Source organism: Corvus hawaiiensis, chromosome 3 (assembly GCF_020740725.1).
Source record: "Corvus hawaiiensis isolate bCorHaw1 chromosome 3, bCorHaw1.pri.cur, whole genome shotgun sequence".
NCBI lineage: Eukaryota > Metazoa > Chordata > Aves > Passeriformes > Corvidae > Corvus > Corvus hawaiiensis.
Genome location: NC_063215.1, coordinates 14980273 through 15052361, shown reverse-complemented (window position 1 = coordinate 15052361; position 72089 = coordinate 14980273). Strand labels below are relative to the sequence as shown.

At 42.5% G+C, this 72089-nt stretch overlaps 1 protein-coding gene and 3 long non-coding RNA genes across 5 annotated transcripts in view; 2 read left to right on the top strand and 2 right to left on the bottom strand.

Annotated features, from left to right (window-relative positions):
* Positions 1–17278: 17278 nt before the first annotated feature.
* On the bottom strand, positions 17279–36375 carry LOC125323999. The gene is made up of 3 exons (XR_007202748.1): positions 36365–36375; positions 31258–31266; positions 17279–17516 (listed from the first exon to the last, which is right to left on the bottom strand). It is a non-coding gene; the product is annotated as an uncharacterized LOC125323999 (long non-coding RNA).
* Positions 36376–39499: 3124 nt separating this feature from the next.
* KCNF1 (potassium voltage-gated channel modifier subfamily F member 1) lies at positions 39500–42027 on the top strand. Its single transcript, XM_048299480.1, has 2 exons — positions 39500–39907; positions 40009–42027. The coding sequence occupies exon 2, from the start codon at positions 40207–40209 to the stop codon at positions 41668–41670; it is 1464 nt and encodes a 487-aa protein (XP_048155437.1). The 5' UTR covers positions 39500–39907; positions 40009–40206; the 3' UTR covers positions 41671–42027.
* A 4668-nt stretch (positions 42028–46695) lies between these two features.
* LOC125324117 lies at positions 46696–55248 on the top strand. The gene is made up of 2 exons (XR_007202821.1): positions 46696–54485; positions 54875–55248. It is a non-coding gene; the product is annotated as an uncharacterized LOC125324117 (long non-coding RNA).
* Positions 55249–69809: 14561 nt separating this feature from the next.
* Positions 69810–72089, bottom strand: part of LOC125324225 — a 10451-nt gene continuing 8171 nt past the window's right edge. For both annotated transcript variants that reach the window (XR_007202873.1, XR_007202872.1), the window contains exon 5: positions 69810–70345. This is a non-coding gene — a long non-coding RNA (uncharacterized LOC125324225). The remainder of the gene's footprint in view (positions 70346–72089) is intronic.

Sequence of the window (72089 nt, the reverse complement as noted above, 5' to 3'; positions counted from 1 at the left end):
AATGCTCAGCAGGGCATTGCCTATTTGTTGCCTTTTGGGCTCCTTGTCTCATTACCTCTGAAACTGTTAATTCTCTCAATCCTAGAGTCTAACCCTCCTGGAGGCAGCAGGGACTTTCAGGGGAAGATTCAGGTAAGCTTAACTTCCTATGGGAGTGTTGTCTGTGGGGTTGTTACACCAAGGCAGTCAGTGGTGCTATTGCCAAATGCCTTCACACTTGCGCATGGGGAGACATAAAGGGTGCAGCTCTGAATCTGTAGGACCAGCCAGGAATTCACATGTCTTGGGCGTGGTTTGCACACCCCTGGCTCCCTCTTTGCTGTCACCTTGGAAGCAGTTTATTTGACTCTCCTTCTGAGATTCTTCAACAGGGAACTCCCAGGATCCTGTTTCCTCAACCACCCTGGAGCCAGGTATCTGTGCTAATTACTCATCCCAAGGCAGTCAGCCTGACTCAAGGCTTTAGTAACAAGAGGGAATTTGCTTCTGATTTTTGTCTGGTGATTTGTTTTTAATCAGGTTAAGTATCTGCTTGTTTGCTCACTGGGGTAATTGTAGTGAAAGCCACCGCTTTCAACTGTGGTGAACAGAACAACTGCAGTGGTGACATCTTATGGGGGTGGGTTTGGGACAAGAAGGGGCATTCACAGCATGCATGCATGGGGCCAACATGGACATGTCTCTGGCAGAGATCAGCAGAAATTCTCCTGCCAAGGGCTTCCCCAGCACCATCAGTTTCTCTTGCACTGCTGAGGGAGAGGGAGGCCAGAGAAAAGACTGAAAAGGGCAGTGTCAGGGGAGCGAGACAAAATCTGAGTGCAGCATGATATAAGAGCAGTAGACAGCCTGTGTCGTCAGGTCATGTGAGCCGGTCCTGGTCCATGGCATGGGGTCACAGCACTGAGATGCCACAGAGAAAGCAGGTGCAGCTGTCTGTCCCACTCTGACATTTTATTCCTTCTTTTTTAAAACGACCTCTGTGTGTTCTGGGCACAGTGGCCCGAAACACCTCCCCAGCTAGCCCAGGGGCCCTGCTTACTCCTGCTGAGCTCCAATGGGCTCTTCTAGATTCCTAGAGCTGCCTCGGGAGTGCTGCAAGCAGCAGCATTACTGCACTTCAAGAGCCAGGAGCATTGGCTGTGGGAAACAGGAGTGGTTCTTGAAATTAAGTTAGGCTGGGATCATGTATACATAATGAAAAAGCCCTAAAGGTGCAATAATTTATTGCTATCTCCTCTAGAGGATAAAATATGAGATGCTTTTAATTTGCTTATAATTATTCTTAATGGGTCTAAACTGCAGCAAGGGAGATGTAGGCTAAGCACTAGGAAAAACTTCCCACGGATAAGAAGAGCAAAGCAAGATAACAGTTTGGCTAGGGATACTGGTGTTCCCTCACTGGAGCTTAAGCAGCATCTTGGACTAGTTTCTGTCAGAAGGGATTTGGGGGTAGATGCTCCTCCTGCAGGCAGGGACTTGGATTTGACATTCTCAAGAGCTTTTCCAGCACTGTTTTGTACAGTCACCAGCTATTTTAGATGCTCCAAGGTTTTGTGTTCTTAGTACATGGCTCCAAGAGAGAGAGAAGGCTGTGGATGATTGGAATATCCTAATGACTGGAGCAAGTATGCCACGAAGAACCTATGCAAATGCTAAACCAAGTGAAATTTGCTTTATTTGCAATTCCTCCAAACAAAACAAACACACTTTGCAAACCACTGCTGGGGTTTTTTTCTGTTCCAGTAAATTTGCTTAAAGTGTTTCCAAACTTATTGCATCCCCACAAAAATGTAGTGGAAAATATTTAGAATTTAAAGCAGTATCTCTCAGATTCATACTGTCAACAGGCATCCTGATGGACAAAGTCAGGCAAATATTTATGTGACTAAGAACTGGGCTTTCAGATCAATACAGCCTGTTGCACAGAAGTTCTAAAAAGTAACAGTTATTAATAAGCATAGGAAAACTGCTTTTGGAAACCAGCAGTGTGCTGGAATTTAGATGAAACCCAAGTAAACAATGATAGTTTTAAAGTATTTTATCCCAAGATTTTAATTCACCTTCTAAAAGATGCACTTTCTTGTTGTAGTGGTTTGGCCCAAAATACTCATTACTGTTTACCTTCTGTGAGATAAGAATTAGGAGAAACGCAAAGCAGGCACCAAACTTGAAAGAATATAAAGAAGTTTATTAACAGACCTAAAAGAAGAAAAAAAAATTATACCACACCTTCAGAACACTTCTCCTCCCCCCACCTTTCTCCCTTCTCCAAGTGACAATGTAAAAAGACAACCCTTCAGATGTTCAGTCTGGTTATCACTTCTATAATAACCTTGTTCAGTCCATTTAGGAAGAGGAGTCTCTCTTGTCCATGCTATGAACATATTATCACAACGAGACAGCCGCCCACTTCCAAATAACATTGTTGGGTCCATTTAGGAAGAGGAGTCTCTCTGTTCGCATGTGAGTCCCTTCCCCCCCAACTTGCAGCTTTTCCCACAACTGCTTTTGAGGGTCCACTCTTGAAGTTTTTTGGGGTACAATTTTAAGGTTGAGCCGTTCAGAAACAAAGGTTCTCTTCACCCATCTCTGGGAGCATTTCATCTCTAAGAAATCTGTGGGAGCATCTCTAGGAACTGAGTTTTTCTCCTTTTCCATTTGGAGCAAAAGTCCTCATCGCTTCCATCTCTCCCTGTTCAAACTTCTCATGAAATTAGAGCTGCTTCAGCATCTGCCTATCTCAGTGCAGGTGCTTTTGCTCACAAGTACAAGTTGAACGCTCCACCCCCCATGCCTTCATGAAATTACAACGGGTACTCTGATATATCATAGCTTTACAACAGAATTTCAGCTTTAAGCATCTCCCTCTTTCTCTTCCCTCAGGTTTTCAGCTCTTCATAGCACTAAAAGGGTTAATCTCACCTAGGCCTTGCAGCTGGAATGTTGCTTATCACTGTTGCTCACCTGACCTCTGCCAGACAGCAGTGCAGCTTCAGCTGAAATCTTGGCCTTGGCTGCAGTGGAAGGGGGGAGGAGCCGAGCTGCTCCGGCTGCCCACAGCCCTGCTGGGGTGGGGGGGGCGGGGGGGGGGACGACGGTCCAGGGGTGGAACAGGGCCCATTGGCTCCAGGATGGCCGTGGCCCGGCCCGAGCAGGGCCTGGGCCGGGCCCACTCGCCCCCACACGGGGCCCGCAGCCACCTGTCCCAGCACCGGAAACGAGACAGAGAGGCTCTGCCTCGGGGTTTCCTGTTCTTAAGTGTGGATCACAGAGGCGGTCACAACTTTAAGTGGCTTAAAGAATTGTCCATATTCAAACTGGCCAGCTGATAGGTTCTGTCAGGTCATAGAGGAAGCTGTAAGCACCCCTTCGCAAGAACATCACTTCTGGGACTATGCTTGCTAACCCATGACACTTGTTTACTATTTTTATCGTGCATCCCTGAATGGGTAGTGACGTCTATATCTGTGTAATGTGCAAAGAGGAGACATAAAAATGGTGTGAGAAAAGTTGTGTCTGACTCTGAGGCACTTCCAGGGCCGTTTCTCAGCGGTAGCTGTAATAGCCTGATGCTGGTGTTGGGCTGTTCATGGTGCCTAAAAACGGTGGATCTCCTGACCCTCCACCCTGTCATGCAGAAATGTCAGGTTGGTGAAAGTGAATGATCCCCACATTTGCTGGAAACATTCTCCCAGTTATTTGCTAAAACCACCCAGTTATAATTGCAGCAGACTTGTCTAATTGCTGAGAAAAAAAGTCCTTCTTATCTGTAGATTCAATGTTTTACAAGGAACATCAATATTGCCTCAGATCACTGGCTTAGATACCCAAAAAGACAGCTGAGCAAGAAGAGGGGAGCACAGGAGGACACTATGGTTTGTGTTCTTGTCAGTACTAATTCCACAGGATTAAGAGAAAAACTTGGGGTAAGACAAGTTGGTAGAAACACAGAATTTATTGCCAGAGCAAAGCAAGGTTTATGTAGCCCATTTCCTATTTTATGACAGACTCACAGGATGCGTCTGAATCCATTATTTTAATTGCGAAGTGTATTGCTGCTAAAACACACCTGAATCCAAACCATGAGGCTTGTAGTGGGGGCAGTTGTGCATGTTCTGCATGGTCTGGAGGAGAGAGGATAAATGAAGACTCCAAGGAGTCTCTTTTTTCCACCTACAGAAGCTTTGCAGCTTACAACATCCTTCTGGTCATCTTGTGACATGGTGTATGCTGTTTCTAAATTGTTGTGAATTGTATGCCCACTGTCCTCTGTTTTAGAGGGTTGCAAGGAGCAGTTAAACTCTGGTAGGTCCTGCCACAACCCTGGGGGTCCAGCACTGCTGGCATAAAGCCATGGGTGGTCAGGGAGCTGGTGTGATGTGCACATGCTGAGGTGGGAGAGGCAGAACAGACCAGAGAAGACAGCACACCTACCCTAGTCCTGAACACAGGCAGTGAGGGAGAAACCCCTTTGAGAAAAATCCTGGTGTTATTTTCAGAGAGAGCCCTGGCTGAAGGACACTTACAAGGAGGAGCAGACAGTCCCTGCTGTGCCTTGGAAAGAGGAGCTCACATGTTCCATAAAAGCAAACAGGAGGCGAAGAAGCATTAGATATCATCATCATGGCTACAGATTTTTGATGAACTCCTTGTCTTCAAAGCAAGGACCTGTTGGTAGAAAGCAATTTTGGTGGTGGGTGTCAGCTCTCCCTTTCCTGAAGAACTGCTCCCTGCGCTTATTCTTGGAGATATTTCCCTTCTGCAACCTGTAATCAGTTCCCAAATCTTGAAACACTCAAAAATCAAGATCCTTTTCCCAGATGGAAAAGGTCCTGATTTTTTCCATGATTCTTTTAGGTCATCAGAGTGACAAAGCCTTGTTTGTGGTTTTTAAAGGTTTCCATATTTTTACTTCATAACCCTCCAGCTGGATGAGTTACTGCAGCTGCACTGCTCCCCAGCCCCTGCTTATCCCTGTTCTCCCAGGTCACAAATTCGGTGTAGAGGCTGTTCTCCTCTCCCTCCCTCCACGTCTTGCAGCTGGGAACACGTGCCATCAGTTCTCATGGAGAGCACATGCAAGAGCTCTTGTTGCCTCAAGGATATACAAGAAAAATGTTGTGCCTTGCGCCCCAGCGGGCTTCATCTTAGGCTGTTTCTGATGGGACAGCCTATGTTCCTCCTCTCCTCATTCTTCCCATTTGGATGTTTCCTGTGATACATTCTGGACTGGTTCAAAGCATTTAAAAATACCTTTCATTTGCTACCTAAGCAGAGAAGGGTGACTATTTCAGCCTTCACAGCAAAGAAAAAACAACCATCACATATGCTGAAGGGTGTCAAACTATCTCTGTGGCCACACATATTAATAAAGTAATGTGTATTTAAGCATGAAATGCAGCATCAAGCTGTAAGGGCTAATCAGTTCAGTGCAGAAGTGCACAGCTTTAGTGGGAGATGTGCAGGCTGTGCATGAGGGAAGGCATGTTTTCAAAAAGGGTTGGAAACTCTAATTTTATGATGGAATAGTACCTGCATGGTATAGTGTCAGTGCCTAGGCACCACGGAAAATGAAAATCAAACTTATCTGCATAGAAATATGTCAAAATTTGACACCTTAATTTGAAGACAAAACTGCAATCCAGAAAGAAGTAGATGCAAAACCATGGCAATAGAAAGGAGCAAACACAGTACATACAGTTTGGAAAAGCATATTTAGTCACTTAATCTCTGTAGGAAAAGGAGACAGCAAAAAAATAGTTATTACCCAGCTTAGAGAAAAAGGAGAAAATTGTACTTACCAATGTGCTGAAAATAAAATTATACATGGACAGTCCTCTCCAACTCTGAAGCAGATGATAAAGTTTGAGGTCTTAGAACTGTTAATACCACTGCTGGTTTAAAATAAAAGAAAATCCCTTGTCAGTTACAAAGGTAAAACTAGCAGTTCCATTTGTTGCAATTAATAAGATATTTGCTAGTGAGTTTTCTGGTCACTGATAAGTTTTGAAAATCAGAAGAGAAAAGGAGGAATCCAAAAGATCAGATATAAAATTGACCTGGAATTTTCAAAGACAGATGAGAAAGATATGTATATGTAATTTAGTGCCCTAAACTGCATAAACCCCCCAAATTATTTTGATCAAACTTATTATTATTATGCTGTAAGTACAAAAAGCACAGACATACATGATTAGCAGTTCACATGAGCTCCTTTAAGATACGTTCAGAAATGTCACTAGAAAGTATAACCCATATTGGCACATATTGCCCTGGGGCAAAGCTACGAATGCTTAACCGCTGTGCTCAGCATGGGCAGCTTTGCTCTGAACACATTCTGCTGTTTGTGCTCTACTCTACATCTCCATGTTACTATGCCTTTCTACACTTTAAAAAGATCATGTAATAATTCATCACACTGGTTTTGTACATTTTTGTACAGAAACATTAGGTTTGCTGTGATTTTTTGTAATCCTGGAGACTTTCTTTTTCATCAGCTAGTGATTTTTTTAATGTCTCCAGCTTTGAGGGAATGTTTTGAAGGCAGCTCTGCCATTTTACTGCACAACTCAGGCACCAAACTACCTGCCACATGTAAAGTGATGGCAAACTCTTTCTCCAAATTTCATCTCTAGCTTCTGAACTTTTCAAGCAGTTCCAAAATGCCTTTCCTTTTATTAGGAAGGCTGTAATTACTATCTGAGGGCAATCTTTGTTATGACGTGAAAAGAAGCACTCCAACTACTGTGCTAAACATTAGATGTTCGGCTGAGTGATAAAACACTATAATCAACCTCCACATGTGAATATCTCCTTCAACCAATCTTTGCATGCATAAGTGCTAAAATTTCAAACTGTACTATTTATTAGGGCACAGAATGTCTTATTTTGCGCATGTATAGAAAAAGCTGAATAAGCACTGTTGTGTGCTGTGTTCCTCCCAGACTGGCACACGCTCCCAGGAAAAGTGACAGTGGTGGTAATGGTACTCCAGAGACTGAATGTTTCTCTGTGTGTGGTGGGCAAGTGCAGAGGTTTAAGCAATATTTTTTCTTTTAAGTGAAAGTCAAAAAATCACAGGCTAATATTGCACAAAGTTGTAGCATTTACCTGCTATTGCTGTTTGTGTAAACTCTGGGAATTTTTTTGTATTTTCTTGTGAAGTCCTTCAATCTGTCCCAGTAGCTTCTGTTACATTCCTCTCTATTCCCTGGCTGCTTTTCACAATGCCACCAGTAAATGTTTCTTTCATGTCTTTAGAGGGATCATTCCTATCAGGATTGCTTTGAGCAAAACTCCGTTGTGGTAATTCTCCTTCAGCAGGGTGGATGGATGACCTAGGAGTGTGTTGAAGAGTGGAGGGCAGGACAATGTGGTGCTGCTGGGAGGCATCCTCAGCAGGCCATAGCTGCTCAGCTTTACCACTGTTGGTGATGGGAACTCTGAAACGTGGGGAAGAAATGCAGACAGGGGAGTTCCCCTCTGGGCTGGGAGGGGTGGTCAGTAATTTTATCCCTGCCTCTGTAAAGATCTTTCGTGGAAGCTCCCTCACCAGCTCCCTTTCCCAAAAGATTAATAGTGGTAGGACAGAAGAGAAGACTGCTATGGAGAGCCACTCTCTGGCAGTCCCACAGGCTGAGATCAGGAAGGGTTTGATTACTGGTGTACTGTTTTATCGCAACAAGTGATTTAATGAAAGCCAAGGTGTTTTCCTCCTCTTTTAATTCCTGGAGAACATGTCTTGCCCATTTGCTCATGTTTGTTGTTGCACATGTTCTGGAGCGGAACTGAGTCTTTGTTGCAGCTTGTGCAGTTGAAACACATCTTCAGAGACAGAAAAACAGATATTAATAATAATAATATAATAATCATAGTAATAATAATAATATGGTAGCTATGGGAAGCTGCACTGTTTCTATTTGAGTCACTAAAAATGAGTTCAGGCTCATAGAACTGCAGTTCCACGTACTTAATTCAGATTTTCGGATGAACTGAGATACTTTTTTATCCTAAAGATCAGTTTACTGTCTTTTGTGCTGAGCTTTTTTTATAATTCAAAGTATTTAACTCTCTGTATTTATTTGCTTAAGGAAATGCACAAATTAGATTGATTCACATCTAAATATAGAAATACTGATTGTGATAAGGTAGATCATTTTGATAGTCACAGTTTGCTTGCAGAAGCCTTTTCTAGCATCACTGCTAACAAGACCCTTTTTCCTCTAGGTCATGTTACAGTGTGTCCCAGTCTGTGTAACATGTATGAATGATGCATCCAAAACATGGCAGTCACTGCTCAGATCTGTGTTAGAGGTGGGTTAATGCTTATCTGAGACCTATTTTATAATACAGAGTGAGGAAATGAAAACAAGTCAAGGCATTTTTTTTAACTTTTTTTTTTTTTTTAATTTCTTGCTTTATTTCTTAGGACACGTTCATGCCTTTTAGTAAACCTATGGCTGACTTTTTCTTTGCTATCAATCAGCATTGTTTTAATTCAGAATGTGATAGTAAGTTCAACTCCAGATTTTAATATTGCATATAAATTACAAGTATAACACATTTACTTTGTGTGCTCAATTTTATCACCCCTTTTTGTCTTCCCACCTCAAGATTAGGAATCTATCATTATCTGTTCCATCATTATACTGGAGATAGGAAAGCACTTTATACTCACAGGTAATTTGCTCTACAAATCTATATGTGAATGTAATGTGTACATGTGTGTTGGGGTCTCCTCCCCTGCCATGGAGCCCTGGGAGAGGGGCCCTGAGGGGGAGACACGGGGTTTCCCTGCCCCTGGTCAGCTTCATTCCCCATTGGTTGGTTTGTGTTCCCTGGTGTGGCCAAGGACCCTCGGGTCCCGTGACTGCAGAGTTCCTGAGCAGAGTCCCGGCCATGCGGCTGGAGAAATAAACATCTCTGAAACATCTACCACGAATCTGTCCATATATACTTCACTTTCCACGGGACTCCTGGTTTGAAATATGCTTGTTGCACATGTGAATGTAAATATATGTCTAAAATTTAGGTAGCTCAGGTCAACTCATAGGCTTGCCCCTCTATCAATAACTTAGTTTCATTTATTCCAGCTTCAAAAGTCTCACAGTTGCAATATTCTAAATATATTTGGGTTGGTTTTTTGGTTTGTGTTTTCCCCCCTTGGGGTTATTAATACAATTTCACAACTGGATTAGTGCAATTGGTCACTTTCCAATTGAGGTAAAAAAGTTATTGACAGCAGGTGACACCCAGCTTCACTGATTCGTATGTATGATAATAAACCCTTAATTTGTTTCGATAAAATGTTTCTTTTTAATATTATTATTGCTTGAATATGGCTCCTGACAGTGGGCAGAAGATGGAGGCAATACATCTTCATCTTCTTGCATATCTGGCAATGACAAAGCCATCACAGATTAAGGCTTCAGGCATAGCATGGAGCAGGGGCAAAACATCAGATCTATGGCCCCGAACTGCTGTCATTCCCTTTGATGCATGGAATCGTAATTCCTCCTTGTTAGAGAAGACAAAGGAAATAAATATAATGCACAGCAAATAAATCTGGGGTTTGCTGGTTCATGTTTTAGGGTGAGGAGTCAAAGCATGGATCCAGTGCTCTGTCTATTCTGCATGGTGCCCTCTTTCCTATTCTAAGAGTGGATAAGCAGCAGGAAACCTTGCAAATTTTTGTGTTTCACTGCCCAGGAACTTGATCACTGCTGCAGAAAATGCAGGGAAGGAACACTTTGTTTTTAATTACTTCCCCATAGATGTGAGCACAAAATCTAGTCTTCTGTTAAATTTTCAGCAAGCAGTCAATAAAGTGGTTGTTTCTGGTTTTTTTTTTTTTTAATTTCAAAATACATTGTCACTGTCCAGGAAAACCAACAGCCCCATACTGGAAAATGGATAGATAGCAAAGACTTAGAACTCCATCAATATCTGCAGTTATGCTACAAGGAGCAGGGATTTTTGTACTCTCAGATGAGTTATTCCTTAGCAAAGTGGATGGCTGAAGTGTCCAGAGAATAGTTTCTATGTGGGTTTTTCTTTTCTTCCTTTGGCCTGTGTTATGAATAGATGTGGCAGTTTAGATAAGTCCCTGCCTTTTGCCCAGGCCTCTGGCAGCAGGCAGTCATGTTATTGAGGTGGCCAGCACCCCAAAACCTACTCTTGGTTGCAAGTTCTTTAGTAATGGCTGATTCGGTCTATTATAGAATGGATTACTTATTAATAGACACAAAACTAACAGACATAAGACTTGAAACAGACTATTACTACACAGGAATAAGACAAAAAGGGACTACTAGTAAGTACAATGTGAGGTTAAAGGTACCGTTAATTTTACAGATAGTGAAGAAATAAAATAACCTAGGATCCCATGTTTCTTACCATCCAGTTCTTGATGGAGCACACATCAAAATCCTTTCCCTTAATTCCCAGGAAAGTAACCACGGAATTTGCGTCCAAACTCCAGGAAGAAGTCTCACGCTTCAGGGTGTGGGTGTGTAGAAGGCTTCTGCCTCTGTGATAATTTGTGTATCTTTTATAGATTGTAAAACAGTGTCTCTCAGTCAAGAGTAATTATTTTTCTTTTATCTCTTCCCACGTTTGCTTTCCAGACTAAGATGTTGATTCTTAGCTGGGGGCCTGAGTCCTTTTGGAGCCAGGGATGACCCTTGATGGGCTCTCTGACCTGCCTGGGTTATCTCTTCCATATGCACCAACCATCTGTGGTAGAGAGGGGGAGGACACGTCCTGCCACAGCCTGCCACTGGCAGTTCTGCCAGTGAACAGGAATAAGAAGCAAAAACATATCATTGCTGATGCAGTAGTATAAACCATCTCTCACATGTCAGCCCTAGACTCTTGTAAAGATCTTCTTACTACTTTTTCTCCTGTTTGCTGATGAAGCATCTTCTTAATGATTATTCTGATTTCATAGACACATGTAATATTTTACTAAACAAATGGATAACTGAGCCAAACTAACCCATTCTTTTCATTATCTTTAGCAAAGGGTGCCTGCAGGATGCAATTGTCTTTTCAAAAGGATTGGAAATCACCTCTGCATTGAGGGCCAGACACACAGAGAAATAACATGGAAACCCATGTTTAAGAGCATCTTTTGGCAATTGCAACCTGCAAGAAAAAACAGCTCTAGTTTTCTTTTTTTGCCTCTCGGTTTCACCACTTTTCTCCTGACTTCATTTTTCTAAGAAGGGGTGATCCCCATAGCTCTCTCTGTATTATTTACTTTCCTCTGGTCTTTCATGTTTCTTCTTTGTCTTCTTTATGCTTTCTGGTCATATTGGTATTTTCTAATGACTCCTGTTACTGAAAGCATGGAATCTACCCATTAGAAGCAAATGAACCAAACATGCCAGTGAATGACAGAAAAAGCAGAGTGAGATTTGAGATTGAGATACTCTAAAGGATGTTGTCAAAATATTTATGACATGGGAAGAGTGCAGCTGAAGCATCAGATTAGTATTGCTGAAGTTTGTGAAGAAAAACTGAATGATTCTACCAAGATATGTGGGGTATGGAGAATGCATGTTGCCACTCAGTCTGCTTGTTTGCAAACAGCAGATTGCAGAGTCACTGAGGTCTAAGTAACTGCAGCTGCCAAACCCTCTGAGAAACAAACCTTCCTCAGCACTCCATCAAGTTTTTAACATCTAGATAAAAATAGTCTTAGTTGGTCAGGTCTATGAGGGAGAGCAAATGCAGTATGTAGAGAGTACTTAAAATCAAGATGTCAAATAACAGATCTTGCAGGTTTCCTGATTATCTTCAGTGGTTAAAATCACATGAAGCAGACTCCTCTTCTGAAGGTAATAAATAAAAGTCTGGTAATAGCTATGTTATGATCAAAAGAAAACTTGATTACACCATCCATGTTTTGTCTAGAACAATGGAACCATGATTATTATAGAAAAACATTTAGAAACTCAAAGCTGAAAAATATATAAATGACATTTGGACAGATTTTTTTTTTCCAGTTTTATCTCTAAACCAAAAAATCAGGCTCCTGATACCAGCACATACATGAGGATTGAATCAGCTTCTGGATGTTTGAACTTAGCTTGTTCTGGTATGTGGTAGGAGACAATATTTCCACTTTATTTTTGCTAGAGAATAGCATAATGTTATTTCTCATTTCTACATGGACACTGTCTGATACAAAGGGTACTACATTAAACTGGGAAGTATATCGCAAGCTGGGAGTGTGGGGTTCAACTCACCACATTGGCTGTCCATGTATCAGGTATCCAGCCTAAGCCAAGGAGGCAAGCTTTCTCTGTATTTAGAGGAAAAATATATGCATCTCTGAAGTAATTTCACTGATTTCAGATGCATACATATAGGCATCTTTAATGTAGGTATCTTCCTATATGGGAGGTGCTTAAGATCCTACTGTAGCCCTATAGTCAATGGGGAACTACTCAAAGCCTTCAAAGGAGTCTAGGGTGACTCATCCCATCCTAAAGAGGACATGTACATCAGCTCAGTCAAGCCTCACTGATTCTTTTGACTAAGAAACTGCCTAAATATGTGTTCTGAGGTGTTTGCCGTGCCTTGAGATGCCCTCCTGGCTGCAGCAGCTGTATGCAGAAAGGGGCAGATCTTTCCCAGCTCATTCTTTGTACTTGCTTGGGCCATGGGCATGATGCATCTTTCTTAAATCTCTACTGACTACAGTGTTTTGACCCACCTTCCTTACCTGTGAACATCTGCTTTTACAGTAGAGGTATCTAAATGTGGAGCCAAATCCCAGCCTTTGGCCAAATTCATCCCTTAGATAGCCAAGTGAAGGCACTGAGCTGAATTTGTTGTTACCTAATATTGTTTTCAAGTCTTGTATGCAGCAGAATGAGTAATTAAATTTTTTTTACTTTGGTACTGCAACTTCCAGAAGCACTTCGGATCTAGCAGAATCTATTGCCCTGTGTCTACTTGTTAGCAGTACATTTTGTGATTCAATTACTTTGATTAATATAAATAGAAAAACTCCTGTTCATGTACAAGGTTGTTATTGACAGAGTATTTGCTATTAAAATGGAAACCAGCCCCCAGCTACTGCAGCATATTTGTTTAAATGAGAATCTGGAAAAAACAGAGACCTGTCTTTTGCCTTGACAGCTTTATGAAGAGGACAACTATGTTGTCCACTTCAGGATTTCCTTTTTTGAAAGAGATATAAACCCAGTCTTAATCTCTACTTTATATTCCTGTGAAAGCATTACTTCTTACACTTTTTAGGGGATAGAAAAAAAAAATCCATTTAAGCAGAAATGGCTCTCCAGCAGGCCCTTGGTTTGAAGGAAACATCACAAAATGAGGCAATTTGCATAGAAAAATAATTTGAGTTTGGATTAAAATTTTCATATGCATATCTCCATAGTTTGTGGGTTTGTGGCTATAAGCCTAATTACAAAATTCAACAGAGTGATTATATAAAGCAAATCTTAGTTTTTAAAAAATTTTCTTGATATTTTCTTCATCTTCATATGAAAATAGCATAAAAGGTAAGTGTGAAGTAATATAATATTTTTCAAGAAAGTATGAAAATTCTCTAAAGTTCTCCACCTGAATGGTGACATTTATAAGCTCTTTTACAAGATATCTAGGAATCATTTGACCCTGGTATTTGAAACCTGCTGTGCAAAATGAACATATGCAGATATCCAGATGCTGTGCTTTAATTTGTCCATATTTTTAATAGACTGCAGTTTCTAAGATCAGGGTATGCTAATTGCAAGCTGCTCTGAACACATGGAGACTGCTCACTTTTACAGCAATTCAAAGAATAGCAGGAATTTGTAATTGGGGGTCATTAAATAAAATAGCCCATTTAGGAGAAAAGATGAAAAGAAGATAAGGGGAATGGCATTCGTCACTGATAGTTATACTTTATGTATCAGAAGAACTTCATTTTTCATGTTTTGGCTGAAGAAGAATGAAAAGCACCAGGATAACTCCTTCACTGTTGAGCTGGTCAAGTGTTTCTTCACTGTTCCCTTGGGCTGGACTAATTTCTGCAAGGGACTCCTTTCCCCTCACTCCGGTGGGGTTGCAGTATCCATTTTTTACAGCAGCTACAGGCAGAAACACCAAAATTACAGTGCTGACAGCCAATGCAAGCACATCTTGATTTGTAAAGCTCAGTCATATTGGCCTATTTCTCATCTAAAGGACATAGTCTGGTAAGGAGAGAGCAGAGTTGTCATGTAGAAACTTCTCTCCCAGCAACAGGACACTAGTGCTCCTTGCTTGTAGCCTAAGAATATTTTTAATTATGCAGTTTCTGGGGTTTTAGTTTCTTCTCATGGACAGTAGTCTCTTCTTTAGCTTCATTCCTATCTAGAAAGGGATTATTTTAGAATCTGTTACAATTCCATTTCCACAGGTTTTGGCCACAGGACACCCTAAGCTCAGTACTTCTGCTTGTGCACCTTCAGTCCCAGCTGTGAAGATCATTTGTCACAGCACCTTCTGTGCACAGAGGTGGCTACAGCATGCATAAGCCATAGGAGCATGGGCAGCACTTCTCTCCCCTTGAGAAGTTTCTTCTGTAGTGTGGATTGAGGAAGGGAAAAAGCCAGGGGTTTCTACTATATACAATGCAAAACTCATCCATGAAAATTCTTGAGCAGAACAGGCCCACTACTCCTCTTACTTATTTGTGTTTAGGGTAGAAGGAACTTGGGGACAAAAATTGGGCCAATGCAATTAGACTGAAGATTTTAAAAGATTTATGGGAAACTTGTACAGCAGGCTCCTGAAGGGCTTTGATTGTTTATGCCCTTTGTTGTGCCATTCAGCTGTTGCCTTATCCAAAACACATCTGTAACTAATGCTGATAACAGAAAGAAGCCCAAATTGCTCCTTGTAGTCCTGATAGCTCAGAGATCAATGGTATGGCCATGGGACAAGCTTTTCTGATGACAGAGAAGTCTTAAGCATAAACCGATTCCTTCCAAGGACTCTTCACATGGAATTCACTTTTCTCTTAATGTGACACTAAACACCAGCTTACCTTTGTTCCAGACGGATTCAATGTTGCCTTCAGTCTTCTAAAACTGTTTCAGCCTCCACAAGATTTCTTTCTTTCCTTTTTAAAAAATTTTGTTTTTCTCCTTTTACACAGCATAAAATGAAGTCTGTGAGCATTAAGATTCAGTTTCTAAAGCAGTGTTCACTGAATAAAAAAATAAGATGCAGAAATTTCACATCTGAGCTCCCTTTCTAGTTGATGGAGAGACGTAGACACTTCTGGAATGTGATTCATCTTAAACTAAAATTAGGCCTCCTAAATAGGACAGCCGAATTGCACTTTAGATTACCTATTGCTCTCCTTTGAGTACAAAGTGAGCCAAAGGCGTTGGGCTCAGATGCAGCTGTCGAGATTGCAAAAGTCTAAAGCTAGGTGAGATGAATCCCAGTCAAAAATTTTGAAGAGCATAGACCAAACAACTGCTTTTGATATGAGAATGAAAGGTAAAATGCCCAAATCTTTCATCTGTGTTTACCACAGTGTTGGAGAACCTTTTGGTGAGGTAGCTTAGACTTTTTTTTTGTTTTAACTTTCAAATACAGCTAGAAAACCAGTTCACACTGGAAAATTTGTTTGTTAAATTCGATTTCGTTTCTATATGTTCCAGAAAGAAAATCATGGTTCTCTCAGATGCTATTTGGTATAATCCACTGAGTCATTTCTGCTGCATTCTCTTAGTCTGCTGCTGGCTCTGCTTATGAGCAGATAATTTTGCACACTGAAAATTTCATGTTGTTTCCATTTTTTTTTTTTGAATTAGGATGACAGAAGAATTAGTTTGATGAACACAGATGGTGCTTTTAAATTACAGCAATAATTTTCAGTTAATAGCTCACTTTCCATATTCAGAGCTGTGCATTTCCTAAACATTGGTTTATCTTGCAATTAGGTCATGTGAATATCATCGTATCAGTTAAATACATTGTGTGACTTAATGCCAACAGCTTCAGTGGTCTGCCATAAATTCCACTCACTGCCCGTTTTCCTGTAATCTGGAAAAAAATGGTGTGTTTGCTGAAACTGACATTTGGGACATACAGCTTCCACATACAGCTTGTATGCTCAGCCTGCTCAGAAGTGCATGTACAAGTTAACCACAAAGTCTGTGCATTTTGGGGTTTTTTAAACTTAAATTATACAGTTCACATCCATATATCTAAACTATCAAATCCAGTCTATCTAACTGCAGACATCTAATGTGCTGCATTTTAAATACCAAAGCAAAACAGTTATTCTAAAAAAAGATCTGATATTTGCCATACAGTCAGTAGTGAGATGTCTTCAAAGAAAGAATCCTGTCTGCCTGGATTTCTGGAGAACTTATTCACTAGGCATCTAAACTGCAGTCACAGATAAGGTATCTAAATTAGGCTAGCTGAATCCAGTTCTTTAAGTACCAATGTTCCCACTGAAGTTAATGGAAATTGAGTCTCTTTACAGGAATTAACTTAGGAGTTTAACCCAAGTCCCAGAGGAAATTTGTAGTAGGGCTGGAAGTAGGATCTGCCAGATCCAATCTTAGGGCTACAGTCAGTTACCATACTTTGGCATCTAGTGAGTGGCCTTTGGTGTGCCTGAGGGTGCATAGCTCTGAGTGTGACAGAGACCCAAGACTTGGATCCTTCTGGACTGAACCAAGAGGAGTACCCTTGGTCATCTCAAAAGAGTGGTAGATGCCTTTTTGCAAGACTGAGCTCCAAGTTTTCACTGCAGAATTTGAGAAGATACAAGCTATTTCTGAAGGGCATAAGGGCTTTATTAGCTCAAAAATGCAGCAGGGCTTTTTCCTTTCCCTCTTTGTGGGAACCTAGAATGCAGAGAATATTTCTCTGCCTGTTTTGAAAGGTTTTACCCCCCTGGACATTACTGGTTTTGACCTTTATCCATGGGAAAATTTGCCTAGCCTCTGGGAAGAATTTGAATCTACAATGGTGTGAATTAGGTGATAGAATACTATGTGAGATTATCACAGGGTGAAAAATTTAGAGTTGTTAGGTCTATTTGCATAGTAAATAGATAGAAGTAGAAAACCTCAAAATGGAGGATAAGTTGTAGTTAAAAGCTTCTTTCTTCTTCTTCACTAACTCCATATTTTGCAGCAATAGTGGTTTGGGATGATTGGATAAAGAATTCCGCAGTTCCTGTCTACGTGATTTAGGAACTTGTTGGACATTGGTAAAAAAGTGAAAATATCTTGCGTTTTAAGTTTTCATTGGGTAATTTACCTTTAAAAAGGCTGTGAAATCTTGATAAGTTGTCTTCTTGCTGCATTCTCTGCTCTGTGCTATGTATAAGCCATGCCAGTGGCTTGTACTCCTTAGATAAGAATTAATAAACACCTATCTGGAGACTGAGAAGCATGAAGTCCCATTCACCTCCTTTTTTCTCCTGGCAAAAATCTGAACGTCTCCCCCATCAGGGAAGACAACAATTAATGACACGGACAGCGTTACTCTTGATCAAGTTCTATTTATGGTCAGTATTCTCACTCCATGCCCCCACTTTGTCAGACCTGTGATGCTCTAATTTTAGTAACCAAATGCAAGAAACTACTTTTACCTGTTCAATAGTTTCTTTATCATAAAACACCAAAAATGGCACTTTCTTTCAAACCAGCCTTACTGGTGAATTTGTGGTTTCTTCACTCTTCACTAATACATATGAAAACCAGGCATCTTCTATATCTATATTAATTAACAGTTACAAGAGCATGTGTCATGGGTTAGCAAGCATAGGCCCAGAAGTGATGTTCTTGCAAAGGGGTGCTTACAGCTTCCTCTGTGACCTGACCTGACAGAACCTATCAGCTGGCCAGTTTGAATATGGACAATTCTTTAAGCTACTTAAAATTGTGACCGCCTCTGTGATGCACACTTAAGAATAGACAAACCTCGCCCCCCCAGCTCTCTCTTGTTTCCAGTGCTGGCACTGGTGGCTGTGGGCCCCATGCGGGGCCAGCAGGCCTGGCCCAGGCCCTGCTCGGGCCAGGCCAGGCCGGGCCACGGCCATCCTGGAGCCGATGGGCCCTGTTCCACCCGCAGAACCCCCCCACAGCCCTGCTGTGGGCAGCTGGAGGGGCTCGGCTCTCCTCTCCATGTGTGGCCAAGATTCATCTGAAGCTGCCCTGCAGCCCGGCAAAAGATCATGTGACCAACAGCCATAAGTGAAATTCCAGCTGCAAGGCCTAGGTGAGATTAACCCTTTTATTGCTGTGAAGAGCTGAAAATGTGAGGGAAGAGAAAGAGGAGATGCTTAAAGCTGAAATTCTGTTGTGATGCTATGATATATCAGAGTACCCGTTGTAATTTCATGAAGGCATGGGGGGTGGAGCGTTCAACTTGTACTTGTGAGCAAAAGCACCTGCACTGAGATAGGCAGATGCTAAAGCAGCTGTAATTTCATGAGAAATTTGAACAGGGAGAGATGGAAGCAATGAGGACTTTTGCTCCAAATGGGAAAGGAGAAAACCTCAGTTCCTAGACATGCTCCCAGAGATAGTCCTAGAGATGAAGATGAGGAGGACCCTTTTCTCCCAGGGAAGGAGGAGGGCCTCTGTTCTTAGAGATGAAATGCTCCCAGAGATGCGTGAAGAGAACTTTTATTTCTGAATGGCTCAACCTTAAAATTTTACCCCAGTAATTTCAAGAGTGGGCCCTCAAAAGCAGTTGTGGGAAAAGCTGCAAGTCGTGGGAAGGAACTCACATGCAAACAGAGAACCAAGCCGGGCGGCTGTCTCATTGTGATAATGTTTTCATAGCATGGACAAGAGAGACTCCTCTTCCTACATGGACTGAACAAGGTTATTATGGAAGTGATAAACAGACTGAACATCTCAAGGGTTCTCTTCTTACATTGTCACTGGGAGAAGGGAGAAAGGTGGGAGGGGGAGGAGAAGTGTTCTGAAGGTGTGGTATGATTTTTTTTTCTCTTTTAGGTCTGTTAATAAACTTCTTTATATTCTTTCAAGTTTGGTGCCTGTTTTGTGTTTCTCCGAATTCTTATCTCACAGAAGGTAAACAGTAATGAGTATTTTGGGCCAAACCACTACACTAAATTGGTGTTTCTGCCTGGTTACAAACCAAACCCACTAGAGCATGTTACAAATAGGACCACTTGTTGCTTAGGCCACAGGTCTGGGGGATCAAGATCCAGTCTTTCTCATTATTTTCTTGTACAATCATGACTACTTTCCTTTTGGTAATGGGTGAATCATTTTGATCTGTATTTCAATTACCAGCAGTAGATCAATGTGAGGAAATGTTGTGAAGAACCAGAAACTAAATGAAACTGTGTTGTGTCCTTGTGCCATGCAGATATAGCAATTCATGCAAAAGCTGCTTGGGGTAGCACAGCGGGGTCTCAGGTGATGCAGACAGCCAAGCTGGTCCATATGCAGTCTTGCAGGGATGTGGCTCAGCGGGGACAGCCATCTCTGACCTGTCTGCACCCAACAGGTCTCCCCTACCTTCTCTGAATAGATCAGGTCCGGGTTTCTGGGAGCACTAATCCAAGACCATGCCCTAGACATGCTGCAGCCAGCCATGTCTTAGGGATCAGGTACCAAGAACTGAAATTCATGCTCACTTACTGCAGCCAGTCTGGGCTCCGTCCACTACCGAAAGAAGAGCTGGGGTAGCTCAGCATATTACAGGATTAGTCTCAGTTGCCTAAACCAGAGTTATTTTTCTCCCACTTTCCCAGCCCTCTCTAGCTCTCTAGGTATCAGCTATTATCTTTTAATAGCTTTAATAGCACTATTGTTGTTCTTCTTTAGCAAGGAAAGAAAATCCATAATCCAAGCTGTCTGAAAATTGCCAGATAAAATGTTTGGAGAAAATTGCCACCCACATCCTGTATTCCTCTGCAAGCTATGGGAGCATTTCCGGCACTTGTACAAGACAAGAGAACATGTGTATTTAAAAATGCAGATACTTACATTTGAACATAAATATAATAATGCAGATAGGAACACTGGATAAGCAAGTGTTTATATGTGATTTTAAACAGCTATCAGGATACACATGCTAGTCATTCAGCCTTTTAAACATGAACCTTGCACCTTAATTTTCCTTGTATCTCGTAATGCTTATATGAAATTACAAAAGGAGGTAAAGCTACTTACTTGCATAGAAAACAATCAGACTTGCAGAAGCCAAAGTCTTGGTACTCAAGTATATGACACTGAACATCTGGCCTTGTATTTTGGCAGTCTGGTAAAAGCAGTCTGATTTCCTAGTTAGAATAAAAACAGTCAATGGAAAACCACTCAGAATGGAATAATTGATCTGTCTAGATAAGGATTTTGGATATCTACCTTTAAATTCATCTGTTTGAAAACACTGGATGCCACGTTTGTGTCCAACACAGTGGTGCAACAGCACAGTTAAGGGTTGCTACTGTGCAAGTGGGGGTGAGTTCACATGCCCATTCCACTGCTGGTATGGGTGATAACAGATAGCCAGAATGTCAGTGCTAGTCATATATTCATAGCTCTGGCCAGTAGGACTGACTCGTAGCATTAATTCCGCTAAAAGTAATTGTTATTGCAGAATTACAGACTTCCAAGAGAAAATATTAGCTCCTAAAAAAATCACATGTCAAGCTAGCTTTTTTAGCTCTAACCAGCTGGAAATCAGTAAAACCAGTCTCTATTAAATAACCCAAACAATTTTAGCCTTTCTCTTAGACCCTGTCTCTGATACATCCCAAGACAACAGCTGAGATCAAGAAAATGCCGTTCATTTCATTCTTCAGATGGTGAGAAATATACCTGTGGTAAATGTATTTTGTATTGCCCAATATTGCTCCCAAACTATGGGTATATTTTCCCTGAATGGAGAGGTGGTCTTGAGTTCCACTCCTGCCCTTCATCCCTGTCCAGTTGCTTAAATTATAACTAAGTTGTCAATGGGCAGCAACAACCTGTTCTGCATTCATTTCAGTTATTCAGTGTATTCCAAATCTTGGTTACATCCATTATCACTTATTGCCACAGACATCCAAAATTTCAGTGCATGGGGAATTGTCTCCTTCATTACAGGTTTGTAGATTTTAGCAGTAGTCTTCCCTGCCAGGCCACACAAAATATTGCACTTTATAGGGTAATAGCATCCTTAAAAGAAGGAAATACACCACCTTTTTAGTTCCACATATTATTTTTCCACAAACCATTGAGACATGACTAGTATTTCTGTTCCTCTTCTCTACTCTTCTTTCTGAGTACTTTTCTTTCCAAGGCTTTAGGAAATGCCCCATTCTGCTTCTAAACTGCTCATAAATAGGTTTATTTCCTAGAAGTTTTATGAATTTTAGGCAATCTAATAAATATTTTTGGCAAATCTGTTTATATTTTAGCTTTCAGAAATGGGTTAGCCTGAATGCTGTCTAATGCTTCCGATATCAAAAATGTGGAATTGCAGCTGTAGAAAAGATCAGTTAAGTAGGGTTTCTGTCCTCTTACGGGATTACCTATCCTTTCTAAACTGGGAGCCCCTTTGGCTGCCAGAGGATCCCGACAACATCTGAGCTATTGGCATGAGGTGGACTAAGATGACACAGGGCTAATTGTAGTTCTCTGTGTTTCTGGCACTGGAAGTCAAGCAGGGTACTTGCTGAAGCATCTAAAATGGTTCCAGGTGCCTATGTGTGGGCAAGTGAACCTAGTCCTGAAATTCAATACAAGTGAAAGATGGTCAGTCAAGTTGGAAGAACTTCACCCAACTTCCCCTCAGAGTGTGACATCGGATTTAAAGAAGATTGCCCCTGTGCTTTGCTGTGGACATAAATCTATAGAATCGACAGAATCCATCCCCTCATCCCACCAGCAGAGAATCAAAGATGGGTATGGCTTTCCCAGTCTACATAGAGGCATGAGGCCTCTATGCCATCTTCTCAAGGCAGTATGAGAAGGCCAAATGGAATCCCCAAATGGATTTAATCTTGTGAATTAAAGTAGAGCCTGGCTCTACTCATGGCTGAGTTCTCTTTTACCTCTACCATCCTACTGACACCTGCACAAATGAGACAGGGAGAAGGCAATTCTTTCTGTTGGTCTAAGTTCGCACAGGAGCTGAATGGTCGTGCAAAAATCCCAAGGAATGGGATTAGAAGTGACATTTTCAAAGGTAAAAGGGAGCATTCTTGAGTAACTGCTTTCAGAGATTACCCAGCTCGTTCTTATGGTGGCCTTAGCCCAAGAGTACTCATGACAGATACTTAATTTCAGTCAGCATACTGTAGGTAACATTTGCTTTACACTTCCCAAGAGATCCCACTTTTAACATCTGCTTATGGCAGTTGTTAGAAGTTTTATTCATTCAGTTGAGCTTTCTGATGACAACAGGTGCCGCTGCTCTTCACAGTCAGCTGTGCCTCACGCTGTTCTTCAACTTCAGTGCTTTGGGATGTAAATAATCCCCTCAGTGCCTGGCCAATTGCACAGAACAGACCTGCAGTCCCTCTTGACACTGACAAAGTCATGAGATTCAGTTTTAGACAAAACATTCCAAATTCAGTTGTCCACATGCTTTGGGTCTGACAGGGTCATTGCTGTAATCCCATGGCAGGTTTATATTCTGCAGTGGCAACACAGCCACACTGAAAACACTTCCTAAGGCAGGTACTTCCAGCTTTTTTATGCCTCAGAGAGATCAGGCCCCAGATAAACAAGAACTTGTTTCATTTCTTACTCCAATAAGCTACTGTGAACAGCCATCTGCTTCTGCTTTGTCATCATAATCAATCCTGCATGTAATGGCATAGGTTTTTCTAAATGAAGAGAAATTAGGTAAGATGATGGTAAATGCTTTGATATAAATGAGGAGGGAAAGGTATCTGCAGAAGGTGGGGGATTTATCATTCATTTACAGGTTGTTTAACTCTTCCTGTTTACTCTCTCAATGCAGTGACAATGTCTGCTAGGATTTACCTTTAATCAAACTAGACAGAGCCTAGAGAATTTGTACCAGTTACATATAGTTCTGAATAATTCAACAGCTTTTGTGCAGTGCCTTTACTGAAATTAGAAATTGGAATGAAAGTTCTCATACAGCCCAAAGGAATGTTAAGATTGGCAATTAAGGTTTTTATGGAGACATTTTTGTGCAAGTAATAGAAAATGGCAATATGACTGGGAAATGGAAAAGTCTAACAAAAAGCGCAAAACAAAACAAAACCACAAACAAAACCCAACCAATAAATGAATCTATAATGTAACTGAAGTCCAGGAGGTAAAGCACAGGTATTACAACATAGTCTTAGAGTCAGCTGGGAACACAAACAAGACAACTTTTTGTTTTAATGGAAATACCTTTTCAAACACTCCTTCTCTTTGATTTTCAGCCAGCCCACTATATCACAGTGACTGTAAACACTCAGGCACCAAACACAGCTGTCAGGTGGCAGAAGGAAAGAGGTCCAGCAATATGGGTAAGCATCTCAAAAGGTTTCATCAAACTTTCCTGTCCGTAACTTGACTGTGAATCTGAGTTGACTATGTTTGTTTGCCATTTTGGCTAGCATCAAAGATTTAAAGATTGGTTTAAAGATTTGAGATCGGTTGGGTTTTCTTTGCTCATTCTTGCTTGAAACCTCACGTCTTAATCAAAAACACAGGTCAGATGCTTTGGACACATGTAACCAATGATTCTCTCAGGCTAAGGTTTTCTTTTAGGTATTAGCAATTCCATCCTGATGTAAGATTTATAGAAATTTGCTGTGTACCTGTCCCCAAAGAAAATTAAATGAACACAGTATAGGCAATGAATTAATGTGAATTCGTTGTCTTTTGGATACTGCTTGACCATAAAACCATTAAAACAAGCTGGTACTTCTATACAGCAACTTCAACATCCAGGCTCCAAGTGGTATTGACAAACATGCAATTCATCATGCCATGACTACTACATTTAGAAGACAGTTTATGTCCTTGAAAGCTTACTTACTTCCTTCAGGGATGTAATTTGTTCTAATAAATTACATTCTCTCTACTTAAAAGCCTACCTGAAGAATACATTTATTTTAACCTGAGCATGACAATTGTGTCTCTGTCACCAGGGTGGACTTTGCCACTGGAAATGGGAAGTCTGCTCTGCAGCAAGCAGTATTCCTGCTGTTTAAACCATGAGTCCTGTAAAGGGCTAGCTGGCCTTCTCTTTATGATTTCAGACCTGTATAGAAACATCTGCTACCAAAACATAACCTTTTGTGGATGGATTAAAACAAAATCCCAGTTGTCAGCAAATGTCTATTGATCCCTTCCTCTGGCTTTCAGACACTGTAAAGCTGTGGCTGTCAGATAAGACAAAATGAATGGGGACTTTTTTCCAATGCTAATAGCACTGTGAGGTTGCAGACTGTTGTCAGCTACTCACTCTTCTTATTCCTTACATCCTCTGCCCCAACTATTGTTTTTGGAGACTTTGCTGTCACTTACAATGCTTGGTCCACAAGCCAGTGCATGCAAATTTGGCACCTTGATGTGACATGGAGCAGGATGCTGAAGCCAGAACTGAAGGCCTGCCTAGGTAACTCCTGTTCTTGGTATGCAGGAGGGCAGTGAGAGCAAGCCTGAGTGAAGAACTGGTATATCCACCAGTGTTTGGGTCCACCCAGAATCAGAGCCAGGAAAGTACTGAAAGGAGAATGTCCCATGAGTGAGCCAGAAAAACTCAACATGTTTAACCCATGTGCTCCTTAAGCAGCTGTTACTGTGCTTGACTCTGAGCAAGTGCTGTGGTGGTAGGGAGAGTGAGCTGGCAGATGCAGAGCAAATCCCAACTCATGGAAAAAACTAAGGTGTCACTGCATTAGTTTATTTTTGTTACAGACAGATTTAACAAGTGGTCATCAGGTAGCATTTCCCAGTTTTAAAACCCAGTATTACCAATGACACTAGTGTTCCCCTTCTGCAATTGTATTAGTGTAAATGAACATTTGCTGTATGAGAAGGTCAAGTTATCCTGGTAATTAGAAGCTTTACTTTAGAGCATCTGTATCTCAGTTAAAACTCAGAGTAATGGTAGTATATTATTGTGGCTTAAGAGTCCTAACTGCAAGGGGTAGCGGTAAAAATATGCAGTGTAGTCCAGCTTGTTAACTGGTAATCCTTCAGCACATCCTCTCAGCTTTAAATCAGTGCATGTTCATTTGACATGGGGAAGCAGGTCCAGGTGGAGGAGGCCAAAGCTAGGGACCATGAAACGAGAAAAAAGAAATATTTTCACTGTTCAATTCCTACTTTGGCAAGATTTTGAGTCCCTGCAAAAGGATTCATAGATATGTTAGCAGTGGCAGGACACTCAAAGCTGCTGCTCTGTGAGCAATTAAGAAGGACAATCAATGTTTTCCCTCATACAGCAAGTACCATGGTCCAAGGCAAGATAAAAGAAAAATAATCAAATTTTATGATCTGATAAAGAAATTAAGTGAATGAGAAAGGCACTGGCTATGACAGCTAGTTTTGTTTAGCAAAGATTACTAGGGGTTTTTTTGTTGTTGTTGGTTTTGTTTGTTTGCTTTTGTGCTGGGTTTTTTTGTTGTTTTGGTTTTTTCCCTAAAAGAGCTTTGTCATTTAGTTCCTCACTTGACAGTACCTTTCTGGTGGCCACTCAGTGTCCTTTTATAGCAAGGAGCTGGTATATGAAACCCTGTGGTGTGCTTAGGGAATTTATTGTGCTGTAGAAATGCTGAGACTGTAACACCTGAATTTTCAGAAAGGATTTAGGAAATAAAACTGTATTATTATGCTAATGTCTATGCACCACCAGATTTCCTTCCAAAATACTGCTGAGAACATATAATCCGAGAAAAATAAAATAATCACCAAATAATGGACTTGTATTCTTAGACAAGAAAAGCTTCTCAAGCTTAATCTGGAAAAATAAATCTCCTTTCTTCTAACATCTACTTGTTATTTTCCTACACCAGAGACCAGACACACACTAGGAAATTCACTGCTAGTTCCGAATAGAATAAAGTTGTTTACCTAGTGGTAAGAAGTGTACATACTTTGGGAAGGATAAAATGTATCCTTCATATTTTTCAGTTACTCAAAAAAGTTATTTATAGATCCACAGCAAAGAAACTATTTTGTTCAACTGAAGCATCCAACAACTGACAGTAAATATCAACCTTTACACTTCTAAAAAGAAAAAAGCTTCTAAATATGACAAAAGAAAATTTCTTTCCCTAATTCCCACTACGTGTGAGAAGACAGATGAGATGTGTGGGAGCAGTGTTTATTTTGGTGACTTTTCCTTCCTGGGCACCTGTTACAGCTTTAGCTGAGAGCCTTCAGGAAGGCTGGGGAGAAGGGAGATGCTCCCCTGAGTGAAAGATGGAGAAGGAAGTGGTGAGCTCAGCAGCCGGCCTGTTTTGTACTCTAGGTGGGATCAAAGGATATGCACAACATTAGGCTGAGTCTTCTTTCTGCTTCTATCCTTCTACTTTCAAGAGGAAATCAGTGATTTCTGTTTCCTTCTGGGGCAGAAGCTGACTTGTTCCACGAATGTGCAGAGCAGAGGTAGCAATGTGAGACACAGCATCACTGCACCACAGAACACATGCCCAGTGCTAATTTTTCCTCATTGCTTTGACACAAGACATCCCTTTTCAATGTGGATCAGTGGTAAAACATGAGTCTGTGCAGAGCTGGACCCTGCAGAAGCAGATCATGAGCCTGGCAATGAGTGAGGAGGCTGCAGCCTCAGGGATACTGTGCTGTCCCAGAGGTAACTTCAGATGGGTACTTTTACTTTCATCCTCATAACCTGGAATTTCTAGTGACTCAACATCTCTAAAATGTGTAGTGTCAGTGCTGGGCTTAGGGATATTTATTCATTCAAATTTGTTTGATGCCAAAGAGCCATTGGAATAATCCATACATCTCCCCTTGCAGACACACTCACATGAGTTTTGTTTACAAACTGAAGAAATGGTTGTTATTTATGCAAAAGTATTACAGGTTACCATGTGAATAAAAGGCTTTAGCACATGAATCATGAGGTCATAAAATACCAGGTGGGGAGGGACCCCAAGGATCATCTGGTCCAACCTTTCTTGGCAAAAGCATAGTCTGGACAGGATGGCCCAGCACCCTCTCCAGCTGAATCTTAGAAGTGTCCAATACTGGGGAATCCACCACTACCCTGGCAAGGTTATTCCAATGCTTGACTGTTCCCCATTGTGAAAAATTTTCCAATTGTGTTTCATTGGAATCTCCCCAGGATTAGCTTGTACCTACCACCCATTTTCTTTTCCATGTGACTCCTTGGAAAAGGAAGTCTCCATTTGCTCTGTATCCACCCTTTAAAAATTGGAATATGGTGATAAGGTCTCCTCTGAATCTCTTTTCAAGACTGAACAAACCCAGTTCTTTCAGCCTTTCCTCATATGGCAGGCTGCCCAGTCCTTTTATCATCTTTGTGCCCTTCTCAGGATCCTCTCCAGCCCGCCCACATCCTTTTTTGCAGAGCAGGGGCCAAAACTGAACGCAGTGTTCCAGATGTGACCTGACAATCAGTGAAAAGAGTGGGACAATGACTTCTTTCTGCTGGTGCTGCCCCTGTTGACCAGCATCATGTTGGTTTTCTCTGCCGCAGCAGCACAATGTTCACTCTTGAGCTGTTGTCCCTCAGGGCCCCCAGGTCCCTTTCCTGGAGCTGCTCTCAGACTGGTAGATCCCAGCCTGTGCTGCACTCCCGGACTTTGCTTTCCCAGGACCTTACGCTTGCCCTTGCTGAACTTCACAAGGTTCTTGTCAGCCCACTCCTCCAGCCTGTCCAGGTCTTTCTGCAGGGTGGCTCTCCTGTCCTGTCCCTACTCTTGATTGCTATGCATTCTTGGCTGCTTCTTGCTCATTGCTGGAAAAATTTCCCAACTACCTGAAAAAAATCCCAATAATTCAATGGTACCTGTGTGTGTAATTGTAATACTGATAGATAATAAGTAGTGATAGTGCATATATTTGAAGAAAACCAGGACCATCTTGCAAGCAAGTTGTGAGCAGGAAAAAGAGCAAAATGACTGAAATAATATTCTGTATTTAAATTGGGAGAACTCTTTGTAATGAGTTTATGGTAAACAGACAAGGGAATATCACTTCCTCAGTTATTTGAAATATGCAGCAAGTTTTGAAACGATGTCTGGACCCACCTGTGTTTACATTCTGTACTTATAGTCTTTAGATTACCTACCTGCTTTTTGAAATGCTGATTTGGAAGCTTTTATATCATTTAAAAACCAATTTACTGTCATCAACAAGTAACCCGAGACAGAGTTCTTGCAGAATACAGCACCAAATTATTAAAGTTCTTAACTTACACAATGACTCAGTTTAAGAGAATTTTTCACAATGTGTGTGCAACAATTACGTATTTGAGAAGTTTGTCAAAAAATCACCCATTTTGATGGAATGTTATGTTTTGGTCCAAAACCCAGCAAATGCCAACTTCTTCAAAATGAAATTTGGTAAAAAAAATAAAGGTAAGGAGGAATGAAAAGCATTATTCAAATTAAGGAATGAATACAGAGGGAATTTAAAATACACTCCATCCTATTACCCTGTTGATCTGAAATGCAGTTTTGATGGACCATTCTGCTCTGGTGCTGTAGAAGAAATCACTTTCCAGATGTCTTGGTTTGAAAGACAGGTGTCTGCTAAGGAAGGCAGAAGCCTCCCTTGGAATGGCAGATGCAACCCCCTTCCCTCCGAGTTATTATAATTTTGAAATCGAGGGGGCTTTTAGGCAAAGATGTGGAAAATAGGAATAACAGTTCTTTACTATTATATATATAACCAGTCAAACAAACAGCAATAACTATGGCAATAACAGCAAACAATCACAAACCCAGTGCCAGCCTTCTCGGCTGTCGGGCCCTTTCCCCTCGGGTGCAGTTCCGCTCGCAGCCGGCAGGGGCGCTGGCGGCTCCCGGTGAGCAGGGCAGGTGCGATGGGTCCCCCGCGGCTGCAGGGGGCGCTCCGGAGCGAGCTCGGGGAGCACGCGGCACCGGTGCCCTGGGATCCCGGGAAGGGATGGGACAAAGGAGCTTCACAAACCCCTGGGTCCGGCCAGACCCTCAGGAACAGCAGGCTGGAATGGCAGGGACAAGCACAAATCCCAGGTGGCAGAGGAGATGTATCCAAACGGAGAACCCCCCCGGAGGTCTGGGCAGGCAGGGTGAGCACGGCTACAACGCAGCGAAGGCTCGAAGCAGCAGCGGGGCAGGGCGGCCACAGCCCGGCTCCGAGCGGAGCAGGGAAGGCGGGCTTGGGATCCCGGGGCTGCTCCAGCAGGAAAAAAACAGCTGAAGAAGCAGCAGCTTCCCTCTCTCTCCAAACACCAGACCGACTGCCCACACACCCAGGTGAAACAAAAAGAGCAGCCAGGTCCTTTGTTTTTCTTAAATACTCAGCCATTTGTTCCCCTAGCAACATGTATAGGGGAAAAATTCCTTTAACAGAGAAAAAAACCCCAAAAAAACAGGAGAGCTCCTAAAAAACCCCAACACCAGAAGATGAAATTCAGATGTTCCCATAAAAATATATTAATGTACAAGGTGTATAGAGATGTGTCATGTGTGAGGTACCTCAGTTTTTGCTCTGGCCTTACAACTGTAACAGGTACATACTGGAAATATCAGGTATTAATGTTGCAGTGCTGCAGTTAGAAACCAGTTGTGGTTGGAGCAGTGAAATGTGTTTTTTTTATTATAGGATCCTAATTCCCCTTTTCATTGCATTTGTACTGACACAAAAGGAATTTTGGTTGGTGTTTTACAGATTTTCGGTCACTTTTGAGATCAGAGTCCATGCATGGTGGATGGATCGGCTTTGTTACTGTTTGATGTAAAGAGCATTTTCATTACACCCATGGGTTCCTCAAAGGACATTCTTTCCTTTTGAAAAATATACTCAGGGACAACAATTGAAGATGATTCCAGCTTAATAAGAAGTGAGAGGCTACAGAGAAAACAAAGGCAATAGCTAGTGAAAATCTATTTGGAGAATGTTGACTTCTTCTCATGCCCTTGGGCTATATGTACAGAAAGTATCCTTTTCTCTCACAAATCCCATCTGTCATTCCCAATTTCTAAGAAAGGGTCTGGCAAGGAAATGTGAAGAATCTCATAAGTGTTAGAATTACTGGTGTTGTACACTGGAAATAGAACAGATAATTTTTTGACAGAAGAGATTCATGTTAGATAAATGCAGTTCAGTTAAATAGAAAGTTGCCAAAAATGCAATAAAAACACTTAATCAAGCTACACCCTTGTGTTGAAAGAAACTGTTTTCATAATATCAAAATATATTTATCTCTGTAGCTAAAATGTTTAGTTGAGGTTTGTAATTTCAATTTTTTTTATTTTGGCCTTGTATTGTACTAGCAGCATTGTATTTATAACACAATATCAGAATGTAATATTTAACATACAGTGTATAAACATTTTCACAATGTAAAATTTTAGTGTTGCTAAACTAAAGATTCCAAGGTCCTATATTTAGATTTGTTTGACATGATGCAGGGAAATTTTTAAGATGCAGATTAGTTTTTCCTTCCTCCTGCATCTCAACAGAATGTCAGGGTATCAGAAATTCCTAGAAAATGTTATGTATTTTGTAAAGGTCTAGTTAAAATTAATTAATGTTAGTCAATCTTATCAAGGAAAAGGACTACAAGAGATGAGTGAAGACTAAACAGTAAATGGTTAATTATTAAATGAATTGTCACCAGCTCTGAAACAGAAGTTTCAAGCAGATGTGTGAAGCTGGGGAGCAGGGGTGGTGTTCCCCACCTATGCAGTGTCAGCATGCAGTTCTTCATGCACATATATCAGGAATTTATTGCAAAACATATAAAATTACACAGTACCTGATTTTGCCTTCAGTACACAACCAGTCTAAGACCAATATGAGAGAAGAACCCAGCCATGTATTAATTAATGATTGATTATTTAGATTATTCATGGTGCTACTGGTATATCCAGCTCTGCTGTCAAATAAGCCAAAGGCAAACCCCCTGTTATGAAACATTGACAACTGCATTTAAAACCTCAACCATGGTCCAAAACCATTTCCAAATACAGGCAATTAAATCCCTTAATATTTGTATGTATAAGATCTGATAATTATGTATTTTGGCCACATTTACGGGGATGTTTACAACTAGCACCTGACCTCAAATGTATGGTAGTACCCATACTTACTGCAAAATAAAGGAAATCTGCTTTGAGATTTGAGCTATTTTTGTAAGACTATTTTTTATGAGATCAGCTAAATACTGAAGTATTTATCATGATTGGAATAAAGTTTTACATTTGTAGAGCCAGAGGCATTATGGTTTCTACTCTGATCTTTAGCACAGTGCTATTTTCTGTCAGGATAGGAATTTTTACGCTGATTTGTGGGATGTGTCCCAGTGATTTGTGGTACGGTGTGACTGTGGATGTCCTGACCAGGGAAGGAGTTCCTTTTCCTGGTGGTTCTGTTACTGCATAGTCTCAATAATGTGCACAGAAGCCTAAAGAAAAGAGTAGAGAGGACTGAGCAGTTAAAACTGGGTATAGGGTACAGGGGAGATAATTTCCATTAAGGGGAGTTTTAATGTCATTGCTGTTATAGGCAAGGACTGCTTTCTCAAGGTCACCCAAGAGAAGTCACAGGGTGGTTGAAATCCTCTGCCAGAAGCAAGGAGCCCCTGCCTGTCCTGTGATTAACTGTGTTATCACAGCAGCAACTTGCAGTGGAGCTTGGCAAAAGCGATGAAGTCCTCGTTACTCATTGGGAGAGAGCAATTGAAAATGACAGAGAATGGTAATAAGGAAAGGTTTCAGCAGCAGCATTTCCCATTCATCACTGAGGTTCCTTTCATCTTCTTAGCCCTTTTTTTTTTTTGGGCCCAATGGGATACCTTGGATTCCGTAGTCTCATCTTTGAGGACACTACTAGTGCATACATGGATGGTGTTGCTCTTATCACATTGTGAGAATGGGCTTACGACTCTACCCTGATAAAAAAGTTATTTAGTATGCAAGATGTCAATACAGTGTTAAATTAAACAGCACATAGTAATGAAAGGCATTCAATTTAGTAATGTTAAATGAAATCTTCACTGAGCAGAACCAATTATTGTATAAAACAGAATGGATAAAAGGCTTGACTCATCCATTGTCTAGACAAATCACTTAGAAATATGTGGGTTAGCTTTAGAGCCATTCAGACAATTTAGAAGCTTATCTGTAATCTGTTTGTCAAATTAAAAATGTTTTTCTTTGACTCCTTTGTAAGCTATTAAGAAATATGATGTGTTGCCAAACAGCTTAAGATAAGTAGCAAGAAGGCAAAAGACTTGCCCAGTGGCAGATGACAAATCCAGAGTAGCACCAGGAAATAATTCCTGACAGATTGCTTGTCCTCCAGAAAATGTAGTTTTGATTGACTTAAAACTCTTTGTAAATTCCACTTAAATTCAGCAAACATTTTTGCTAAGCAAAGCTAAAGAACACAGGCAAAAAGGGAGATGCTGAAAGCAGTTTGTCTAGGAAGGGTCACAAAGAGGTTTGGACTTCTTTTTTCAAAGGCAACAAGAATAAGAACATGATCCCATCACTTCTGAAAGCAGTCATTTGAACACCAAGGGAAGGGGAAAGCACATTTGATGTTCTCCTTTCTCTGATCTATAGTGGAAATGTTTACTGATAAAAAATTACTTTCATCACCACAAATTTGCATGCTTTAATGCTTCCACTCTATGCCAGCTGTGCAAGCAGAATGCCGGCCAGGGAATACCACATCCTCCAGTCCCTGACGGCCTTCCTGGCCACAAGGCAGGACAGTCACTGTCACAGGAGATGGAGGGAGCAAGCCCATAGAGCCTGCAAGCTGTGGGAGTCACTGTCAGCAAGGGGCTCTGGGGCATGCTGCCACAGCCCTCAGTCCTGCAGGGTTTAATGAAGTCAGATGTTCACAGGATACCTCCATGGGTAATTGCGTAATTGTGAAAAGATGAACTCTGCCTCTGCTTCTGCCTACTCACCTTCCTCTCCTTCATCTTCTACCACTCACTGAAAGAAGGAAAATTATAGCTGTATTTACAAGAGCCTCTGAGAATTGCAGGCTTTGCTGAAGCCTGTATTTTCCTTTCTGCTGCCATGTTTTCTAGAATCAATGAAAGTATTTTATTTTTTATTTCTGTTTCAGCACACTGATTAAATGTTTTCTGGTTTTTTTTCCCCAACAGGTTTTCTTTACAGCTTTTTCACACTAGAAAATATTACATATATTTTCTTCTTCTTTGAGCACACATATAGGAGTACCTTTGACCATGTTAACTATGAATTATTTGATTTTATTCCTCATTTTGATTGGACACAACAAAAATGTTTATATAAAAATACCTTCTACTTTTAAACGGTACATGTTAAATTGCGAAACAAGCTCCTCTTTCAAAGAATTAGGAACAATAGCCTGTGCAGAGTATTATTAATCACTATTCCAACTCCAAGCTGCAGTGTTGAATTATTTTAAAGAAAACACATAAAACCACATTAAAAACCTCTGCCCCATCAGTCTTAGAAACTGGCTGCTAAAACTTAGGAGACAGTCTGCCCATTGCATTTCCTTCTCTGCTGTCACCGTCTTGGTCTTTTCTTCAAGTCAATTACTGGTAACGATATCATTGGTAGTGATGGGAATGTTTGTCTTTGGGAAGGCTGGGCCCATCACTTCACCAGTGCCACCAGCAAGACCCTCTTACACTCGTCCCTGTACCATTTACAGTTGTCTGCTGGGCAATCCCTCACTCGAGCTGGCGAGGCTGCTCCAGGGAAGCTGCCAGGCAGCAGCACCAGCATGTCATGTGTCCTGCAGGAAATTATATGCAGCAAGTCATGATAAAAGTCAACAGTGGGATTGCAGAGGCAAACACTCAGAGCTGGGAAGTGCCAGAGCTGAGGTCACCCTTGCAAACTGCATTGAACCACCTTGTGCCTATTCACTCTGATACAGCCCCTAATTTACATGTGCACATGCAAATTTTTGGACCGTGGCCATACTCAATGTATATGAAATTCTTAATTTTTCAGTCATTGTCTCTGCAACTGTAGCCTTTTCACCTCATTTTTTGCTTTCCTTTGTACATGCAACAGCATTCAAATCTTCTGATGGCAGTGTTTAAGAGCAAGAAACAAAATTCCAGTCCTTCCTCAAGACACAGTGATGCTGTAAATAAGTCAAGGTTCTTAAATCTTTTACAGCATCTCCAACTCCCATCCTATTCGTGGCTCACTGATATGCTTGATTTGAACCCATGTGTTAGCTGCTTACAGTGAAGGTTGCATTTTATTTATTTGAAGTAAATTACCTTAAATCAGAGATTTGGCTGTTGTCCTGAGTGGTCACTTAAAGCAGGTCTAATTGTACAGGAAAATAGACTCATTAATGTCAAATGGAAAAAGGTCAATTGAAATTTGCAGCAAGCTATTACTAGCCCTTTAATAAGGTATTAATTAAAAGATCTGATACAATAAACTGCCTATGTATAAATATTGAACTTGAAAAAAACCAAAAGTAGCTAAGAGAGGGGAAAATAAATTGGGAAAAGACTTGTTTGAAGTAATAGTCTTGGAGAAATATGTACATGTGCTGGAAACAGAGACACATAAAACCAGATTTACAAGGTGAGTGTGTCTGTTATAGTCTAGATACCCATCTCAACTCAGCCATTTCATAACCTCTTGTTCTTAATATATCAGTCTGAAGGAAGTCTAATATATTGAGAAACATCATACAAAGTATTAAAAAAAGTAGAGAATTTGTTTCTCTAGCTTTACATTTGAGGGACCCTTCTTTTCCCACATCAAGGGATTTAAAAGACTCATCTGTTGCCAGAAATAGCAGCAGTGGGCGATGGACATGTTTCAGGCTGAGGCTCAGATTCACTCCAGTAGCTCATGGCTACACATGCAAGACACGCATCAGTGCTGGGACCATGAGCTGCTGTCACTGCATCACAAAGGTTTCCTGCAGACAGTCAGTGCCCACAACACTCCTCTCCCACATGCCCTGGTGTTACAGTCCATGCCATCAAGTCATGCCCTGTGGCCCTTCAGATACGCTGGGGAGGTGCATGAGGTTGGTGCTGGTGCTATGGCAGTGCCACCAAATCCATGCTGGGAACCACAGAGCCCATGGGAATGCAATCCATGTGTTCTTGATGTGTGAAAACAGCTGGCTTTATTGTAGAGCATGTTATAAGGATAAAAGAAGGTGTGATTTGAAAATGGATTTGCAATATTGAGCTATAAAGGATAAACCAGCATATTGCAGTAGCTGGATTAACTTGCCAAAGAGGGTGTGCTGGATCTTCCAGTGCAGTTGTGAGGTTGCTGCACTAACCAGTAGAATCCTCCTTAGATTTGGAAACCCTAAAGGATTTTTACAGCAGAATCTTTCTTGAACCTCTTACTAAAGCTGGCTGTGGTAAAGTAGTCAGAATAGCTGCTCTGGATGATTTGTTCTTTCTGAAGCCCAGAATGACATCATTCATTGCTTCCCTTCCTTTCAGATTATCTGCTTCCCATTCCCATTTCTTGTGACTGGCATGAAGTAATTACATGGTGCTTTTTCTGTACAGAACCTTGTGCAGTCAGTTGAAGAAGTAGTGTCCGTTCAACTGGCTGAAAATTTTATCCCCACAGTACCCCAAGGAAAGGAGAAGGAGAAAGGTATTTCCATTCCCCATTCTCCTTTAGGTACCTGATTGGCTTTTCTATAGTACATTTGGATGACATGTTCTTGTCTCGAGCAGCTCTCCGTAGTCTGCATCTAGCTGAAAATAAGTGGTGTGTTAGATGCTGAGATCTCTTGCTGGATCTATCACAGGTCCAGTACTGCCAGTATAATTTAAAACCCAAACATGACACAACAGAAGTAGTGTGTGAGAGGGTTATACTGAATATAACCAGATTTACATGTGCCCAAGGATGTACCTGGGCATTGACGCGAACTGACAACTGGTCTCCATCTATCTTATGAAGCCCTTTTAGTCTGCAGCACTGGTTCTGCTTGCAAATGCTCTGTTGGGAATGGTCTCTGATGGCCACATGATGGCTAAGAAATGTCCATGTTAGCTGGTCAGCGTGGGCTGGATCTGTGTCAGACATGCTTTAGCTGTTTCTCAGTTGGACAGTCATAGTCAAGTCCCTAAACTTTCTTGAGTTTGTGCCTGATTTTGGAAGAAGGGAGAGGTCAGATGGTCCCAGGCACTGCAGGCAGGGCTGTGCTCAGTGCAGGCAGGGGCTGACTCCATCACAGCCTTCTTGCAGAGAGGCTGCCCAAGTCCTGCCTCTGTACTAAGCACCCCTCTCTAAGTGGAATCCAATCTTATCTCCCTCAGATTGGCTCCTAAACCATTCACAGTCCTTTCATGTACCACTACTGCCCATGGCTCTGTGGGGGACAGCTTGGTGCATCTGGCAGGAGGATAGAGGTGCTGGCTGGGATTCAGGAATGCAGTATGAGCCAGACTAGAGCTCAAGAGGAGCAATCTCTCTTCCCAGACTGGCACTAAGCCACTCAGGGGTAAATGTCCTTTCCCAAAAAGTGGTCAACAAGGGAGCCAAACCTTGAATGCCAGCATCCTCTGGGGACTGCTCTTACTACAGGTCCCTGTGCTGGACTGTGGGTGCTCTGTGCCACCCACATCCCTCATAGGACCCAGTGGGTCCTATCTATGGGGAGCCGCATCTGAGCTCCACCTACACCTTGTGGACCAAGCCCTGTTGGGGTTCAGCCCCACCCCAGGACATGCTGGGCACCCGTGCTGGCGCGGGGGCTGCATTTGGTGGGGTTGCCCAGCAACCCAGGAGCCCTTCCCTCGGGCTGCAGGGCTTGGTGTCCGGCTGAGCCTCCTCCTCCTCCTTCTCCCTGAAGGAGCCTGTCTGAACCACAGCCAAAACTTAACACAACTGTCAGCTCAAATCCATGTGTGGTTCTCTGAGCCAAAGCACCGACACAGAAAAAAAACCAACCCCTCCGTGTTTCTTGTTGGGTCTGTAGGAATTCAATTGCCAGCACATACTACTTTCAGCAGACACAGCACAGCTTGACCTGTTCACACAGGCAACGGAAGTTGAATTTAGGAGCCCTAGTAACTGCAGCAATCTGGTCATAAATGAATTACAGGGCAACAATTATCTATTGAAAATTTTAGATTAGAAAAGCTATTGAAATTTTTAGATTAGAGAAGCTTTCTTTTCATGGATGAAAAATGAATTAGTGAAATAAATTATTTGCTGCAAATTATTCTTCCTGCTCCTGTTGTTTGCTGATCTGCAATACATCTGATACAAAACATTCATCAAGCAAGCCTGTGTCACTCTTTTCAGCTACAAAAACAAGGGTTTAATTCATTATGATTTCCCTGACCGCTCTTTGGATCATTTACATTTGCCCAAGTGGATTTAAAATGCTACCAGATCTCTAACATTTCACAGGCACACTGAAAGGTGTAAAGAACTCTGAAAAGGTGCAAGACGAGGGAGAATAAAGCACAAGGATTTTAGCAGCTGCACTGAGTAAAGTCTTTACAAGGACTGATCTGGCATTTCAAAAATAGTTTCTTCCCAACCTTTTGAGAATGTGCTGAGATCTATCATTTGAAAGCAGCTGATTTCACCTTTCAAACTGAACAATGTCTTGTGTGCCTTTTTGTAGGTATTTGTTCTGTAAAATGGATGGGGAGGAGGAAGTGGGGGAGAAAAGCCTTTTTGGAAACAAAGGTTTCTGTGTTGGTCATGTTGGACCCTGCATTGATTTCTTATCATCACCTAGAGAAAACCCAAAAGGTCACTGGACTGAATCATTGATCAAAGAGAGTAGGATCTGAGATGGTTAAATCTGATTTAAATCTACAGAACATGTTTCCCTATGCTTATGCAACGTGACAAAATTTGAAGCCTAACTTCCAGATCTTGCTTTTGTTTTTCAAGATTAGGTAAGTAATCCCATCTGCATTTTCCCCTGTGCAAGCATGTCAGTGCTATTGGCATCTTAACATTTATTTTGCTAGAATCAAGCTAGTTAGTGAGCAGGAAAGTCACAGGTGGGTAATTATTTATTGATGAACCCAAAAAACGGAGTGTTTTTCCAGGTCTCCAAAGTATTTTTCTTGTCCCAAAAAGCTTGCAAGTCTCAGTAAACTTACACGTGCCTGGAAAAAAATTCAAGGGACTTCTTGTATTATACCCACACTACGCAGCACACTCAGGAGTACATGAAGGTGACACTGGCCTCCAGAGATTCACAGCATGACTCAGGTGTAGACTAATAGATATTACTCTTTTCCTGAGACCTGATATTCCCCTTTCCAGGCTATGTGATGCTGCGAGCACACTCTGTATCAAGATGAGGTCTGCTGCACAACGTCTTACTGAGCACCCATAATCTTTTGAGACAGTGGAGCAGGAGTACTGTGTACTCACCAGGGTCCCCCTTGCTGGCTGACACCAGCAGGAGGACAGCAGGCACATCACAGATCTCACCCTTCTCCCAGGATAGACACAAGCCTGGAGAAGCAAACTGTCAGCTGGATTTGCCCCTCTCTATTCCCCTCCACCGAGAAGCTTTCCAGAAACCAGTAAACTGGAAAAGATCATAACTTGATGGTACAGATCATTCTGCTGTGGCCAGAAACAGTTAATTTATGAACTGTATGTTTTCCTGGACCCACTAAAATGAGCTGCAGCCAGATTTAATAATTTACAAGCAGGGTGGTAGGTTTCCTGCATGTAGAGGTCCAGGGGAAAAAGGTTCATCAAATCCTGGAATTTGGGGAAAACAAAGTTAAAAGGAAATGCTTGTTATTCTACTTCTAGTTTTAAAGAGCTGGATGTGGTACAAAGCACTAATTCTGGTAAGTAGCAGTCACTGAGAAATCATCACAGATGTAAATTACTCAAACCCTCCTCAGGCTCCGCTGACTACAGGTCACGGAAAGGTGGCTAAAACTGAGGACCCAGAGCTTTGGGAAACGTGCACAGAGTGCAGGGGAAGTTTTGCTCCACATCGGCAACAGAAACTTTACGGTCTCTGCTTCTTTCTCAAAGACACCAGTACAAATCCAGATCAACTCAATGTCCTGACATAGGACAGAGATGCTCTGGAGTTGCTTCAGTCCCACTGAGAGCAAGATTTATGCCATACATTTATTCCCAAAATACAATATTGCTTCTTCTGGTTTCTGCCTGGAGAAAATCTTTTTGTGTCTTTCTGCAGCTCTGAATGACTTTATACATGATTATGCTTTGCATGTGATAAAACAAATGTTTTACAAACTCCTTAACGTTCCTGGCAGTATAGAAACACATCATTGTACCACGGGGCAGGGGTATAAATAGCTGGATGTTCTTTCTGTGCAGCTGGTGCTTTGCTGTGTTTCACCAGGAGAGGGTAGAGTTTGGAAAGGACTCCTGGCAGCCTAGGCTCCCTATTGTGCTGGGAAACAGCAAAGGGAAAACAAGCACAAGTTTCTCCTCTGCGTGTTTGCACCGACTGACTATGTGCGAGAGTCAGCAGATGAACTCTGGAAGACAATAAACAGAAAACAGAAAGAGAAACAAAATTCAAAAGCAGCTTTCTAGGGAAATCTGTGGAATCGAAGGGAGAAGCCGCGGCAGTTCCCGTGGGCTCACTCCGCCGACTGTATCTCTGAGAACTGTCACTCTCTGCACGTTGCGTTAATCAGAGCTCAGGATTTATTTCTCTGCCGTGACTTCCAGGCTGTGAATAGATATCACTTTTAGAGAGAGAATGGGACCTGAAAAGACTCTCGAGCACTGAACAGAGTGGTGAGTTTTTTTAAATGGTTTCTTCTCTTTCCAGTCTGCTGGAGCTTTCTAACATCCTGCTTGCAGGCACAGCAGCCCGATGATTTGTCTTTTCCCTGCAGCTTGTTGCATTCCTCACCAGGCTTTCTTGACCACAGGTTTCTATCAGTAACCTTTCCCACCACGACTCCGGGTCAGTTTGGTGACATTTGTAACAGGGATGGCTCAGTGCTGATTTGCTTTCATGAGAGATTAAAACCACAAAGCTGTGAAACCAAACAACGGGCTAAAAAAATCAAACAAAGTCCAATACAATTAAAATGGCAGGTGACTCTAGGTTTCCAGATGTGGACACTGATGGATCAGAAAAAAGTGAAGAAATGGAGATTGTAGTCAATGTTGGTGGCGTAAGGCAGGTGTTCTACGGAGATAACCTGAATCAGTACCCAGAAACACGGCTGGCAGAGCTGGTCAATTGTTTATCAGGGGGGTACGATAGCATATTCTCCCTCTGTGATGACTATGATCCTGGAAAGAGAGAGTTTTACTTTGACAGAGATCCAGATGCTTTCAAATGCATTATTGACGTGTACTACTTTGGGGAAATTCACATGAAGAAAGGAATATGCCCCATATGTTTCAAGAATGAAATGGAATTTTGGAAAGTGGATCTGAAATTTTTGGATGACTGCTGCAAGGCTCACCTAAGTGAAAAAAAGGAGGAACTGGAAGAAATAGCCCGAAGGGTGCAACTCATTCTGGATGACTTGGGAGTAGATGCCTCAGAAAGTCGCTGGAAAAGGTGCCAAAAATGCATCTGGAAATTTCTGGAGAAGCCAGAATCGTCCTATCCAGCTAGAGTGATTGCTGTACTGTCCTTTCTGTTTATTTTGATCTCCTCTGTTGTGATGTGCGTGGGGACCATCCCGGACTTGCAGGTCGTAGATGCAGAGGGGAATCGTATGGAGCACCCGACCCTGGACAGCATCGAGACCGCCTGCATAGGCTGGTTTACCATGGAGTATGTGCTGAGGCTGATCTCCTCTCCCAACAAGCTCCACTTTGCCCTTTCTTTCATGAACATTGTCGATGTGCTAGCAATACTTCCTTTCTATGTCAGCCTGACCTTGACCCACCTGGGAGCCAAGCTGATGGAGCTGAGCAATGTCCAGCAGGCAGTCCAGGCACTGCGCATCATGAGGATCGCAAGGATTTTCAAGCTTGCACGGCATTCCTCAGGGCTCCAGACCCTAACCTATGCCCTGAAACGCAGCTTTAAGGAGCTTGGGCTGCTCCTCATGTACTTAGCTGTTGGAATCTTTGTCTTTTCTGCCCTAGGTTATACCATGGAGCAAAGTCACCCTGAAACTTTATTTAAAAGCATCCCTCAGTCATTTTGGTGGGCAATCATTACCATGACCACAGTTGGATATGGAGACATTTACCCTAAAACAACACTAGGAAAACTGAATGCTGCCATCAGTTTTCTTTGTGGAGTGATAGCGATTGCCCTCCCCATCCATCCCATCATTAACAACTTTGTAAGGTATTACAACAAACAGAGAGTTTTAGAAACAGCTGCCAAACATGAATTGGAGCTGATGGAGCTAAACTCTGCTGAGGGGAAAGCCACAGGCTCCAGAAATGAACTAGAGGATTTTTCAAGGGAAGGCAAAGACGGTCCTTTTTATAGCAGCCGGATAAAAGTCTCCCACAGTGACACCTTTATTCATCTCCTGTCAGAAGAGAAACACTATAGGACCAGGCTTCAAAGCTGCAAATAAACTGTGAGCTGTTGTCAGCGCTAAGCTACAGATCAGGACAACCTGACAATCAACTACGGAAGGGACTCGCAGATCTGTCAGAGTTGGGAGGGAGCACTGCTTTGCTTTTCCAACATGAATATAAATTAACCCATGGCTTCTCCATCAACAGTTGGTAAGACTTTAACCCAAAATAAAACAGTAGGACTCCACTGAGATCAGACTGCTTATATCGAGTGTGTTCTGACAAAAACCACTTGTAACCATTTCAGAGACTGAAAAGTCCTTCCTGATCCGTAAATGTTCAATGACCCGAATGTGCAGCATTGACACATCAGAAATTTGTACCTGTGACAATAAAGAGCAGCATCACACAGATTGTGTCTTCCAGGCTCTCTTCAATGCCTTTGCAGCTAGGGGAACTGCTCCTTAAAAAATTAAAGCAGCCTCTCACTTGTGTTAGATTCAGGCTTACAGCAAAATGTTACGAGCAATTTGAGCCTAGAGATACTGAAAGTATCAGCATATACTGTGTGCAGAATATTAGAGTGAAAAAATGGCTTCATTTTGTAAAATGTACTTTGGGGTCAACTTTTTGGATAGGCTTCTGTTCCTCTTTCCAGAAAAAGTGTCATTTTCAATGGGACATGGAGCTATATTTTGGGCAGAGATGCAGAACAGAATCAATGTATTTTAAGGAGCAAATTTAAAAATATTTGTTCTAGCTATTAATTACAGCATGGTTTATATATGCAAGGATCTTTCAGGAAGGATTTATAATTAAGTAGCTTTTTAAAACTGTAAGTTAAATCATGGTATCTTTAATTCACTACTAAATCAAGGGAAGTTTATAGGGAAGTTAAATTGAGTACTTCTATATAAGAAGCTTTAACTCTTTGAAAATAAGTGCACAGAAAGTTTCAGTAAAAATAGTAAAATCTCCAATTGATTTCTGGTAAAAATACCTAGCTGAATAAACATATTATTATGTTATTTTTTAAAATAACTCATCCTTCCCCTACAATAACTGCATGACTTTGTAAATGGTAGTTTACAGAAGTAGTAGGCACTAATCAGTGTCTTCTTCATTAATTAATATGCTAATTAATCAACACCAGTGTGTATGCACTATCCTTTCCAAAAGCAAGTGCCATCTACGAAAGCTGATATTTGGTTGGTGTAAAAACTGTATGTGTAATAGGTCTGGTCTGTACCAGAGAAATCCACTGAAACCTGGAGTTGAAGGACAGGGGGGCACTGGCACACATAACATATATTTACCTACGTTAGAAGTAGGATCCCAAATGCTTAAAGGGCTAGAGTAGCTGTCCTTATTTGTTCCCTTTTGTGCTGAGCAGCCCCTTGCCCAGGTGAAATGCAGCAACATGAGACATGACCCATCCCTGGGCACTTCATGTCCAAGATCCCCCGGCAGGTCTTTGGGACTCTTCCTGGGATGTGGGCAAGCAGTGGGCCTGTGGCATTCACCCCACAGGAGCAGTGACTGGACGGGCACAGAGCTGAGGGATGGGCTCTATGCTCTTTTCTGGCACCTTGTTTGCCCCTGTCCCCTGGCAGAGGGGTATGTGTCTGCTGGTGGGGAATGCTCTGTCCTCCTGGGACAGGGAGCAGTGGTGCCATGTAGGGACCGGGCAGGTGTGCAGTGAAGGGCAGCTACTCCTCAGAACACCACCCACCCTGTACCTCTCCTAGCACGGAAATCAGCCCCTGCTTCCCTAGGTTGAAGGCCTTTCCCAGCATTACCCCTCACACATCAAATTGCTCAACTCCAGAAACACCTACTTTGTATCCCAGCACCCCAGCCCTATGCCAGACCTAATGTCTTTTTCCCCAACCTGTTACCATGTCCTGCCTTACATACTTCCATCAAGTAAGATAATTCAAACAATCTCTAAATGTTTCTGTACCCGAATCCTTCCACCACTATTTGTCCCAAATTCTCTCCCGCCTAAGACATACAGCCAATCCAAGTGCCTCCTCAGCCCAAGCATCCCTTCTCCCCCATCGTCCGCTCCACATCCCTGCTCTTACCCTTTAGAACTGCTCTCTTGCTCTGCCTCATCTGCTGAGACCTGCTCCTTGCTTGCCAAGAGCCTCAGCTCTTCTCCCTGGATGCCTGGCCAGGACCATAGCCGGCTCTCATCTGAGGGACAGGATCCTGTCCCTTGCACTGCTTAAGACATTCAGATCACAAGTATGGGCTGCAAACCATCAAAAATTGACTTGGCTGAGATGCTGAGGGTGGGAGAAGAAGGAAACTAACAAACCTGTCTGAGTCCAGCCTTATCTATCAGCAGGAATCTTAAATGCTCCTGACTTTGCTCGTGACATGCAGAGGGTAGCTGAGAGTGAATTAAGTTAGCAAAAGCATTTTCCTGAATGAGGAAAGCACTGTGTTAATGCTAAGTAATATGGTTTAGTACTGCAAGTGCTAAATCCTCACTGCCGTGCTTTGTGATTTATTTAACCTGACATTAAATAAAAAATAAGCCTCTTTTATCAGAAGTAAGTTTATGGGCTAATTTCTCCAGTAAGTTATGCCTTTGAGCACTGGGCTCTGCCTTTGCTCTGTCAGTGTGGAAAGAGTTTTGAGACAACCTTGGTGCTGCTCTAGCCCAGACTGGTCTCAGAGTGTCTTGCTGCACTAGAGACCTTATTTGTTGTATTTGTTGCTGTAAGTTATATGTTCTTAAAAGGCTGTGGGTGGGCAGGATGGATTCCTGCCTATTTGCCTTTCTCATGGTGTGGAAACCCTGTAGGAGCAGGGGGAGACATGGGCAGTGGTGGAAGGACAGGGCAGGCTGGCAGCACATGGTGGGGCTGTAGAGGAGCAGGGGGTCTTGAACACATACAATCCTGATGGTACAAAGCAAGAGGCTTCCTGGGTCCCTGGGGAGACACCTCCTGCAGATCAGGAAACTACCATAAACCACTGGCTTTGAAATCAGGGCTGGATGGAAGGCTCTGCTCCTTAAAGACTGGAATGATTTAGGGGTTGTTTGTTTTCTATTGTTTTAATATTCTACACAACCCAGCAGAGCTGATTTTCCTTTATTACAAGTTAGTCTAAAAAAAGAGGAAGATTTAAAAATCTGGAAGTCTTGGGGGTGGAAGGGGAGGGTTAGAGCAGCCCCTTCTCAGACAGTAAGCAACACAATCCACAGGGTCTAGTGTCCCCACTCTTTGACATAGGACTTTCTCAAGTCCAAAGTTAGGACAAGCTCTGAAGTCTTTCCAAAGGGGAAACTGCACCATGCCTGTTGCAGGTTTCATTTCTGTGCTGTGGGTGAGGTGGGCACAGGCTGCACAACTCAACCCAGCAGTGCCTTCCTCACATCCAGCTCTTCCCAAGCACTTTGTGCGCGCTTTGGCTGAGCCTATGCAATTAAATCAATGAAAGCAAGGCATTCCCAGTGAGACCATCTCCAGACACATATGGGAAACTGTAGCACAACTGTCCCTCAGGGGAACCCTGTCCCTGCTATTTAACACCCTTCACCTGGGAACCAGGACTAGGATAGCCAGAATACATCCAAGTGCAGAAAAGCTGAACAAACCACTTGGGTCTCTCCTTACCCTTGCTGCACAAGGACTCTTCTTTGGACTCATAGGTGTATGAAGGAAAGGGGTCACTATTTGCATTAGAAATTGGGAGTCTGGGAAGAAAATGTGGTACTCTTCTATGGAAAGCCTATTGACCAGAGTTATGGAGAATAAAGAGAGGTACTATAATTTTAGCTGATATCCCTTCTCATACAGAAGTTCCTCAGTTCACCATGCAAGCAATTTCAGAGCACAGTGAGCAGATCAAACTGTCCTCTGGAGAAGTTACCCTGTGGGACAACTGCCCTTGCAGCCAGCCCTGGCTGCTTCTAGAAAACTTTGAATATTTAAAACAGCCTGTAATACTCAGAGTTATAACTTGAAGCAAAAAACTTTTAGTTCCTAACTAAAATCAATCACAGCTGTAAATTCAGGATTAATCCAGGTTTAACATCAAATAGCTGCCAGCAGAATCTGATTCAATAGCTTTAATTTAATAACACACCCAATGGTAGATTGGTGGCTATTGCTGAACTGTAGGTAAAATGAAGCCTGTTTCTAGCTTCCTGGACAGCATAAACAGTAGAACTCAATAGAGTGGAAATTGCTTCTAGAAGTGTGGGAGACAGCTGGAATATTTAGTGACACACAGCATTCGTCTTAGGGAAATGATAGGTATTTAAGATGTCAGCCCACGCCACGCTCTGGCTGGCATGTCACAGCCACCTTCACTTTGGAGACAGGCTTAGGTTCAGGTAGAAACAGCCATCAGCAGCTAGGGTTTTATTGCTGGACTGACACGTATATATGATTTGAAGGGACTTTTAAAAAACCCCAACAAAATGATGGGAGATAGTAGAACACCACTATTTTCTGCTGACGTGCATGTAGGAGAGCTGCTCAACCCTGCAGGTGTGGCACTGCCACACAAGGTTAATTGACATGTTCTCTCTGGTCTGTGTATGGGTCGAGCAGAATGTGAACACGTGAAGGCAGAGGAGAGCTGAGGACCAGGCGTCACAGCCCATCTGTCCCTCGCTGTGTTAAGGGCACTCATCCCTTTTTGCAGGTGAAGCTGACAGTGATGCTGCTTCAGTAACCCTTTAGGCAGATTTCTTTTTGCCTAATGTACTATTTGAATGTACCTGATAAAAATGCTGAAGAGGAGAAACCAGGACTGTTTCAGTCTCAAGTGTTCTCTATATATGAATTTTTCAAGCAACTACCCAAAATGCTCACCTGAGACTGGATAAAAGAGTCACAAACAGGTATTTGTTGAAACAGAGCATTAAAGTAGGGGTTAAGGAATAGAAATTAACAATTAACTATACTAAAAGACACAAACCCACTGAGATTAGCTCAGCTGGTTAGAGCAGGGTGCTAATAATGCCAAGGTTGTGGGTTTGATCCCCATATGGGCTTTTCACTTAACAGCTGGACTTGATGATCCTTGTGTGTTGGGAGGGACCCCAACAGTTGTGGGTCCCTTCCAACTCGGAATATTTTGTGATTCTGTGAAAAAACCCCAAAACCTCTTCCAGCCACATTTGCATTGCCAGATACGCTCAAACAAATAGAACAGTGTCCCCTGTGAATTATTCTAGTCAGAAGTACTTCCTACCTCCTCCCTGTCAACACAGCCTTCGGTCCTATGTTCACCAAAAAATCTCTCAATTCCTTACTCACACAGGTAGAACAATTACTGGACACATGCACAGGAGAATGCACTTGCTACCCACCCAGGTTTCTGAGGAACTGGCCCGCTCTCCATTCAACTGTTTTACCTAGACTGTCCATTTGGGAATATCAACATTTCCTTCCACACCAACTTTCACAAAACACTTTTCCTTTGAGATGGAGAGTCCTTAATGATGTGGGTAATAAGTTCTGCACTGCCTGGTGTAAACCAAACTTCACTGAGAATTGCAGGAACGTAACACTACTGTGAAAGTCAACTCAGGACAATGTGTCTTAAATACATTTGCTTCAGCTGTAGATATCTCACTAAAACCAAAATTGGTTTCTCGTCCTGCAGTGAACCGTATTAGGCTTGAATTCAGTGGGAGCTTTGCCTGCCTTAGGAATTTTATAGGGAATGATGAAGCCAAGTGAGCCAGGCTAATGTACAAGGCAGGCTTGTGTAAATTGCTGAGAGGAAAATGGAAATGACGGAAAGGTCTGAGAGCTCCAGAAGAAGCTGAGCCATTTAATTGATTCTTTTCTTGTTGCTTTCATATGTAGGTGAGAAAGCTGCCAGGGTCTTAAAGTTGCTTTTTGTCTTCCCATGTAAAGGTAACCTTGAATATCTTTAAAACATGCTGACAGTCAAGTACTGCTAAATCATCCTGGTCAGTTAAAGATATATAATAGAAGCAGAAAGGAAGGGAAATCTTTAGAGGAGTCTAAGTAGAGAAGTTTCTTTAAAAATAAAATATCAAAATGGAAAGAAAGACTGAATGCTATGCTGTATATGTCAACAAAAATCCCCTTATTTTCTTATTTACGGATTTCATTGATAATGAGGCACGCTGGCATGCTTTGGGTTTTCAGTATGACATGCTGTGATTCCCTATTCTATAAAGAAGTAACCTGTACACTCCACAACAGTGAAATGCCTTAAAAATGGAAATTATCTATATTCATTAGAGTCTGTGCTAGAGCTCACAGGTTCTGTGTTAGGGCTCACAAAGCCATGGAGACCCAGGTGAGCAGTCACTGGACAAAGGCAGCAAATTGCTTGGTACTGCAAAGGGAAGTTTCCGTAAACCTTCTGCCAGGCTCAGTCTGTTTTACTGTGCAAGAGACAAACTGCAGCTTCAATTACTATAAGAGCATTACAGGGAATTTTTTGTCAGTAAGATGCACTCCACTGATCCCAGACAATGTTTCCACTGCATTATTGTTACCAGCTTTACAAAGTCAATGTTTTCCAGGCTTACTAGCATAGTAAATAATGTCTATTTTACACAATATCCAGAATATGAAGTAGTTGTAACTAGCTATTGGTCTCTGTTGATTTTTTCTTATTATTACTTTTACAGCAAAAATGATACACCACAAATATTCTTCTCCATATTCACATAAAATATGCATGCATTGTCTTACACTGATTTTAACTACTCATATCCCTGAAGTCTCAGCTTGTTCATTGTCAGCCAGTAAAGAATTAACCCTTCTTATTTAGTCTATACCAGATTAATCACTATGAAATGCTACATGCCATTTTGGTTTCTTCCCTTGTTCCGTCAAGGTTACTCCATAATTGGACAGCTCTTCTCACTGGCGTGTTTTGTTTTCATTCACCTTCGTTTTTCATACCTTAATTTCAGTCTGCTACCCTTCAATGCTTTGTTTCATAAAATGGAAATGATTCATCTCTCTTGATGCTCACACCCCTGATGCATTTGTCAAATGACTCGTGTGGTCCCACTAGTGCAGCTCTCTGAAGGGTGTCAGTTCAGTGGGGCAGGCTTAGAACATGCCCAGGAGAGAAAATAAACTGCTGCAAAACTTCATTTGGACATGTTGTCCCCTCACCCCCAACCCCTGCATCAGAAGAAGACTGTCTCTAATACATGGAACACTCAGAAGATGCCAGGTCCATACACAGCAGCCCTGTCTGAATGCTCAGCCCTAGCTGAATATTTTTGCACATGTTTAAATTCCCCTCTCTTTGAGAGGATTGAAACACTGGAGCATTTGGCTGGAAAGAGATTGCTTTAAACGTGCACTTACGTGCTTTGCTGATCAGAATGTGCTCATGTTAAACCTTACATGGCAAAAAAATGGATGTTTCTGAACTGCATCCAAGCAGGCACCAGCAATTTCTGCTCACGGCCACCAATCAGGCATCAGCACAATGGGACCTTGATTGGTCCTTACAGGGGCTGCTGCAATACAAATGGGAAAGATTTTCTGCTCATGAATAACAGATAAAGTGTCATCCTACTGCTTGAGAAGTGAAATATCTAGGAGACAGTCTGACCTTTACATCCTCCTTACTTACTCACTTTGTAGAAACATTACTATTTACAAGTCTGTTTTTGTACAATAAAAAAACCAAAAAACACCCTAATTCCATCACTGTTTAGCAGGCAAAACTCATACAGAGAGGAGATAAAACCTGCATCCTCCCCTGGGCTTTTGCTTGGGAATGGCCACTGGCCAGCTGGAGACCGCTTGCTTGTTTACATAAGAACAAATCACACTCTTGTCTGCCAGCAGGTCTATTTCTACTCGTTGTCACAGTAATAAATCAATTGTTGCTGCAAAACACAGCTCCTCTCCAACTCGTGGGGAATCTGCAAACTCTCTGCAGCCCAAATGTCAACCAATTGCTGGCTGGGCTTTCAGGCTGGAGTGGTGGTTATTGTTTGCCAGTTCCTTATTTGCATTGGAACAGTAAATTCCATTCGCAGAAGCCCTTACCGTTTGGACCCGTTTGCCTTAGAAAGAAACTAATTGCTGCCGTACAACATCATCCCTGCTGTGACTCACATAGGGCACATTTGTACTGCCTTGGCTGAAGGAGTGAACCTCAGCTGCCAGCTGGACTTCATCCTTGCACACTGGAGCTGTTACTGCCCTCCTCATGTTGGGGCTCTTACTGTCACAGCTGTTCACATGAGACCTGAGCAACTCGAAGATGCATTAAAGTGAGCTCTCCCATATCTGATTCAACTCGTCTGCACAGAGTGACTGCAGAATGTTTCTGAGTTGGAAAAGATGTAAAGAAGCTATAAAGATTTTCAGTGAGCATCTGGGGGCTGACAGGGGAGGGTGCATGAAGGCTTGGCTCAGAGCAGAGCTTGGCTCAGCCCCCTGAGAGTGGTCAGGAGAGGCATCCAAGCCTCTCTACTTCCCCCCACTCATCTGACTGCCCTCTAAGAATTGGTTGGCAGTGAGTAGGTGGGTGGCAAAGGATGGTTGTGTCTGATATTCCACCAAAAGAGATCTGTCTTTTCCTACTCCCCATACAGAAAACACTATTGCCCAGAATTCCCCGAGGCTCAAAGTACAAGAGATATCATAAGAGGTAAGTAGGGAAGCCTAGGAGACTCAACATTTTTCCCTCAGCTAAACCTTAGGGATGCCAAAGTTTTTTTTGGAGGGGAATACATTTTTAATCACAGGGTTGTAGATAGCCCCAGCATGACAACATTCAGGTCCATGACTGAGACTTGCACGTGTCAGTGCATGTGACAGTGACATTTGGCTTTTCTGGCTAAGCTGTCATAGGATAACCTGTGCCACCCTGAAAAGCTTGTGGCTCTTTAGCTTCGGGATTTTTAGAGGGAAAAAATAAAAAGCGCTGTTCAATGTGACTAAAGAAGCTGCAACCTCTTGTAAGTAAATAGGCTGTTTGCTGAAATCCCCACATTGCTTTGAGCCGCTTGATAGGTCACAAGATGTTCTGTCACATCCACCAAGGGAAATAAAATGAGATAACTGGATTCCGCTACATTTCTTACTGTTCTAGGGTAAATGAGATAATAGTGATGACATAGACATGGGGGAGAGGGAGATAATTTGCTGGTACACTGTCTTCTGGGCTGAGCTTTCTCATCCAAACTAGTACATTTTGTAGACTGAAAAATTTAATTTTGAGCAGCAAGGCAAAAACATTACGGTGCAGTCCAACACTGCTGATTCTTGGGCAGCCTGCAATTAGAAGTGGAGTGCAACAAAGTAATCTACAATCCCAGATTTCAACCTAATTCACTGCTACATCAATCCAAGACACAGGATGCAAAAAACCACAAAGGATCTTCTGTACAATGGTCCTCTGATGAGAACAAACCACTTCCAGCTGCAGGGGGAAGGCAAGGATCTTGGCAGTGGGCTGTAGGACTGGAAATGTGCCTTACAGTGAGGTTTTACCCAAGGACCCTTATCTACAACCTAGTGCTGCATCTTCTCGTCTCAGGGAATGTATGGGGCATTTCCCTGTGCTGCGCTATTGCTGTGTGAGAAAATGTTTCGTACAAGAAAATGAGATTTATTTCTGCTGAACAGTCAGTGAGGGAGGGTGATGGACATTTGGGATGCATGTCTCTAGGTATTGCTTCATTTATAAACAGAGACTGAAGTGAAAACAGCTTTTTCATCATTAATTTGGTTCCACTGCTTTCTCTCCTGTTCAGACTGGACCATTGCTACAAATTAATGGGAAACAATGCTTACTCCAGTGAAAGATCATCAGCATTCAATTGCTCGCTTATCTGCCTCCTCTGATCAGGTGACAAAAGACACACACCATCACAGTAAGCCACGTCCTCTGGCAGTCAGGGGATCTTCCAACACTTTAGTATTTAATGACTCAAAAACCTGTCACGGTAAAGGCTGCAGGAATGAAAGGCTGCAGTCTGAAAGATCTGCCTTAAATAATGAAAAATTGGTTTTGGTTTTTTTTTTAGTCTGCCCAAGTAAAGGTTTAGAGATGGCTTGATCAAATACCAGCATAGCTAGGAAGTTCCAGGTAGCTGAGGAGTTGTTAATGTAACAGACAAAAGCATAAAGTGCTAAGTGTAGCACACTCTAAGTAGATGCACAATATCATAGCAAGGAATTATTTTACTGTGGAGGGAACTAATTCTGGATGGGTGGATTTTGCCACCTGGACTCTTGGGTACATAACATTTCAAAAGATGTGACTACTGAGAAGTCAGTCACTCAAATGTTAGTACCCAGTGTACCTGCGATGGTGAGGGTGTCCCTCCTGGCCTGGCATGAACGATGCATATTTCCCATAAGTGCTGTTCTGTATCCGCTGATCCCAGAGAGATGAAGAGCATCTCATGGGGTACTAAACTCCTAAACATCCTGAAATGAATCAAACTGTCAGTGGATTTAGGCAGAGCAGAACTTTCAGATGCCCTGTGCACTGGAATTTGTTTCCAGCTGAGACCAAAGTATCATTTACGTTGGAAGAAACCTTTTGAAATCCCCCAGTTCAATCCCCCTGCTCAAGAACAGCCAGGTGAAGCACGTTGTCCAGGACCAGGTCCAGACAGGGTGAGCTGTCTGAGACACCTGCAAGGGATGGCAAATACACTCTAGGGAACACATAAACCTTTCTGAAGTGCCTTCAGGAGGCCAAGAGAGGTGCTTCACAGCACCTGAACTGATAATAGATGTCTGTGTTTGGGCAAATGAATCCCAGCCTTTGTGTCTGCTTGAACATGGTTCCTGGAACTTTCAGCTGCCTGCTGGGCTCCATCATCAGCTTTGAGTAGATTTCCACTGACTCCAGAGGGATCTGAGAGTGTGCAGTGTCTTAATGATGACCTGAACCTTCACTTCTGCTGTCTGCTGTCTGCTTCCTGAGTTTGTAATCACATGGTGAGGTACAGAGCATTTTACTGAGGAAAAGCAAAGAGAATGGTCTTGTTTTACAAAAAAAACCCCATGCAGCTGAATAGTCTTCTGTCACAAAAGAATCATAGAATGAGTTTCTCCCTTGCTGCTTGGTTAGAAAAACATCTATCAGATATAAATAAAGGTACCTTAATCACATGGTATTAAGGATGGTTCCACAGTCTGTGACACAAGCATGATGGGATAAACTTTCAGGCTTCCCTGTTAGATCAGAGGGTGCCTGGATCTGGCTGCTGGGCCCCTACCTGTAAATCATAGAATCATTCAGTCTGGAAAAGACCTTTAACATCAAGTTCAACTGTAAACCTAGCATTACCAAATCCTGTCCTCAAATCATCAAGCTGCATTACCCAACATCTGCTTCTGATCTCAGATCAAAAGAGAACTTGTGCCAGTTGTGTCAGTAGAAAATGAGATAAAAATCAGCAGTGGGCCGTGTGTTCTGTCACTGGATCAGAAACAGCCAAGGGAGCAGAATGGTGGCTGCTCTTCAAAATGCAAGAGACACTCCAGCAGCTCCTGCAGCCTTGGCTCCTGCAGCCCATGACCTTTACAGATCAACCACTGCTCTGCGCAGCTCCTCATCTTGTTCTCCCACCCTGAAATGCCTTCATGTCCAGGTTCCTGATCCCTCATGTAAATGGAGACAGCATTATAAACTGTGCTGTCATCTCCTATTCTGGAAATGTAAATTCAAGGGTCTTTCAACAATGGCTGGGAACAGTGTGGTTAATGTGTTCCAGCTGATGAGACTAGATCAAGCCAATCATAAACTTTTTTTCTTAGTCTGCAAGGAGATTTACCTTCCAGGTTTTAATATTGGTGGTGGAATGTAGAGTGGCATTTTCCTAAACTAACTCAGTACCAAATTTTGGTCTGTTACAATACTCAAAGATTACATCTAACTTCACAAATTTCTCAGCATTTTAACAGAAGTGTTGCCTTGCCTGGCTTCCTCTAGACAGCTTCTCATGCATATTCAATTTGAACAAACAAAACTCTGCGTAATGACTCTGATGTTATTGTCCTATGATTTCAAAAGGAGGGAAAATCACTTGGGATAATTGATGATCACGGTCAGTATTCTGACTACAGACAAAATAACTAAATCATGTGATTTCACATACAGAATCATCTGAATAAAAATAAAAGGCTAACCACCCACACAACTCAATTAACAAACTATCAAGAAGTACTCTCATGTTTATTATTGCAATAAATCTGTGATTTAAATTCAGTGGCAAAATATTTGCAAACATTTACTCAATTACTGAATGCTCATTTTTTATCATAAGATGAATCAGATGAAGCTCAAGTAGTGCTGTAGCTCTGTGATGTTTAGTGCCACACATAAGTTTAGCATCATATTCTTTAGTCCTCGCTGTGGCCTTGCATAGAAACTCTGTGACATCATCTCCTGTTTATTACAGATGGAGTGACAGAGACAGATTTTACCTCTGTCAAATTAGCATTAACACTTGGTTGTAGTCATGTCATGAACTTATCCCTCCATCAGACTGCCTGGTATGGTGTTATATTGCAGAAAAGATATCGTCATTGATGTGTTACTGGGAAGAACAGAAACATCAAAGCTGCAGTGCAGTTACTGGAGAACAAAATGAGTCTGATTCATCACCCTGAAAAATCCCATCTGAAACAAACGTCTTGAAAAGCAAGCACAGTTGCACTTTTTCAGCTGAGAACAATGAGAAAAGTCAGTGTGCATGAGAGACAGAGCATTTGCCACTTGTCCAGGCTTGATGGGAACATGAAAGGACATACTGCTAGTTAGCATGAAAGCAAAGAGAGAGGTGGGAGTAGCACAGGATTTAGAAGGGCAATAGAGAGCAGAAGAATGAAAAGCAGTACAGAGACACTACAGAAGAAGGGAAGGGGTGAGAGACCTTTTACGTTTTTATTTAAATTGTGTCTTCTGACAAAGCTCCATTTTCCAATTTCCTTTGAGTGACTTAAATTCAATATGATGAAAGTCCTTTTAGTACTTTTAGCACTGCCAGTCATTTGCTAACAAAAATTGAGCGGGAGCAGTGATGGTGCATGTGTGTGTGTGTATGTTTGCAGATACACATATATATGAATGAATACAGTAAAGTCTTGCAGGATTGAGGAAAAATATTTTTAAGTACTTTCAGAAAAGTTTGCTATATTTGTAACAGAAGAATAATTTAGTAATTACATTTACCATTGAGTATATCTATAAACTAACACATATTTACATGTTTCTCCTTTGAATTTATGTCCAAAATATTTTTTCTATTACTAGTTACTTTCTGTATGGTGCTGAAAATGTGTATTGGCACAGTGTCGCCCACTGACAATCCAGAGGCTGGCAACTATGAAGCTATGAAGTCAACTCCTTAATGAGCTTCAATCTATTCCCATATCCCTATTTACCCATTTGCCTCAGAATGAAATGGCCATTCTGTTATTCCACAACCTGCACAGACTGGAGTCATTTAACTGGAAAAAATCCAGCACAGAAAGATATTACATGTTCATGAAAATTTATGGCTCTATGTTCTGTCTCTTTAATTTCCAGCTGGTAATTCTTGTTAGTGAGTCCTACAGAAAAGTCTCAACAAAACTGAAAACATGAATAATTGCAATGAAATAAAACCATTGTATTATTCTCACTGATATACTGTTCTTCTGTGGTTACTTATGATGGGTACCTGCAAGAAAACCAAGGAAATTGCAATAAGGTTGTGCCTTATGAATTAAAAGAATATTTTTGTACAGGACATGGTGAAAAAGCATTCTTCCATTCTAACATATTTCCTAATACTTCAGGAACTTAAACACATGGTTTAATTGCTACCAAGTAATCTAAGGTCAGGGATGACATTATAAATCACTATGATAAATGCCTCTTCTTTAAAACATCTGTGAGATAACAACTGACATGGTTTCTGATCTTAAAGTTAAGCAAATGAGAAAAGGGTTAAATGCTTTTAAAGATTTGTGAAATAAATGTAGAGGAACCTCTGTACATTTATTTAATTGATTATAAAAGTATCTATCAATGCCAAGTGCTCTGAAGTGCATGGAAGAGGTGGACATAAGCATTATTGCTTTCCCTTGAAGAAAAGTGGATACAAAGAGACGACATGTCTGGATTTTCACAAATGAGCATTCAAAGTGCTTTGATTTCTCACTGTCCTGGTGATGGAAGGGGGATCCAAGCTCTCCACTCCCTGCCCTGAGATGGACATGGATGTGCTGGTGTCTGCTGCTGGTTCCTGGACTTGCAGAGGCAAAGGAGGTGGTAGATGGCTGCACAAACTCTTATCAAATCCTTTTATCCCCCCTCCCTAAGCAAAATCATGTGCACAGCGGACTCATCCTAGCCAGATCCAGCCTGCTGACTGGCACCAAGAGAGCTCTGCTCTATACAGGGGATTAGTCCCCCATTCAGCTCTTGTTCCTAAAGCACTGACACAAATTACCTTTCAGGCTGGACTTCAGGGATGTGCCAGCTTTCCCAATGTGTAGTTACTGTTGGGCAATTCCAACAAAGCTAAACATTAAATCAAATTGCCTAGGGGAGAAGATGGGAGGGAAAATGTCCCAACAAGCTGACCTGATAATTTATTCATCTCTGAAAAAATGAGAAAGACTGTCAAGAATGAAATTTCTTCACTTTAGACACAGTCAGAAACTAAAACGCAGCTTTTCCTCAAAGGAGAAAGCCCTGGGTGTGATACAGGGCCACCTTCAGCTGCATGGAATAATGGAGCTCCTTTGCTTCAAACTGTCAAGGAAAAGGCCTGGAGAAAGGGACACGTGAGGAACCTGCCTTGCCTCCAAACAAGCAGAAACATTTCTTTGTGCCTTCATGGTAGTTTACTTTTCTCTGATGTTTTAGTCCTACTTGGTGTAGCATCTACAGCTCCACAACCAAAGGCATGGGGATGCAAACGACATTGAATGAGGCACGAGTATTTTGCTAATACCAGCCCAGCTCTTCAACTCCCACATCCATTGCCCATTTCTTCAATCCCATTTTTGAAGGAGACAAAGCTGTTCAAGGTCTTTATGACCAGCTGCCCTGTACTCCAGTGCAGCGACTGCTCCTCCCAGTTTGGTATTGTCTGGAATTCTTCCTTCAATGGTGATGGTAAAGTAGAGCAAAGAGATAACTTTTCAGATGTTAATTAGTTATAAAGACACAGAAGGTACTATCCTTTCCGTGCAGCTTGCCACCCTGAGTTGGAAAGAGACCTCTTTTGCACGTCAGCCTGGAAGTAGCTTGAAACACTCCTATTTCTCATGTGTGCTTGTGTCCTGTCCTGAGAAGCCTTGGCTGCTGTTACACTGAGACACAGAGATGCTCACCCTCCCACTGAGGGCCTTTATTGACTTCTTAGAGACAGGAAGCAATTTAAAAGCCTTTTCTCGTTTAACTATTGACTTTCACATCACTCCTTTAAAGGATTATTGGATCTTGAGATAGTGACTAATGATGTTGTCACTATTCATTAATCCTGAAAAACGTCTGCCATCCATGGAGTTTGGCAAAGACGAAAAGAAGACATTGTAGGAAAAATAAGTATAATGTCTTTAATGAAATTCCAAGAAGATAGCTATTATAAGCAACGCATCTTAGGGAGTGATAATATTTCTTAAAAGTGCTGAGAGGTTCTTGCTCAATGAACAGCAAGAGAAAGAATTGGTATAAAAACATTCAAGTGACAAATTCAAGTTTAAGATCTTGTTCCTGCAATTATTTCTGCAGTAGCCCTGGCCTGATATTTTAAGTCATTGACAAACTTGGGGAAGTCTAGTGTAGGCCACCAAGTTGGTCAGGGATGGAAGACTTGTCCTGTGAGCAGAGCTGAAGAGAGGGTAAAGGCTTCCTCAGCCTGGGTAAAGGACAGCTTCAGGAAGGTCTCACAGCAGCCTGGCCCTGCCTAGCTGGAGGGATATCGAGCAGCTGAGCAGGGCTCCTCGTGATAATGCATGGTAGGAGAATGAGAGACAGGAGTTTAAATTGAAAGAATAGATTCCAGCTGCAGATAGGAAAAGACATTTCACTGAGTGTCGCAATGACCGCCACTGACCACTGCCCAGGCTAGCTCCTGCGGTGTGCGACAGGAGTGGGGAGCAGCTGGAGGCTCTTGGCTTTAAAGCTGCTCCTCAGGAGTTCAGCTCTGCCCAGGGGAGCTGAAGCTCCAGGCACAGTGGCTGTCAGCAGTCCGGATGAGGGTGAGGCTAAAAAGTAGCAAGGAGGCTTGCCACACGGGATAACCCAAGTTTATTGGAGGCAACTCCCAGGGGACAAGCCTGGAGCAGCTCCAGGGAACCTCTTATAAAGGGAGGTGTTACAATGGGGATGGCTTAACTGGGGACCAATAGAAATCTCTCAGGGAGGGATACAGATGAGGATAGACATTTCCTTGGGCCAATAGCCTCAAGGGGAGGAGGGAAAGGGATCACATCCTTCGGGAACAACAGGAGGGTTTCGGTGATTGATAGGGAAAGAGCTAGAACAAGGGGAGGAGAACAACCATGTAGCACTGGAGGAGCGGCTTGGGTCTGGGGCAAACCAACTGGGAATAGGAGTGGGGAAGGTAGGGATGAACCATTGGGGTACAGAAAACTTATATAAAAATATAATAAAGGTATCGCATCACCACAACTGAGGACAGTCAGGAGACCAGACTGCTTGGAGAGCTTCTTCAGCCTTGGAGAGTTCAAGACCCAGCTGGGTAAAGCTCTGAGCAGCCTGGCCTGATCTCACAGATGACCTGCTTGGAGCAAGAGGTTGGACAGAGGGATACCTGAAGTCTATCCCAAAGCAGCTGATTCTGTAATTTGGCTTCCCTTTTCATAGCAGTTTGCTAGGACTTCTAAAGAATATCCACACTCTAAACAGAAATAAGATGATCTTCACTGCTTTAACTACATCTGTTAACTACATCTACAATGAAACAAGCTAATTTGCCAGTCCACATTCATATATCCAGGTAGTAAGAACCTAGAGACCACCATAAAACCACCAGGGAGAAAAGCAAGTCATGCTACTTACTGTACAAGACTAAATCCTCTCACAAGCCCATCCTCTAGTAGAAAGATAGGCTTTTACATCGAGTGGTGCAACATCCTGGAAAATGAGTAATGACTACAAATAATTCCTGCAATGGAATCAAAATCCCTCACCTGTCCGATCCCTGCTTCCAAAGTGCTCCCATTCATATTAATCTATTCTGAAGATCAGATTACTCCTTCAGTGCAAGCGCCTCCATTCACACAGGCACTCATCCAGAATTATGCTGAGAACATGTTGCAGAAGTGCTGCATTTCAGAGCTAGAAAACATGTGCTAAACCAGACAGACACTTCCAAGCAGAGAACACATGCATGAAGTTTATACTGCTCTGTACACGGCGGAAAAATCTACGTTCTCTGGAGGGCTACATCCCCAATCCTTTTGCAACCACATCTACAGGGTGAAAAGCTTCAGGCCATTAGAATAATTGGTGCTTCCTCTGCCCACAGCAAGAGCATGCCACTGTCTGTAAGTAACGCAGGTTGTTAAGAAAAAGAGAATATTTATTTTAGCACAAATATGGTTATGAAGGTTTTTTAAATAGCACAGTAATGAGCTTCAGCTGGCTATGTATATTACATTTTCATGTTCGTTATGAAAATTAATGTCAGCTTAAATATATGCATACTTTTAAAATGTAGAGAACTTTTTGCAAATGAAAAGTATATTGAAAAGAAATTTAAAGATAAAATATTCTGTCATAAATCTGCAGAAGTCTTGTCTGAATTACTGACTCAAGCTGACAAGGCAAAGAACAGTAGAAGCCTGTAGAATCTTGGCAATAAGAAGTTTGAGCTGGTTTTCCTTCAGAATTGGAAGGTCACCTAGTCAAACTTTATCCTAGTATGGTGATCCAGTGAATTTTCAAAGGCAAAGTGGCTTATACAAATAAAGGAACAGCTATCCATAGAGTAATGTACTATTAGGGGCATTCATGCTGGAGGACTTTGTTTTATCAAATTAATTGATACAGATTTCAAAAGTGCTCAAAAACCATAAATGTTCTTGGGATCCTCTAGCTGCTGTCTCTCTCTTCTAGTTTGTGGACAAGGAAAAAAAAAATTATTTCCTAAAAGCAAAAAGAAATTATTTTACCCTGGGTATAACATTCAAACTACCAGAGCAAAAACTGAAACCTAAATGGAAAAACAACAGCAGAGATTCCATTTTTAGGATGGAATGATCTTTTCATGACTGAACAATTTAATATATATGACTTGCAATTTCTGTGCCTGGCTGTGTCATCTTTTTAAATGCCATTAAACCTCAGTGTCAAAATACCTATTAAGAAAGTGGCTTTTATGGAGGAAAAGATAATAAAAATCAGGTATATTAATAAGCTGTATGAGAAGCCTCATTCCAGAAATAATGAAGCTCATAAAATGAGTTTTGCCATTTACATTCACATCCTAAATCAACCAAGCACTTTAATACACCCAGATCTGACCAAGAGCGATTTACCAGCCATGGAACTCATCAGTCAGAACTTAATAAAATTTTGTTTACACCCAACCTGTGATATTAGGTTGTCTATAAATAGCACAGCAGAGTTTCAAATTACATTTCTTCTTCCTTCAGGAACATTGAATGTCTAGAAAACAGGACACTGGATTTTGTGTTCCTTTAAGTCCTCAGGAATACTTAATGAAGCCCACACAATCTATGTGTACAAAGGATCATTTTCAACTTACGACTGGGGATGGGATTTTGCGCATGGTAGGAATATACACTAAATAGTAGAGCTGCAGTTACAAACCTCATGGATCTATAGTCACTCCAGACCCTGCTCAAAACTGTTGCTCCTGGACTGCCTGAGGTTCCCAATCCACCTCCTCAATGCCTACAAGTGACACGTGAGCATCTGGACCAACATCATGGCAATATGAAAATGGCATTACCTGTGTCAATGAGCATCCTCTCATCACTCTGGATGTTGATTTCTGCTACCATTTTAGAACATAATTTTATTTCAGTTATTGGATTTTGAAAAGGAATTAAGGAGGTAAGAAGCTGGTGTTCGAAATAATAAGTTGAGATGAAAAACTGGAACAACAAAAAGCTGCCCACAATATTCACATTTATTTGAAAGCAGTTGACTTGGTTATATACAAACACAATTAATACATTCTTAGATTTTTCATGTCTCATGTTCAAGAACTGATTTTCATTTGCTATAAAATTGCTGATGTCTTGCTCAAATGAGAGACCATTTTGAATGCAATGAATTCTAAAAATTAACAAATTTGGGCAAAATAGAAGCATTCTTGGAATATAATTTACTATAAGGTAGCTGAAGCAATTGTTCAAACAATAAACTCTCAAATAACTAATGCAACATTAAAATCAAAGATAACAAAACTGATTCTTTTTGTGCTTCTTCATTCTGCAAAATTCTATGAGACAAATCAGCACTCCATTTTAAATCTACATCTACTGGCAATTAATAAAATAAGGAGAAGTATTTTCACAATCTCAGGATAAAATGCATCTTTGCATGAGTTAGCACAATTTTCTTATATTGTTCTAAATAGTCTATCTTTTTTCCACGCAAATAATACTTCAGAAACACTGTCTTGTTTGTTTATGAGTGAAATATTATTCAAGACTGGATGCTGAACTGGCTGAAGCATTAATTTATAAAACTTACTATTTTAGGGTTTTGTGCTGTAAGAGATGCCTTTTGTTTCCATTCAGATAACTCCAATAGAAACTATTAAATTCTGTTCTGCTGAAATGGATGAAATTGTGAGGACCTCAAGCAACCCACTCAGGCCAGTAGAATATTTGCATTCTCTTCAGCTGCTTTCAGATCCAAACCCAACTCCTAAGCTCCTGAGATCATTCCCACCTCCTCTAGTGATCCATTTTTAATGTGTTTCTCAGTCCCTGAAGACAGTATCAGTCATAGGTCAGGTCCTTTCTCACTCAGGAACTAGCACTACAGGTTACTCCATGCTTGGTAGGTGCATCACATGTGTCAGCTACCTACTTTATGCCCCAGTTCACTAATTTACTAAATGAGAAATAGTGGCATTTATCCTGGAAGTAAACTAAATATGTTTAATGATGCATTTAAATAGGTTTTAAATTGCAAGTTTAATTAATAGGCAAAATTTAAGAAGAGAGAATGAAACAAAATCCTTTCAAAATTCTGCTTGCATCATTCAAAGTGCCTATATGGTTGATAAAGATTTTCCCAAGCTCTCAGAAAACAGGCAGCCCAGTAAAGGAGAAAGTAGGAATAAGCCTCTTATGAGGAAGGCTCACCCATTTCTAATGCCAGAAATAAACTAAAATTGAGAGACAACTATGAGAGCTTACCCAGCCTTTGCTTTTTTACAACACTCATGGGTCCATCTGTCTTAATTAAACTTACCAGTTCAAAGGTGTAACAGTACTCTTTAAATATCTACCTCTCAGTTTACCTTTGAAATTTATTTCCAATTTATATCATATTTAAAAATCAAGTCTGATTTCCCCAGTGTCACACAAAAGAAGAGAGCAAATCAACACTTCCAGAGTCAAATGATCCTTTATTGGAGAGCTAATAACCTTTTCCCTTTTCTCTCTGAGGTTTCTTTATTACTGCTCTGTGTCAAGAATCCCACCATTTTTCCACAAGTTGTATTTCTAATCTCATTCTACAAATGGAACCAAACATTTTTTTTCCCCACAGAACAGGAGCGAAATGCTTGCAGTAAGATAAGATCAGCTTTTCACAAAAAGCTTCCACACAAACATGAACTAGCTGAGGACGATTTATAAACCACTGGGAACACTATAAAAGATTTATTCTATTTAGACAACTAGTTTGATTTTTTCTGTATTCAAGTTCAATTCCACCCTTATTAAAATGGCCATTTTTTCTATTCTCTCACTTAATGAATGGAGATAATCTGGCACAAATTTCGCATCAGATTGGAGCAATATCCATCTCGAAGGCTGTCCCCAGCCTGCACCTGCTCAGCTGAGTGCTGGCAGGTTGATTCTCGGTTCTCAGCACATGACATTCCCCAAGCTATGGCTGATTTGGGTGGCTGATAGCCAGTGGAGGTGGTTGCCAGGCTACTGGGCTGTGGCCACCATGGTTGGCCACCATAAACTTTCTGTTGGCCCCTCCATGTTTTACATGAGCATGAAAACAAAAACTACTAAGCCAGCCCAGGGTAGATCCCAGAGTCCAACTGCGAAGCACCAGCAAACCTGCAGTGGCCTGACATTATTACAGCCACCAGAGCTATTTAAATACAAACAGGTGACTACTTTGCTCCTGCCCGAAGCTGTGACCCACCAATGGCACAATTGTGCCTGCTGGTAGCTTGGCAGATGTGGCGGATCCTCTCCCTGGCTCAGGGGGGGCTGTCTGTGTCCTCTGGCTGCACGTTGAGCAGGTGCGAGATGTGAAGGGGATGGAAGAACAAGTCATGCTGCCTACAAAAATAACTGCAGTTCAGTACAATTAGTGCAGGCTCAGGGGTGACCTACACATGGCAAAGCAATGATTTTAAGGCAGTAGTAGCAGATTTATTTATGGCAGTGCTTCACAGGTGCAAGCAGGGCACCGTGTCATGGTAGCTCTGGGAACAGTGGAACCAGAAGGACACCCAGAGAAAGGGGTTATTCTACATCATCAGTTTGCAAGGACAGATGCTGTAAAGCAGATATAACTTTAGAGCTCTCTTGTATTAATTTCCTCCAGATTACAATGACACATAAAGATAAGGTTTGGTTTCAAGGGAGCTGTGTCTGGCTGGACCTGTACCAGCTGCCTGATGCATTTACTTAAGAGTAATGTGGTCTAGATTCATTTCTCATAGACTCATTTCCCATTGCTGTTTGTGCTAGTTTGAAAACAAACCAGTGGGAGGCACCAAGTCAGAATAACAATTTAATGGAAATTAAAGAAAAGGGGAAAAGAAAAAAAAAAAGGTAAAAGAAAACACTGTCAAACTGACAGAGTCAAGGTACAACCTGACACCCTGTTAGGCAGGGTGGTGGTAGCAGTCTGGTAGAATGGTGGCTGCAGTCCTCTGAAGCAGTGATCCTGTAGTAAAACAGTCTGCTCTTCCTCAGGAAGTCCAATGGTGGCTGTGTAGCTCCTGCCCTCTGGAAATCCAGTGGGAAGCCAGTGTCTCTGGTGTTCAGCCTCAGCTTATATCCACGATGGGATGCTTGGTTCCTCCCTCTGGGTGGAGCATCTCACAATGGGGTAACGAGTCATGAGGCAAAGTGTTGATTAGGCTCATTAACAGAAGATAGTCCGGAGGGAGTTATCTCTGAGTCATGTGGCAGGACAATGATGGGCAATTAACAGAAAGATAGTCTGGGGGGAGGAGGCAAGGAAACACTGCCCCACCTGATTTCAACAGCTGATGGGGATGGTAATAGAATACACTGCAACCCAGGACATTATCCACCCCTTATTCTATTACCATCTACATTATCCCAAATCAATACCTTCTTAAACTCTAAAACACACATACATATATATATATACACAGTGAAACCTACACACTGTTCTCACCTAAGATTAGGTCTCCTTGTGGTACACAACGGGTTTCCCCATCTTTCTGCATTACCCACCAAGTGCAACCAGGTCCTTGAGCAAAGACAATCCCACGGATGGGTTTGTCTTTGCCTGAGGTGGGATTAATCCAAACAGTCTTTCCTAAAATACCTCTCAGGTGTACCGCAGGGACTCTATCTCCATCCACTGTGGGCAAGGGTTCAGACTCGGCAGGACCAGCTCGATTGATGGACCCTCGGGTATTGACTATCCAGGTGGCCTTTGCTAAGTTCACTTCCCAATTTTTGAAGGTCCCCCCACCAAGTGCCTTTAGGGTAGTTTTAAGTAGTCCATTGCAGCGTTCAACTTTTCCAGCAGCTGGTGCATGATAAGGAATATGATATATCCATTCGATACCGTGTTCTCTGGCCCAGGTGTTGATGAGGCTGTTCTTAAAATGAGTCCCGTTGTCTGACTCGATCCTATCAGGGGTGCCATGTCTCCACAGGACTTGCTTTTCCAGGCCCAGGATGGTGTTCCGGGCTGTAGCATGAGGCACAGGGTAGGTCTCCAGCCATCCAGTGGTTGCTTCAACCATGGTCAACACGTAGTGCTTGCCTTGGCGGGTTTGGGGAAGGGTGATGTAGTCAACTTGCCAGGCTTCACCATACCTGTACTTTGACCATCATCCACCATACCACAGAGGCTTCACCCGCTTGGCCTGTTTGATTGCAGCACAGGTCTCACAACTGTGGATGACCTGTGAGATGCTGTGCATGGAAAGGTCCACCCCTCGGTCACGGGCCCATCGGTATGTTGCATCTCTCCCCTGATGACCAGAGGCATCATGGGCCCAACGAGCTAGGAATAATTCTCCCTTGTGCTGCCAGTCCAGATCCACCTGTGATACTTTCACCTTGGCAGCTCGGTCTACCTGCTCGTTGTTGCGATGCTCTTCATTAGCCCGACTCTTGGGTACGTGCGCATCCACGTGTCGAACCTTCACGGTCAGCTTCTCTACTCGGGCGGCGATGTCCTGCCAAATCTCAGCGGCCCAGATGGGCTTCCCTCTGCGCTGCCAGTTGGCCTTTCTCCAGCGATCCAGCCATCCCCACAGAGCATTAGCTACCATCCATGAGTCGGTGTAGAGATAGAGCCTCGGCCACTTCTCTCGTTCAGCGATATCCAAAGCCAGCTGGACGGCTTTAAGCTCTGCAACCTGACTCGATCCACCTTGTCCCTCGGTAGCTTGTGCAACTCGTCGTGTGGGGCTCCATACTGCAGCTTTCCACTTTCGATTAGCGCCTACAATTCGGCAGGAACCATCAGTGAAGAGGGCATAACGTCTTTCAGTCTCCGGTAGCTCATTATATGGTGGGGCTTCCTCAGCACGAGTCACTTGCTCTTCTTCAGAAGATAATCCAAAAGTCTCACCTTCAGGCCAGTTTGTTATAATTTCTAGAATCCCAGGGCGATTCGGGTTTCCAATACGGGCACGCTGTGTGATGAGGGCGATCCACTTGCTCCATGTGGTGTCGGTGGCATGATGCGTGGAAGGAACCTTTCCCTTGAACATCCAACCCAGCACCGGTAGTCGGGGTGCCAGAAGCAACTGTGCTTCAGTGCCAATTACCTCTGAGGCAGCTTGGACTCCTTCATAGGCTGCCAAGATTTCCTTCTCTGTGGGAGTGTAGTTAGCTTCAGACCCTCTGTAGCTTCGGCTCCAGAATCCCAGTGGTCGGCCACGAGTCTCACCAGGCACCTTCTGCCAGAGGCTCCAGGACAGACCATTGTTCCCGGCTGCAGAGTAGAGCACATTCTTCACCTCTGGTCCTGTCCTGACTGGGCCAAGGGCTACCGCATGAGCGATTTCCTGCTTGATCTGGGCAAAGGCTTGCTGCTGTTCGGGGCCCCAGTGGAAATCATTCTTCTTGCGGGTAACCAGGTAGAGAGGGCTCACGATCTGGCTGTACTCGGGAATGTGCATCCTCCAGAAACCTATGGCGCCTAGGAAAGCTTGTGTTTCCTTCTTGCTGGTCGGTGGAGACATTGCAGTGATCTTATTGATGACCTCGGTGGGAATCTGATGTCGTCCATCTTGCCACTTTACTCCCAGGAACTGGATCTCTTGGGCAGGTCCCTTGACTTTGCTCCTTTTGATGGCAAAGCCAGCTTCCAGGAGAATCTGGATGATTTTCTCTCCTTTCTCAAACACTTCCTTTGCTGTGTTTCCCCACACGATGATGTCATCGATGTATTGCAGATGTTCTGGAGCCTCACCCTTTTCCAATGCAGTCTGGATCAGTCCGTGGCAAATGGTGGGACTGTGCTTCCACCCCTGGGGCAGTCGGTTCCAGGTGTATTGCACACCCTTCCAGGTAAAAGCAAACTGGGGCCTGCATTCTGCTGCCAAAGGAATGGAGAAGAAGGCATTGGCAATGTCAATAGTGGCGTACCACTTCGCTGCTTTGGACTCCAGCTCGTACTGAAGTTCCAACATGTCCGGCACAGCGGCGCTCAATGGTGGCGTGACCTCATTCAGGCCACGGTAGTCCACCGTCAGCCTCCATTCTCCACTGGACTTACGCACTGGCCATATAGGGCTGTTGAAAGGTGAATGGGCCTTGCTGACCACCCCTTGGCTCTCTAGTTTGCGAATCATCTCATGGATGGGAACCACAGAGTCTCTGTCGGTGCGGTATTGCCGGCGGTGCACTGTTGCTGTGGCGATTGGCACCTGTTGTTCTGCAACTCTTAGCAGTCCCATGGCAGAGGGGTCATCTGAGAGGCCAGGCAATGTACTCAGTTGTCTGATATCTTCTGTCTCCACAGCAGCTATCCCAAAAGCCCAACGATGTCCTTTTGGGTCCTTGAAATATCCATTTCTGAGATAGTCTATGCCGAGAATGCACGGGGCCTCCGGGCCAGTCACGATGGGGTGTTTCTGCCACTCGTTCCCAGTTAAACTCACTTCAGCTTCCAGTACAGTCAGCTGCTGGGATCCTCCTGTCACCCCAGAAATAGAAATGGGTTCTGCTCCCACATACCTTGATGGCATCAGAGTACATTGAGCACCGGTGTCAACCAAAGCCGTGTATCTTTGTGGGTCAGATGTGCCAGGCCATCGGACCCACACAGTCCAAAAGACCCGATTCTCCCTTTCCTCTACCTGGCTAGAGGCAGGGCCCCTCTATTCCTGGTCATGTTGCATGTTGCTCCTTTCCGGTGAACACGTTCCTGAGGTCCCTTCAAGAGGATCAGTCATATTATCATTCCGGTACCGTCTGGAGTTCTGTGTGCGAGAGACCGGAGCAATATTGACTCTAGATGCGCTTCTTGTGGTAGTTGTCCCTCTTTTTAGTTCACGTACCCGAGCTGCTAAGGAGGAGGTGGGTTTTCCATCCCACTTACTCATGTCTTCTCCATGTTCCTGAAGGAAAAACCAGAGGTTACCTCGTGGAGTGTATCCTCTCTCCCTGGTTGGGGGTCGCCGGCTCCTAATGGCAGAGACTCTTGTTGGTTCTGGTGAGATCTGGTAAATCTCTTCCTTAAGTTCCTTTTTCAATTTCTGATGGCCTTCTTCAATCAAGCTCCGGACTTGCTCAGCCAAAAGACTTGTTTCCACGGATGAGACATGGGTGCGAAACGGGGCTGTGACGGTGTCCTCGTAAATCCTCAGTTTGTTCACCAAGACGCCCACCCTGTCCTCGCCTTCCCTCCATTGCAGCGTTGCCAGATAACGGGAGTATATCTCTGGTCCAAGGCGTGCGAACCTCAACCACATCTGTGACGTGCACTGGACACCATCTGGGCTCTTAGGAAATCTCTCATCTTCTGAGAAAATGATCTCCAGCACAGCCAATTCCCTCAGGCACCGGATACCTTGTTCCATTGTGCTCCATTTTCCTTGGTGCACCTGGAGGTCTTCTTTACAAAGGTACCTGTCCCTTACACTTGTAAGCAGTCGCCGCCAGAGGCTGAGGGTTTCTTGGGTTCTCCCGATCCCCTGGTCAATGACCACATCCCGGGACAGAGATCCCAGTTGCCTGGCCTCACTTCCGTCCAGAATGGTGTCATTGGCTGCAGCGTCCCAGATGCGGAGCAGCCAGGTCAGGATAGACTCGTTTGTCTGGCGGGTGAATTCCCTCCGCAGGTCACGCAGCTCACCCAGGGATAGTGACCGAGTGATGATCTCTGGCTCTGCCTCTTCTGCTGGGTGCGAAGGTCCTGCTGCATCCTCGTCAGTCACTATGCAGACTGATTTGCTTTTTGATTTCTTCTTCTGAACGGGGGCAACTGCAATCGGTTTAGGCTGTTCTGGTTCAGTGATGGTTTGCATGGGGACGCTGACAGTGCTTTTGGTTCCCTTCTCCTCTGTGTCAGTCTGCGTGGACATGGACGCTGTTGTCTTGCATCTGGGTTCTTTCTCCTCGGTGACAGTCTGCGTAGACATGGACGCTGTTGCTTTGCATTTGGTTCCTTTCTCCTCTGTGTCAGTCTGCATAGGCATGGTGTTTGTTGCTTTGCTCTTTTTCCCTCCCTCATCCTGAGGATGCTGTGCCATAGCTCTGATTCTAAGCATGGTGTACATGGTGCAGGCTGTACAGAGAAGACAAAGCAGAACTGACAGCAAGTTTATGCCGTCTTTGACATCCAGAGGGAATTCAATATTTTCAAAAACTGCTGTGCCTGGCCTGAAAGGCTGGAAGAAACCACTCTCTACTCCTCCCACCAGGGGCTGGGTGCGATTGTTGAGGAGATCCCAGACATAAGAGCCCAGACTAGGACAGCCAAACAAAACTGAGTATATACTCCGAATGGTATTCATCGCCTCACAGGTTATTATGCTGTAGACATAATAAACCATTAAAGCAATTCTCATACCATTCCCTGGTTTTAACAGGAGTAATACTACAGGCAGGTAGTTCCCCATGTGAGGAAAAATATAGAGAGCAAGATACAGTACCCATGTAGACAAGCCGAGCACCATGGTGAATAGGTTTCCGTTAACACAAAATTGTAATTCTGACTTTCTCTCAGAGCTGCCCCACATTGGGCGCCAAATTATGTGCTAGTTTGAAAACAAACCAGTGGGAGGCACCAAGTCAGAATAACAATTTAATGGAAATTAAAGAAAAGGGGAAAAGAAAAAAAAAAGGTAAAAGAAAACACTGTCAAACTGACAGAGTCAAGGTACAACCTGACACCCTGTTAGGCAGGGTGGTGGTAGCAGTCTGGTAGAATGGTGGCTGCAGTCCTCTGAAGCAGTGATCCTGTAGTAAAACAGTCTGCTCTTCCTCAGGAAGTCCAATGGTGGCTGTGTAGCTCCTGCCCTCTGGAAATCCAGTGGGAAGCCAGTGTCTCTGGTGTTCAGCCTCAGCTTATATCCACGATGGGATGCTTGGTTCCTCCCTCTGGGTGGAGCATCTCACAATGGGGTAACGAGTCATGAGGCAAAGTGTTGATTAGGCTCATTAACAGAAGATAGTCCGGAGGGAGTTATCTCTGAGTCATGTGGCAGGACAATGATGGGCAATTAACAGAAAGATAGTCTGGGGGGAGGAGGCAAGGAAACACTGCCCCACCTGATTTCAACAGCTGATGGGGATGGTAATAGAATACACTGCAACCCAGGACACTGTTTTATATGCATACCAGTGGAGTTCTGTGCAGAATCACCAAGAAAGGACACTGAGACTACCAAACAAAAGTGCAAAAGCTGCAATGAAAGCAGTTTTTGCCTGTGTTGTCCCCAAACACAAAGCCAGTGATGGTTGACTGATGTGTGACAAACACGCAAGACCATTTGCAAGACGATTAATACTGAGCCTTCTTCCTGGAAGAGGTACGGATTTCTCACCACCCACAAAGAACAAGAGTTATTTTACTCTTTGGTTTCACACATCAAGCAAATTTGTGTCAAGGAGATGATGGTAGAAGGAGTAGGAGAAATTGAAATGGTCACCTAGTTCCATGCTCTGAAAATCTGGGCGGGCTGGCTGTCTTCAGTGAGGTGTGCGGAATGGTCCTCTTTCACAGGATCAGACTGCAAGAGTAAGTTGTCCAGGCTGCTATTTAGCCCACACATCCTCAGGAGTGTGGATTTATACATGGGCTGTCAGATTTTAGCTTTGAGAGCCAGAGGTGATTTGGCTACAGATATATCCTTGGCTGGGAGAGCTGTGGAAGGCAACGGAAACAGGTCAAGTGATACTATCAAGAGAAATTCTGTCTTGGCTTGTCTCCTGTACTTCTCTGTTCAGAATCACAGCATGCTTAACTGGATCTTTCCAGCCCAGAGCAACAAGCCAAATTTATAATGTTCTTAATTGCTTTTTCTTTTCTTCTTCCCAGCTGACAGATGGACCTGTACCATATCAGCATTGCTTTGTGTTGTGCTTTCAAGAATGATAATAGAACCAACAAAATTTTTTTATTTTCTACTCTGTGCACACTGCAGAGAAATTTCAGTAAGCAGCACTTGGTCTTTATTTATTTTCATTTTCAGCTCTTGCTGAGATCAAAAATTATTTCTGCTGTATTTTGTTTGCTTTTATTATATAGTGTTCCAAACATTCTCTTTCAATTCTCACAAAGGATGCTTTTTGGAAACAAGCCAGGCTTGCTGAAGCTTTGGTAGGGACGTTTTGAGACACCAAACAGCAAATAGCAAATCATGCTTGAATAGCCCACAGACACAGAGGGATAAAAGAAGATGACTCCTATCACATGCATCAACCAAGAAATCCATCTAGGGCTGGATATAATGAGGATTTAAATTACAAATGACTGCATTTACAGGTAAGCTAAAGATTCAACTCAAATCAGAGACACCCTCAAATGTAACCTCACATTCAGTAAAACAGTTCAAAATTGTAACATTCACAGAATCAGCACAAGTCTTTTCTGCCTTCTTGCTATTTTACTGGGTTGCAGAGAAGCATTTCACAGTCTTATCTGTGCCTAATGTATGGAATGAACCTGCCATCATTTTTGGGTGTGTGTCACACATATATATATACTTACTTATTTATATATATATATATATACACGTTTGTACTGTCCCTCTGAAATGGAAAGAAATATGAGGTACATTCAAATTCAAGTTTAAAAAATTTCACTTAAGAGATGGTCCACAGGACCTGCTAAGTACTGGAGAAGAAGAGGGGTGGCATTAACTCCAAGAGATTTTGGCATGAGTTATTTTGAACTGACTCTACTAGTCTTCCTACAGAGAAGTCAGGCTAAATAGTTCATTCTGATAAGAAAGTTCATCAGCCTTCAATTATTATTTAATGTTTTATATAAAAATTACAGATTTTTCCCTGAGGTAATTTCAGTGTTGCATAGTTGTATCCTTCTCAAACTTTATGCTGTAGAAGGAAAAATTAATTTTCTCCTTTATAACCCTTTCAGTTGAAGGCTGCATGTGGAAAAGCAATGCACAAATGCTTGAAAAGCGTAGCTTCTCCTTGTAGATGAAGACTCAAGAAAACTGCTATTTCCACTAGGATGACTTTGTAGCATTTTCTTTTCCACAGAGTAGTCTGATGAGGAAGCAGCCACAGCAGACAGCACAGAGTGCTAAGCTGCACCACAAAGAAGGCTGTGAGAGAGCAAGAAATTTTTTCAACTACTGTTTGTGCCAAATAACATTAATTTAAATACGCTTTTAATGTAGAGAAAAAAGTGTAGAGAAAAAAGCAGGCTGGAACAATTTCAGTCTTTGAGCAATACAACTGTTTATGTCAGTGCTTATGGAGCTGTGACTGAGTCAGCTAGGAGAACCTAGGGCTGTGGTTTTCAGCGCTTCCCCAAGGAAGAGCAGGGTGTTAGCTCCTGCCAGGGGTGAAACAGCAATGAAATATCCATGGAGACCTCAGTGGACCAGGAAATAAGCCCCATGGGGAGCTTCTGCCTCTCA

Bases quoted from the DNA above. Each gene is read 5' to 3' on its own strand.
- KCNF1 (XM_048299480.1), top strand. From the start codon at position 40,207: ATGGCAGGTGACTCTAGGTTTCCAGATGTGGACACTGATGGATCAGAA.